Source organism: Macrobrachium rosenbergii, chromosome 54 (genome assembly GCF_040412425.1).
Source record: "Macrobrachium rosenbergii isolate ZJJX-2024 chromosome 54, ASM4041242v1, whole genome shotgun sequence".
Taxonomy (NCBI): Eukaryota; Metazoa; Arthropoda; class Malacostraca; order Decapoda; family Palaemonidae; genus Macrobrachium; species Macrobrachium rosenbergii.
In genome coordinates this window covers 22,690,703-22,762,791 of record NC_089794.1, presented here as the reverse complement: position 1 = coordinate 22,762,791, position 72,089 = coordinate 22,690,703, and the positions used below count along the sequence as shown (strand labels likewise).

General features: G+C 37.4%; 4 protein-coding genes across 8 annotated transcripts in view; 3 read left to right on the top strand and 1 right to left on the bottom strand.

Moving 5' to 3' along the window:
* The window catches only part of loaf (lost and found), a 287,501-nt gene extending 273,115 nt beyond the window's left edge, over nucleotides 1-14,386 (top strand). Inside the window, exons 5-9 of the mRNA XM_067097188.1 lie at nucleotides 2,945-3,112; nucleotides 6,250-6,357; nucleotides 7,810-7,843; nucleotides 8,494-8,644; nucleotides 10,338-14,386. Coding sequence (XP_066953289.1) covers nucleotides 2,945-3,112; nucleotides 6,250-6,357; nucleotides 7,810-7,843; nucleotides 8,494-8,644 — 461 coding nt within the window. The 3' untranslated portion in view covers nucleotides 10,338-14,386. The remainder of the gene's footprint in view (nucleotides 1-2,944; nucleotides 3,113-6,249; nucleotides 6,358-7,809; nucleotides 7,844-8,493; nucleotides 8,645-10,337) is intronic.
* A 34,626-nt stretch (nucleotides 14,387-49,012) lies between these two features.
* LOC136834876 (gastrula zinc finger protein XlCGF57.1-like) lies at nucleotides 49,013-59,626 on the top strand. 2 transcript variants are annotated; one of them, XM_067097696.1, is made up of 4 exons: nucleotides 49,057-49,555; nucleotides 50,800-50,984; nucleotides 51,610-51,695; nucleotides 53,171-59,626. In XM_067097696.1, the coding sequence occupies exon 4, from the start codon at nucleotides 53,653-53,655 to the stop codon at nucleotides 54,937-54,939; it is 1,287 nt and encodes a 428-aa protein (XP_066953797.1). In that variant the 5' UTR covers nucleotides 49,057-49,555; nucleotides 50,800-50,984; nucleotides 51,610-51,695; nucleotides 53,171-53,652; the 3' UTR covers nucleotides 54,940-59,626. The 2 variants fall into 2 exon arrangements, with proteins under 2 accessions (XP_066953796.1, XP_066953797.1); XM_067097695.1 differs by lacking the exon at nucleotides 51,610-51,695 and having other exon boundaries at nucleotides 49,013-49,555.
* Nucleotides 59,627-63,141: 3,515 nt separating this feature from the next.
* LOC136834875 (gastrula zinc finger protein XlCGF57.1-like) lies at nucleotides 63,142-69,150 on the bottom strand. 2 transcript variants are annotated; one of them, XM_067097694.1, is made up of 4 exons: nucleotides 68,734-68,844; nucleotides 66,362-66,489; nucleotides 66,086-66,230; nucleotides 63,142-65,489 (listed from the first exon to the last, which is right to left on the bottom strand). In XM_067097694.1, the coding sequence occupies exon 4, from the start codon at nucleotides 64,884-64,886 to the stop codon at nucleotides 63,504-63,506; it is 1,383 nt and encodes a 460-aa protein (XP_066953795.1). In that variant the 5' UTR covers nucleotides 64,887-65,489; nucleotides 66,086-66,230; nucleotides 66,362-66,489; nucleotides 68,734-68,844; the 3' UTR covers nucleotides 63,142-63,503. The 2 variants fall into 2 exon arrangements, with proteins under 2 accessions (XP_066953795.1, XP_066953794.1); XM_067097693.1 differs by lacking the exons at nucleotides 66,362-66,489; nucleotides 68,734-68,844 and adding an exon at nucleotides 69,052-69,150.
* A 2,762-nt stretch (nucleotides 69,151-71,912) lies between these two features.
* The window catches only part of LOC136834874 (oocyte zinc finger protein XlCOF6-like), an 8,529-nt gene continuing 8,352 nt past the window's right edge, over nucleotides 71,913-72,089 (top strand). Inside the window, exon 1 of one of the 3 annotated variants that reach the window (XM_067097689.1) lies at nucleotides 71,913-72,071. The gene's annotated coding sequence lies outside the window, so the exon portion shown is untranslated. The remainder of the gene's footprint in view (nucleotides 72,072-72,089) is intronic. The other 2 variants (XM_067097690.1, XM_067097691.1) reach the window with 2 other exon arrangements.

The following is a 72,089-nucleotide window of genomic DNA, read 5'->3' as shown; positions in this document are numbered from 1 at the left end:
AGAGAGAGAGAATGACATAAAATGTTAATCAGAACTCTCATGAAGTTATATGCACTACATATATGTGTGTGTGTGTGTGTGTGTGTGTGTATAATATAAAGTTCTAACATCAACCTTTCGACATAATTACGGAGGCCATTTTACACCAGTAATTTAATTATCTCCTATTTCTTACTCCATAGAGTCTTCTCGAAATTGAGTAGTGCACCGTGTACCGCGGGGTACAATATTAATTTTTACTGTAGTGGTTACTCGTATAAGCGAGTAATCTCCGGAAGTAAGCGTGTGTGGGTGAGTGGTGGGGGGTGGAGGTTTCGAGCGCGGTGGGAGGTGGTGGGGGAAGACTCGGGTAAGACGCTTAATGAGTTATAATTAGTTCGTAAATGACTAAACGCCGGCTTCTTTTGTTTTCCAGTCCTTGGAAAAACATGTCGGCGTCCTTCTGAGATTGTCTGATAATAATAATAATAATAATAATAATAATAATAATAATAATAATAATAATAATAATAATAATAATAATAATAATAATACGTTCAGCTACTCTAGGAGGTGTTACGGGGTAGGAGGTTGCCAGTAATTGGTTTTCTGATGTTTTTCCGGTATTTAAACTGCTAATTTTGTGGATATTTTTTTATATCATTTATATATACATACAAATCTGCGTGTGAATGTTATAACAGAGAGAGAGAGAGAGAGGTTGTATCAAGGTCTCGAAAATACGGGATGCTTCGATATGATACTTCAACTAATTTACATGAGGTCACTGTCATGCGAATCCCGAGTCATTTCTTTATTTTTATGTATTAATTTATTTATCTGTTTGTTTATGTATTTATTCATTTATCTCTCTATCTAAACTCCTAGACCTAACGACCCATTTGCAATGACAACCCAAGGTTCAGGGTTTGCCCCCAAGTGGCGCTCAACAGTTTTGGCGGGAAATGACAAGACGAAGAAGAAGAAGAAGAAGAAGAAGAAGGAAAGAAAGAAAATATGACTGGAGTGCGAGTTGGAGGATGACCTATCTTGAATCTAAGGGCGCCCTTCGAAATTAGGACTAACTCAGTGAATGAAATGGATAGAGAATAGAGAGAAGGGAGAAAATGGGCAAAAAAAAATGGAACCGTAAAGAATCGGATATTTAAACCGTCGACTCTTTTGCGCCCCAAAGCGAAGACTCCGGCCAAAAAGGAAAATGACCAAGAGAGAGAGAGAGAATTTAATTAAGGAGTCCTAGAGAGAGAGAGAGAGAGAGAGAGAGAGAGAGAGAGAGAGAGCCGACGCTTGAAGCAGTGTGTGGGGTTTCGTAATTAATGCTTCAGATATAATAGCGCGCCAAAAAAAAAAAAGGGACGAGCGGGCGGTAATGCAAGAAGAGATTGTCATTTGGAATTTCATTAACGTTTGCTCTTCTTTTTCGAGAGTTCATCTGTCTGTTTCGTTCATGCACGAGGAGAGTTTGTCTGTCCATCTACATAGCCATCTATCTACCTATCTATTCCTGTCTATATATCTCTCTAATCGATATGTATGAGACTAGTCCATCCGTAAGACAAGAATGTTTTTATAAGGTCATCGGGACTTTTAGGAGGAGGAGGAGGAGGAATGTTTATCAGAGCTCGTCATGGCTTTTCGGAGAAGAAGAGGAGTTACAGAGACAAGGGCCGAAGGGTGGTGAAGAAGACGCTCGTGAAGAGACTACGAGAACGCCCTTGAGAAGTGTCGTTGAAGTGTAGCGAAGTGCTGTGAAGCGTTTTCAGAGAATTTAGGAGGTCTTGGGCCGGGCTGCTGCGGGGAGAGGGTTGAGGGTGGGGTGGGAGGTGGTGTCGCATTTATTTTATAATTTCGGTTTGCTAATGGCAGAGTTAAGAGAGAGAGAGAGAGAGAGAGAGAGAGAGAGAGAGAGAGAGAGAGAGAGAGAGAGAGAGAGAGAGAGAGAGAGACTGACTTATCATTATTGTAACTCATGGCCTTTTAAAGGTACTGCAGAGAGAGAGAGAGAGAGAGAGAGAGAGAGAGAGAGAGAGAGAGAGAGAGAGAGAGAGAGAGAGAGAGAGAGAGAGCAAATCTAGACTCATTTTTTGGATAAATGAACACTTTAACTCTCACAAGTGTATAATTGTCCATTAAAAATTTAAATTTTATTTTAAATACCTACCTACTCCTTTTTAAAGTACATAATTCTAGACTTCTTGCTGTGTTACTTAATTCTACTTTCACGTCACTTTTCTTACAATATACTGCTTTAGTGACAATAATCATTTTAAAGTAACTTTTATTTAATGATTCTATGACTTGACTGTAACTTTGTCGACGGAAAATTATACTGTTATTACTCGAGAGACGATATATATATATATATATATATATATATATATATATATATATATATATATATATATATATATATATATATATATATATATATATAATTCGATAGGCTGATAATCTAGTTTAAAAACTGATTGATGAAAATGACAACTTTCTGGAAAGTCGACGAAGCATAATGTTAATGAACAAAATAAAAGAAAAACGGTATATGAAATTCAGTATAACGAAAACAACGAAGCATAAATATAAATATATGAAAAAAAAAACATTAAAGTCCAGTACTGCGAATTTGGATCCGTTTCACAGCACGTGCAATTGAGCGGTTTCTCCATTTCCCTTAGACCCATGTCCGAATATTTGCTCCTACCCAGTCTCTCTCTCTCTCTCTCTCTCTCTCTCTCTCTCTCTCTCTCTCTCTCTCTCTCTCTCTCTCTCTCTCTCTCTGTAGCAACGCCCTTGGGCGACACCTTCGCACGGCAAATTAGTGGCTCCTTGACACCTCGTGCAGTGGAGCAAATTCCTAATTCCCATAGACCTATGTCCCCCACGTCTTTCAAAGCATTTGCTCATACTCAGTTATATTAATCTCTCTCTCTCCCTGTCGTTACAGCGACGCCCTTGGGCGACATCCTAGGCCTGTCGGGAGAGTTGCTGGCCACCATCGTGGCCTCTGTGGCCTTCCTGTGCTGCGCATGCGGAGTGGCGGTCGTCGTCTGCATCTACCGGAGGAACCGCGCTCTCCACACACCGCCTCCTCAGACCCAGCCCTCTTACCCCAGTAAGTTTTTCCTTTTTCTTTTTTTTTGGGGGGGGGGGGGCTAGTAGTCCTTAGAGCTTTATATTTAAAATTTGGTAATATAAATTATTAGTATTTAATGGCAGGAGGACATGATGGATGAGGTTCCTTACTGTTTGGAAGTTTTTTTTTCGTGTTTTCTTGTTTTTTTTTGGGAGCCATTTTCTATTTTTGTATTAAATTTGCTAACATAATGTTTATTTTAGTATTCAATGGCAGGAGGACATGTTGATAAGGTTCTAAACCATTTTAGATTAACTAGGCCTGCTATGGTGCTAACTCAATTATTTTTTTAGAGCAGCCTGTAGAGTTCTATTTAATTTGCTAATGCATTAAAATAATTAGAATTTTCTGACAGGAAGACATGATGAATAAGTAATGTACAGTGTCTTGAAATCACTGTAACCCAACAAATAAGGTAATATCTTACGTTAACGGTAATGCACGAACGTGGCCCGGTAGGTTAAGAGGTTAGGCATTGGCCAAGGTTTAAAAAAACAGCTTAACCCAACCTTTGGGCTACGTTAAAACAAAGCAGAAATGTAAACTTGGTCGCTGAGGTAAAATAGAGAGCAAAACATAAACATCAGAACATCATCCAAAGGCCATTTGAGAAAGGCGACAGAAAAAAAAAAAAGTTAAGTATACCTTAGTTTTACCAGACCACTGAGCTGATTAACAGCTCTCCTAGGCAGGGCTGGCCCGAAGGATTACTTATTTTACGTGGCTAAGAACCAACTGGCTACCTAGCAACAGCACCTATAGCTTATTGTGGAATCCGAACCACATTATGACGAGTGCTAGGCGAGAGCTCTACCCACCCCTCCAATGAAGAACTTGGGAGGAAAGTCGATACAGGCCCTGATTCATGGGTGTTGAAGGTGACACATTGCCATAGCTTGGAAGTATGAAGAAAATTCACAGTCAGAGCAGGAAGAATAATAGTATTGGTAATAGAGAAAAAAAAAATGTATGAAACTGCGGTACAGCAGTCACAACATGGAGACATAAACAAAAACTAAGAGGCTACTACACCAGGCCATGTTTGCCAAGGGAGTCTACAAGATCACACTAGCTTTCTTGTCAAAGTGGGGAACAAGATTTGACAAGACCCCCACTTGAATGTATAAAGTTTGTATATTACATCGAAACATGTAACATACTTAATCCAGTGGGATGATAATTTGCCCACATTTTCTAGAGAATGAGCAATGATGAACTTGGACAGGAGGAATGTTGTGATCTGCCAAGAAAAAGCCAGATTAAAGATTTCTTTTTAAGAGAAGAAAATGTTTTCTTGGTAGCTTAATCAAAACATTCCCTTGCAACAGCACATACATAGGTGCATGTGTGTGTGATGTTCTTAGGGCCAAAGGTTACTGGTAAACCTATAATAGAATACATGTGTTAAATATACTTTTTGTGGAGTTTTTGGTGTGATTTGGATGGATTTGACATTTCAACGGCAGCCCCCTTACTGTAACAATAATGAGGACCACAGTGGAAAACCGAGGTGTATTGGACAAGGAATATAAAAGTTGTTAGTACAGGGATGCGTCGAAACCAACCAACCTTAACCTAATCTGACCTAGGACACCAGGACTTCCCTGACCAGGAGGCTTTGCCTGTCTGAACCCCCCACCCTTCACCTTATCTGACCTAGGGAACCATAAATTATTGGTGAAATACAAGGGTGCATCCTATACTATATAACTTTCTTAACCTAACCAAACCCAGGACTGTCTGTAGGTCCTGCTATATGGAGAGAAAGCTAAACTTTGTCTCCTTAGATTTTGCCACCTAACCTAACCCAGGATCCCATAAATCATAAAGAAACAAGATTTGCTTATTTACATACCTTGGTTATGTATTGCCCTCTTTGCTCCTTCCCACCAAAACCTACCCCGGATCCTAAGATTATGGTTTGCCATTGTGAAGACCACTATTGTTACTCCATGAAAAAGCCACTCTGTATGGCCACGCCTCAAAATTGGTGAAAATTGAAAAAGAATAAAAAAAAAAAAGTAACAGCCATGTGGGATAGGCTACCAAAAGAAACAGGCAAAGAACGGGCAGACACCACTAGAGCTGTGGGCCACAGATCTTGGTCTATGCTAAATAACACACACATAAATGCACAGGTTTTGACTGAGTTCTGCCTTAAAAATTAAAAGACAAGATCAATACAAATTTTTATTCTATGTAATATTATAGGGCACTCAATCCATGACCTTTAAATATAAGGAAACACTCTGTTTAAGATTTTTGAGTAACTGACTTGTGTCCACCAATTTGCTGGATCAGGAAATGTTTGTTGGTGACAGAAAGTACATAAGATGCATTTGTAGATATTTTTTTATCGAAAGTGAATATCAATAGTACATGCTTAGTATCCTTAGGCATCTTTCAGTTATTAGAATAAGAAATTTGCTTAGCCAAGTTTGCTCCAAATAGTAGGCTGTTGTTCTCAAAGTGAATACTTCATTGATTGTCTTCATGAATAATGAGTCCATTACTGCTATCTGATTTCTATACACTATGTGAGAATTATACCATGAAAAACCCTTAGCTGCTTTGTTATAGAGGGAAAATGATACATGCTTTCATTTCCATTTCATGAAGGAAGCTGCCACTGTTTATGTATATATTTAATATATAATGACTAACCTTTCCCATTAAAAAAACCATGACTGGTTCCATAATATTTCATATACTGCAACTGTGTTGAGTCCTGATTCCTTTCCAAGGTCCTGTAACGTGTTTTAAATTATGTGACAGACACCATTTGTGAATAGTAGTAGCTCAACATATGCTTTGAGGGTCTGGCCTTTCTTGCAAGAAAAAAGACCCTATATCATAGCTTGCGTTTGAATATTTCCTAAATATCTTATATCTAACATAAATTCCATATAGTTCCCAACCTAAACTAATGTGTACTTTTACACTAATTATTCAATTTAAGAGATACAATGTTTAGGTAACTGATTAGTACAGAAGTCCACCAAGTTGAAGGCCATCAAGCTGCTGTGTTAGTTATGAATTTTTTTTTTACATTAGTCCAAAATTAATGTCGACCAGCTCTTGATACAACGAACTCACTTTCTAACTTCCTTTCGCAGTGGAGGTGAGCGGCAACTATGGGACCAACGGTACCTTTGGAACGATGATAGTAGAGAAGCCTCCCCCTTACCCAGGGGCCCCACAACACACCTCTGTCATTCCTCCAGGTGGGATTCTGTGACCCATATTCTTTCTTAGACGAGTGTTTACATAAAACCAGCATGGCGAGCACTTAATTCAAGTTTGCTTTCTGGAAAGCTTGCCTCTGTACATATCAATTGTTAGTTTTCATATTGACAGAAAGTTGAATAGATTACCTTGTGCTGTATTGGCTTTTATAAGTCTGAAGTAATTTATAACTTGTAAGTACAGCAGTGCTCTATGTTGATTTAACTTCTCAGGACTTATGTTCATAGCCTAGTGTACTTTTCACTGGAAAGTTTGTTTTCATTTTCTATAAATCTGTCAATATGAGGATAATGGTAATGCCTTCTTTGCTTCCAGTTAAATTAGATAGACAAGTTTAGCATAATTACTGTAGTTTTAAAATAGCGTAGTTTTGTAATGGATCCTTAGGTAATCTGGGAAAGAAATGAACTTTCGTTATCTTTTTCACTTGATGTGGGGAGGTAAAGGAGTATAATTTAATATTAGGAAGGTATGCTTAGCATCACATTATATCAATCATTAAAGTGTAAGTGAAATTAATTTTATCTGCCATTATATCTGAGAAATGAGTTGAATCTATTAATACAGTAGAAAAAATTAATGATTCTGAGACATTTTTAATACAAAGTCTTTCATGATTTGAGGTGTTTTATTAGTTTTTATGAAGTCTGTTCTTAAAATATTCTTTTGTTACAAAATGTTGCAGTATGGATGTACAATCACTTACAGTGAAATGAGGCCGACGACGTTGTTGACTTTTCATCCTTTTTCACGTGATAACCCCAGCTGGTATAACTGTAGTTAATCGAGATTTTTGCATAATTAAATCATGTATGGATTCATTAATATGCTTACGAGACAACATAACACTGTAATATAGTTAGGTTACTGTACTTGCCAAAGGATCTGTAACTTATACCTGCAGTGCTAAAGGAGTGTATTTTTTACAGAGTTTAAAAATAATTATTCACCGTTGATTTAAAAGAATGAGTAGTATTATTACTGCACAAGTTCTAGATACTGTATAAATGACACTTACTTTGTGGCATCTTTGTTATGAACATTTTTTTTAAGTAAAAAATGTTTGGGACATCCTCTATGATGTTTTCTGTTTGTATGTAGGTCTTTAACTCAGACGACAGAATGACAGTATTTCTTGCATCCTTGCAATTGAATGCTTCCATCAAAAATCTTGCAGTAAAGTGCAGTTACATCTACCACTTGCCACATGCATATTAATCTCTAGTCAAGTAGCCCAAGAAGAGATATTGCATTATTAGAGTGAGCATGACTCATGATAGTTAGAGAGAGAATGGCCTTGTGGTTAGTGAACAAGGTTTTAGAGGAGCCTTGAAGGTCATCCATTGCCTCGGTCGCTCACTCACTCAGCACCTGTTTCCTTTAGCGTGGATTGTCCGCTTGTGCACTGATCACCTTCCTCCCCCCCCCAGGTGGCAACAACTCGGGTCAGTTGTCTTTCCCCGGGTACACTGTGGGCTGCAGCGCTCGCTATATTTACCCCTTACCTTAGACGTGTTTAAGCTCACCTCATTCATCACAACGATCTCTAAAATACTACTACTACTACTACTTCTGCCACTACTACTACCACTACCATCATCTTCATCAAGACCTGTGTGGGCATAAAAGCGCCATCAACAACCTTGCCCCTCTTCTCCTTCCTCAGGTATGAGTCAGGGAAGTTTCTGGGCCGTAATTTTCAAACCGTTCTCACTTCGAGCGCGGTATTTTACTCAATGTGTCCTGACAATATTGTGCATATATTCTCTTATCCTACATCACCTTTCTCTCAGTGAGCCTCGTCCATGATTGCCTCTCTTTTATTCTTGATTGATCCTCTTTTGTCTTGTGAATTTATTATAGTGGTAAACATATGCAGGATGGGAACAAAATCATTGAGTAAAATAACGTACCTCGAGTGAGGAGGGCTCACTCTACGGCCCCAAAGCCTCTCAGGCTCTCTCTTCCTCCGCCACTCCTTCACTGTCTCCCTGCCTTTTCCTTCCTTCTTTCCCTCTTTCTCTGTCATGTCCTTCAACTCCAAGAAGCTTGAGCATCATTCACGTGTCGATAACCTAAAACACTGATCGCCCTCTTTTGCTTTTGTTCGATAGGTTCGAGCCCGGGAAACCTGGTCCGCCCTGCGTTCGGGGTGGGGTGCAGTACGCTACGACCGCTCACAAATCTCTTCTTCCCGTGTCTGTAAGAGCATCAGGCTCTGAGAGCGATGTGTCCTCGACGCAAAAGGAAGAGTGGTTTGTATAGGTAAGATTGTCAGTTGCTGAGTACAACAGAACGTATCTTTTCATTTGTACTGTGATAAAGGGTAGCCGGCTGCTCAAGTGAAATATGATGCCCTGGCTGGTGTAATGACGTTCCAAACCGTTATGGTCAGGTTTGTCTTTGGGAAACCTGCTGTAAGTTCCGTTTAATCATCATGCCAGCACATTTATAGTTATTTTTCAAGAACAGAAAGGCATTTTTCCAAGTACACAGTATTGTACTAAAGATTCATTTGCATGAGATCAAGCCAGCTTTATGCTGGCACAGGCTATTGCTCTAGGGCAGCCCATAAGTAACTGTGAGAAAGGTTCTACTAAATTTGAGAAAAAAAAGTAGACTGAAATCTTCATAAATTATTCTGACAAAAGAACGTGGATACATTTATGGATTTCTTGATGGTTTTTACCAAACTTTTTCCACAAAAACAGTAAAGTTCTTGCAGTAACCAAGTCATGAGTAGTAGTGATTTACATGTTTGAATTTCTTACTCCAATTGTCAAAGAGAAAATATGCTTGCCAATTTGTGGATGTGACAAACACTGTATGACCTCTGTGGAATTCTTAATGGACTCCTGCCAATCTAGCATGAATTTCTCCCTGAAAACAGAACAACTCTGGCACTAACCAATTATAAAGAAAGAGATATTTATAAAGTAGTCATTTTGCACTCCACTTGATTTCTCTGTGAGAAAAGAAGTGGCTTATCTCTAAAATACTACAAAGAAAGCAACTATATGTGTATGTAAGAGTGCTACCTCTGTAGTTTTCATGTATTTGTACCAAATTAACTTAACTGTCTACAAAAACATACGAGCTCTAGTAACACTCAGAAGTTATATTTTCAGTATGTGCTGAATGCTAGTATGGAAAATGCAAATAAAAAAAACTTCTGTTTAGAGGTTCAAATACTTTATTGATTTGTGTTAGAAAATGCCTTGCAACTTTATTATTGCCATGTACAATGTTCAGTGGAATAACATTATGAAATTACACAACCAGCATTTTGAAAAAATAAAAATAAGTAAATCTGTGTCTCATTTGATGTTTTAATCTCAATCAGTGAGAACTCTCAAACAGAGAGTATCATTGTGAAATTTCTGCAATTTAAATTCTTAAAATTTAACTCTGCATGGTGATATTAATCATCATCCTGGCTAAATTATTTAGATGAGAAATAAAAAAATGTCTACAACTGTAGTAATGGCATTTGTTACATTTAAAACAGACTTTTCATAGATTAAATATATCTTAACCTAGACACAGAATATCAAGGATTCAGGTTTAGTTTATATAGCTGTCTTTTCTCTCATTTCATTCATTTTTTAATATTTGTTGGAGTGCATCAGCCAATCCCCTTTGATATTAAACAGATACAGTACTGACCTTAAGGACAAAATGGTCATATAAGCATGTTTTCTGGCATCTTATAGCATCTTTCCATCAATTTTTTTCTTTATAAATGCAAAATTTCAGATTGGGTATGTTCACAAAAAGTATTTACGCAACCATACGAACATGTGACCACATTTTGCTGTTGTCATTGGCTCCACGATGCATATTTTGACACACAATGCTAGAACGTGCTAGAAAACTAATCGAGTAGTTCACAGCCTCGAGAGAACACAACATTGTGATGAATCACAGAAAGGGCTAAAACCACCTACCCGTTTTCCAGGTGCGGCCACAACAGCGTACGAATCTCCCCAGACGCAGGGTGAGTCCCGAAAACGTCTGCAAGTCGCCCCCCAGGCAGACGAAACAACTTTGTCTCACTTCAGTCTTCACTGTTTCCTGCAATATTTCACATTCATCACTTTTCTGCATTCTTTCCTGAGTGTATTATAGTAACGTATGAGAATTGTTTATAAGTGTTGAACGTCAAGAGAGGGCAGGCTCTTCAGTAATCCATGACTCGAGAAGGGTCTGTGTCACTGGAAAATGACTTCGTTGTAAAGGATACTTTTTGTTTTTTCTTCTTTTGTGTGAAACCTGTGTTGTAATATCATTGTTGGCAGCATAATTATGTGACCTTTATTCCATGAAATTGCTAGAAATTTGCAAAGGAAAATGCCCAGAGTTTTAAAAGGAGGTTTTCCCAGTGAAAAATTATTGCTAAATTTATTATTAAATGGCAGCTGTTTACTGACAATTTTTCTGTTTAATGTCAAGGATATGAGCAGATAAGTTACATTTTGCTTTGCATAATCAATTATTGGCCATTTACTTCTTAGTATGTACTGTACTTTATCCTATGTTGATATATCTCAACATTACAGGATTTCATCTGATATAATCATGACGTACAGTTATTAGAGCTGTATTTGTGAGGTTAGCTATTCAGTATGTTTCTTTTCATTCCATATATTTAAATGTTATGTCCTGTTTGTTATTGAAATTATTGGCCCGTAATGTGCTCAACCTTCTGTATGTAAACTGTTGCCAAACAAATCTCATAATTTCCTCAGTGACATAAAGTACCTTAAATTAAAAAAAAACAAATGCAAAACCTGTCATAAAATTATTGAAGACTTTTCAAATGAGATTATATTTCTGTGTTTAGTGGCCTTTGAATTAAGAGAGAAATGTTTTTCAGTTGTTCTCATAGCAGTGTAGACATAATTTTTTGTATCACAAGCAGTTGATATATATGCTGTATGCTTAAGTCTAGATTTGCATGCGTACATACATGCAGATGTAAAGTCACGTATATGTATGCCTGTAGATTTAATTTTTAACTGAATTCTATCAGTAATGTTCTGAATATAACCCTAATCCGTCACTTCCATTCCAAATGTAGGATCCAGAATTATTACACAATCACTAGTCATAAAGTTGATGACAATACTTCAGAATGCTCTAAGAATTATGAAACATAAAAGCAGTTGGTTTGATAAAAAATCTCTGAAATCTAAGAAAGTATTTATGTTCATCTCTGCTGTAAATCTAAAAGACAATACGAGTTTTCTTTTTCATGTATTCATGATAGTGTCATGAACCAACTGATGTGTTACCAAACCATGCTCCTAAATGTGAATTAACTTGCTATTACAGTATATTTGTATTTTATATGTTCTGTATTAAGAACAGGAAAGCTAAAAACATTCATGATTGATATATTAGGAAGAAACTCATATCTCAAGATGTACAAATGGTATCTAGCAAGTTGCTGAGTGCTTGATAAAGGTGGTAGTAGGCAACAAAAAAGTATATCCAGCAAGTTGGCCAAAGTTTACACAATTTGACCTTCTTTAAAGGAAATCTTTGTACATACATTAAGAAACTAATTGATAACCTTTACATTTTGTTTATTTTTGTATTCTCTTTGTTTGGCATTAATACTCATATACTGTGGTGTTTCTAACAGTAATATTGTACATGAAGTGAGCTTGAACTGACTTACAAGTTAAAATTAACATTAGGTTCTTTGGTGACAGTAAACAATATCCCGAAAGATGTGTACTAAGGGACTGAAGCAGTTGCAACGACCATATCATAGAAGCATATCAAAATGGAATACATAGTACCTATAAATTACATTGATATATAAATTTCTCGTCATCCAGCACTGGTGCGTGATGTACATAGGAATAATGAACGTTTAAGAGATTTCGTTACATTCGTGTAAGCAAGTGGCAATAAGTATGCATATCTGCATTGCAAGGAGTGCAACAATGAATTACTTTTTAACCAAAGAATCATAAGAATCTGTGTTATGGCTTCTTAATATTCTTGCAGACTTTATAGCTAAAACAGGCTTTGATAAAAGGATTTAAAGATGGTGATTACATACTGGTTAAATATTAATTTCATTGAAATAGGACTGATTGTCATATGGACATATTTGACAGCATACTTTCATGTCCAGTCCATTAATATTTTAAAGTATTTTCAGTTCATTAATATAGTAAGTATTCAGATTCATATTACAAATAAGGGCATATCATTAACTTTAAAAATTAAAAAGCATTTGCTAGAGAAATTCTGTGTAGAGTAAGTGTTCTGTCAATGCTATGAATTTTCTTCAGGGAAAATTTGCGCCATTATGTCTGCCAGATAACTTACATAACTCCATCCCAGTTCAGCAAAAGCAGGCCTAAATCTTGCTTTCTTCCAGAATAACAAATTACACATTGCCTTGCTAAATGCAACATTTTGTATTCCAAGATGAGGTTTTAAATTTTAAACTGTACAAGAAACTGAAGAAAAGTTTTCATGTCAACCATTCAGATAATTTAGCAAGAACTTCGTTCATTCTTTCATTTTTGACAAGATGTACTTTGCTCTGATTTAAGTAAATGAATAGCCTTTAGCCCTAGGTTTTGCAGGGTCCTAAACACTTTGCAGGCTGACTGTTTCTTATGGAAGTAAAGATGTCTATAAATCCATTTTGATCCTAATGAGCCCATCACTTTGACTTCCAAAAAAAGGTTGTTTTATATAAAAAGTAGTGCTCATGTTGTTTATGAATTGTACTAAAGCAGGATATAGAGTTTATTATTTTTGATGAGTAAAGTGAGTAGGGTGTACATTGTAGTCGGAGTGATTCATAATTCCCACCAGTTAGAGACTGGCGTGGAATTTGTAACCTGAGGTCTGATCTAGATACATTCTTTCTTGTCTTCTATAGGTACAATTTTATTTTGGATTTACATGTGACAAGGGTACAGGATAGACCAATCTGGGATATCCACATTTTTCCTTTTGAACAGAACATTATATAGACTCCATTCAACTTTGTCGTCATAGGTTCCGGGGCGTATCTAATTCCAGGCCCCACCTATCGTAGAAACCTACACTAAAGAGGAAACAGATGAGCAGTATGAATGGCCTGAGATCTCGTTACGCGTGAATCTCTATATATACTAAACTGTGTGTTCATTTCTTGATGGATGTTCCATTTGTGAGTCACTTGGAGGTGACGTTTGTGTGAGTCAATTTTTTGCATATTGAGTGCGACTAGTCATTAAGGTGCTCTAAAGGAGGAAGTATATATATTGTAATTTAGACCTACGCATTCAAGAATTAGTGAGGGGTATCTTCACAAGTAATTATTAGTGTTTTCTGCTGTTCTAACATGGATGATTATGTCAACGTCATCATTTTTATCCTGGGATTTGAAGGGAGGAGGAAGTAAAGAGTCTAAAGTATGACCTTCTTAAAGAAATATTCCTTTCAAATATGTTTTTCTTCTCATAGAATCAAGCAGTGCCAATGGTAAACTTGCAAGTATAAGGGGAAAAAAATTCTGTCGCTTTCCTACTACCCTCAGTGATAAAATTTTGGTACTCTGTCACAGCACAAAAGATACTCCTCCTAAATCTACAAATTAGCCTAATGCATAGTTCCAGTTTGTGTAAGTATCTATTGTGTCTTTTTTATAGTTTTTTTATTGTAATCAGTTACTTTTTAAGATTTTTTTCTAGAGTACAATAACCGAGTTGCAATCACTTGCCTTGGAAACTGTATTTCAAGGAAGCTGCGTTGCATTATATTTTATTCGCATAGGAGGCATGATTCTTCATGCGTTGTTAGGTCAAGTTGATGGCAATATAGTTATCTGTGTTCATTTATATGATGTTTTTGTAAAAAGTCCACCCAAAATTCTTCTGCAGACTAAAGACAAAATAGGTCAGTTCTCTTCAATCAACAAGTGTTTTGTGGCTTATTACAATAGGCTTAGGTATATGTAATGTCCATTCATAAAAAATACAAAATAACTTTTCATATGCGAGTATTTTTGCTTCATAACCTCACAAGACCGAGTAGTCAGCTCCAGTTTTTGTAATACAAGTAAAAAAAGTTTGTCAAAAATCTGTCCTTGTCTAACTATTACATGTAAACTAAAAGTCCTGGTACTGGAAAGTGGCCTTTTATTTATAATTATTATTATTATTCAGAATATGAGCCTTATTCATATGGAACAACCTCACAGTGGCCACCGACTTGAAATTCAAGCTTTCAAAGAATAAGGTTCATTCGAAAGAAGTAACAGAAGGTAAAAGTTAGAACAGAAAGAGATGATCAGTTATTAGAAAAACAGATAAATAATCATCAACATTATAAAATATTGTAAGGAGGCCCATGAACCACTTATCTTGAGTTCTCACTGGGCCTCTAAAAAGAATTTCCTCTAGAATGAGAGGTCAAACAAAAAAAAACGATGGACAGCAAAATGAGGAAAAGGCAGAAAGCACTGCTGGAGCCAAGGGACACTGCAAAGGACCTTTTACCAAAGGTTCTCACTCAAAGTGCACTACATTTTGTACCATACTATGAAGGTATGTCCCACAGAAAACTGCAAGCTGCATTTAAGGGAATACTGTAGTCTCTCAAAAACTCAACCCTTCTTGCATTTTATACGGCCTACATTAAGCATACTCACATTTTGCCTAAAGTGCAATTATATAGTAAAAAAACTCGGTGCACTTCACTTAAATTACTGGATGTGTGGGAAGTTCAAACCCTAGGTTATCAAAAACAGGTTTCATAGCCTAAAGCCATCCTAGTTAGTCCATGGGTGAGCGTATAGTGCAGTATTAGCTTACTGTAACTGGGAATGGTATTCAAAAATCAGTCCCAGTTTAATATATTTCTCACAAATTTGCATAACATTTATCTCTGCCTTTTTATGCGCAATAAAGTTTTGCCTTCTTACCAAAAAACTATTTTTGTATTTGGCCAAAAATTTTTCTTCCCCCACGCAAGCCACGAGGGTCTGCAATGTAATGCAACAGCTCTGATGCTCATGCCCTGGAAATTTAGCTAATGATGAATCGTGTCTTGAGAGATAGTTTGGAAAAACATGACAAGAAGCATTTAATGGCCTGTAAAATGTTTTCTAATATTCATTCTATTTGGAAAAAACAAAAAGTTTAAACTGGATTGTAAATAGCCTGATATGCCAGGTGACAAAGTAGTTGGTTCAATGTTACTTGCCATTTAAAAGAATATGTAGCTCATATGTTTAAACTGACATCGTCCAGTGCATCTAGTGTTGATAACAGGAATGCCTGCAAACCTGGAACATAAAAAGGAATTATAAATTACAAAGAACTTGAGACTTTCAATACATCCTAGCCTAACCTCAATACTGTATACTTGGCTGGCTTCTACAATACCATTTACAACAACATTCAAAACCGACAGTATGTAAAATCTAATTTATTAAATTATAAATAAGCCTAATGTCCTAGATCAAGCCTAACCCAATCTGATTTAGACTAGGCCTGGAAAAGTCCATGAACTAAATCATTAATTAACTGGCCCCCGCTGACCCACAGTCTCTTTTTTTGGACTTGGCAGTCCTAGAAAACAATAGCCTAAAATACTGTATAAAAGTGGTATACAGGCTGCTAGAACATTCCTATTTCTGCTCAGCAGGATAGGAATGAGCCTGATAATCTCTCGACTATAGTTTGACATTGGAAGGATATATTTCCTAAATTAATTTTTGATGGCCAACAACAAAATGGTAGAGAAGTACTTCTGAAGCTGTTGTGCATGCTCCATCTGATTAGGCCTCCCCTCTTTCCAATTAGCCCTCCTCTCTTTCCAAAACAGCATTTTTCCAAAAGCACTTGGCTTGCCTCTTCCAAATGTCTGGCATTATAATATAACGAAAAGACATTGTCATGACTGTACTCCATTGCAGCTTAACATATACCACAATAAATCTTGGAGAAGGTTATGATATAAAAGCAGTCACAATATTCAGTAATCTGAGGGTAAGTGAAGTCTCATAAAACTCATATGTTCAACACTGTTTCAACCATAATACTGCAGTATGAACAAGGTAATATATCTCAACAAGGTAACATATCGCAAGGGCCACATTTAAAACGGGAAATGGGAAAAATTATTATATATTATATTAACTATATTATATTATATATTAATTATATTATATTAATTATATATATTATACAGTATTATATTATATTATTATTATTCAGTAGATGAAACCTATTCATATGGAACAAACCCACCAAAGGGGCAACTGACTTGAAATTGAAGCTTCCAAAGAATATTAAGGTGTTCATTAGGAAGAAGTAAGAGGAAGTAAAGGGAAATACAAGAAGAAGAAATGCCACTTATCAAAAAAGAAAAAATAAATTAGTAGACAAATAAAAATGTATTAAAATGCAAGAGGAATACTGTAGTATTAAGGTAATAATTCATAGCATTTTCGCTTGAACTTCTGAAGTTCCAATTGCACTACATCTGCTAGGTGACTATTCCACAGTCCAATGGTGTGAGGAATAAAGGACCTCTGGAACTGAGAAGTTCGACAGCAAGGCACATTCAATGCATATTGGTGCTGTTGGAATACAACTTACGAAAAAGTGACAAACACGAAACCATCCTAAAACACATTGCACCGATTTCATCACTTATAGGTACAGTATATGAGACCTTAAGAGCGATACCTAACTTTTGTGTGACATTTGCTGAAACTTCATTAGATATTTCTAAAAAATCACATGTTAGTCTTGTTTTCCAGGACAACCATATCACCTGTATACACTAGAAATAACAGTGGGCCAAGAACACTGCACTGTGGGACTCTAGACACAATAGGTCTTGGTTCACTAAACATCCCGTCCATAGCAACTCGCTGCTGCCTACCTGTAAGGAAATCATGAAGTAATGCTAAAACATATCCACCCACTCCAAGATTCTGAAGTTTACAAATAAGTGCCTTGTGATTTACTAAACCAAGAGCAGCACTACAATCTATATGAATTACTCTGCACTCAAAACCCTCATCAAGGCTCCCTTGCGAATGGCATGTCAAGTCTAAAAGAGTATCGCAGGTACCTAACTGCTTCCTGTATGCATATTGACTGTCAGCTAACAATCCTTTAGATTCCAGATACTTATAGAGTGGTTCAAAAAATAAGTTTTTCAGTAACTTTGGAGACCACAGGGAGAACAGAGATTGGCCTGTAGTTACTGCAGTCTGCAGATATGCCACTCTTTGGAACAGGCACTGTATTACTAAGCTTTCGCTCATCAACAAAGATACTGCGTCTACATAAAAACCTACAGAATCTACTAATCTTGGGAGACAACACCCAAGAAACTTTTATAAAATACCAAAGGGAAGAAACAATCAGGATCTTCTCCACCCCAGCTATCAAGATTAACCAGATTTTTCTTACCATCTCTGGAGCAAAATGCAAATTTTGTAAGAACAGGTTCAGGTTCAGGATGAGGCCGAGTAATTCCTTCCTGCAAGTTTCCTCTTCAAGAAATTATTGTATTTTCTCTCAGCTGTATGACAGGTTCTATTCGCAGCACAGAGAGACTCAACAAAAATGGTGTAATTTTCATTTGAATGATTTTGTTTCCATATGTTGAATTTGGTCTGTTTGTCCTGGTAGGCCCATCTACCATGACCTTTCTAGGGACATATCTTGTTAAAATAGCCATCAGCGTTTCATTTAACTTCTTCTTGGGATCAGGATCTAATATAGCAACTAAAACATTAAGTGCCTGGCAAGCTTCAATAATGCGATCCCAATTGGCACTGAATTTCAGCCAGACCGTTTTTTTTAATGGTGGAATTAGCAATACGTATACTGATTTGTCCATCTCAATGGCGCAGTGATCAGAAGTGCCTATATATTCACAGACTTTGGACTTCACAATAGCTGGAACATCTGTGAACATGAGGTCTAATCTGTTGCCAGAAATGTGCATGGGTTCCTCAATTAACCGGACAAAATCGGAAGATACACAGGACTCAAGAGCAGACCGGCCATGTTGATCTGTGGAATTTTAATTTAGCCACTCACTCTGCTTTGCATTAGTCTCCACAAATAACGAACGAAGCTTTTGAATCCTGTGACTGAACTACACTGATCCTCTCCAAAAGGCATTCATGTATAGAATTGTCGATATTTGGATTGCAGTAAACAGTAAATACATAAACACTAGAACTTACTGAAAATTTTAAAACAAAGAACTTCACTGCACCTACTGTCATAATTTTTCTGAAGATAAATACGTTGACCGGACTTAGTACATACAGCCATACTGCACCTTGCGCTTGTGGGATGTTACGGCGATAAATAAAATCAGGGCCGTCAAACCCCCAGAACAAAAACTCAACCTTTGACTTATTACTACTGTATTTTCGAAAGTCTCTGATAAAAACATCAAATTGTAGCTATGGGAACAACTCTGGAGATCAAGAAAATTTTACCTTAAGCCCTGAATATTTGAGTAAAGTACTTTGACATTTTTCTTACTGTGCTGTAATGAGTAACAGGCCCAGGGTTCATCTCAAAGTCTCCCGAAAGAATTACAATTAACAACATACAATCAGTTTCACAACTAATATATACTGTAGAATCATAACAACAGTAACATTGTAAAAATCAACAGAACAATAATACCATCAACAACAGTAATTACATTCCTGTATTTACAAAAATTGAGAGTGTAAAGAACTGTCATAATACGTCACTGAAAAAAAACGGCGGAAGCAACTGGTTTGGTCGACAAGGTGGGACTGGCACACCTTGTAAGGTAAAAAAAAATCAGTCTGGTTTGCCACAACTCGGGGAGGACAGTTAGGATGGATTTAGAAATAAAACACTCGGAAGGAAAGAATTAGGTAAAGAAAAAGGCACTTTACTGATAATCCACCATGCAACTTATGCTTCTCATCAGCCTGTCCTACACACTTCTCAAAAAAAAACAGAAAAGTGAATGAAAAAGAGGATAAATGCCTGATTGTACCCTCAGGCAAGGGACCTACAACCCAAGACCATGGAAGGCCACGGTACAATGGCTATGGCAGAGTCCAAGGTTGGAGAACAAGGTTTGTATTCAGAGTAATCTTCTCTAAGAAGGGTTGCCTACCAAGGCTAAAAGTCCCTTCTACCCTTCTATAAGTCTAAAAACAGGGTCACCAGATAAAAAAAAAAATACTAGAAATATGGGACGCTTCCTGCAAATTTAGTAAATTTTAATTTACGCATACATGCCTTCAAAAAATGAGCTTATTACATTACATATAAGTAAATTTTAATTTACATATACATGCCTACAAACACTGATCTTACTATATTACTTAAAAATACAGGAATAAATACAAAATATACAGCAAGCAAAGGTACTTTGATGACTTACCTTTAGTTACACTTCACAGACGACTTGCTTTTGTGAACAGATCCCTGTCTTTTAGCACCAGCTTATAAAATTCTTCACACTGGCAGTTTAGGCTCCCTGTGCATTGTACGATAGCTTCTACAGTCCCTGCATCCAGCTTATTCCGTTCTTTTCTCCACAGAACGTTCGTTGCTGGAAAAACAAGTTCAACATTAGCATAATGTGCTGATGTGGCGGATAAGTACTACTTAACCGTAAAATCCCCCATAGGAGGGTAGTGCTGTCAGTGCACCTCATGCGTTGCGCTGTAGGCATTACTTAAGGTTCTGCGCAGCGTCTCTTCGGCCCATATCTGCACCCCTTTTACTGTCTTTTTATCCATCTTACTTTCCACCCTCTCCTAACAATTGAATCACAGTGCAACTGCAAGGTTTTCCTCCTGTTACACCTTTCGAACCTTTTACTGTCAATTTCCATTTCAGCGCTGAGTGACCTCATAGGTCCCAGTGCTTGGTCCTTGGCCTAAATTCTATATTCAATTCAATTCAGTTAACTGTGGAATCAATACCTCAGAGTATGGTTCTTCAAGCTCAATTTGAAGTATGAAACCTTGCATACCTTGCTTTCACATTCTTTAGATTTGAACTGCTTCTCTTCATCAGTGAGTTTGTTAATGCTGACACTGAGAAAAAAAAGAACATCTGTTTTTATCCATTTTTTTTAACATTAGCCAAGAATATTCTACTTATCTGGAAGCTTGTCTAGTAATATCTATTTAATGCTGCAAAAATTTGTCAAAAGAAAGCTTGTCTAGTAATATCTATTTAATGCTGCAAAAATTTGTCAAAAGATGAAACCCACTTCAAGTTGGGAATTTTTTTTTTTTTTTTTTTCAATTCTGACACCATCGTGACTTTGACACTTTCAGAGCAGGAGAAACTTTCTTTTATGCAGTTAAGCTGTTCCTTTAAGCTGGGAAGCACTTCAATAACAGTGGTCTCTTTTCAATTTGCATTACAGTATCCTACTGCTAAAGAGAATTTGGTTTGCTTTTGCTCCATGGACTATTGAAAAATTCTACAAGAATTTTTGGGCCTTTTCCCTAGAATTATAGAATGACTAGAGAGCTTTGAATAACCTGAAGACTCTCTCCACTGCACTCATCACAAAAACACCAAAGTGGTGAACTGTAATTTTTTTTTTTTGGAGGGGGTTTGGAATTTTATTTTTTTTTTTGGAGGGGGTTAAAAAAAACAGAGTTCAGTGTGCCAGTGAAGATAATAGGAGGAATCTAACCAGACTAGGAGTGCCATAAGTGTAAGGAGTACAATAAGAGCCCAATGCACCAGTCCAAAATGTGGAAGTATATAAATCACAAAAACTCCATCTAAAATTATATCAGTCATGTGTATCAACAGCAAAACTAACTCCAATAACATAAAATTCACTAAAATACTTATAATGCACAACAATACAGCAAGGAAAGTAAAGATGCACCCTCACCTAACCTTACCTAATATAACCTGGGATACCTGCAACTTACCTGGCCAGTTGCTGAAAGCCTAACTAACCTAAACTTCTATAAAAGTCATGAAGTAAAATGGTATACAATGGTAGGAAATGCATAACTTACACCATACATAATCTACAAAACACAGGAGCTTATATGTCTCAACATTTAAATCATCAAAATATTTATAATGGATACCAGAAAAGAAGTTTCACCTTGCAGGCAACAGAAGAGCAGAGAGGTGTCTTCACTCAACAGTAGTGAACGAAAACACTTTCTCAGTGACAACAGGCTAGTGAGGATTTCCCCCCGCTAACCCCACTCACTACCTACCAGCAGTTAATTGCCTTATTACCAAATTCCAACAAATAAGTCTAGCTTATGCTGAAGGATTCTCCTACATAAAAGGCAATGTATTGTAGTCCTGTAGGAACAAACATGGGTGCATCCTAGCCTAATCTAGCGGAGGGTACCATGGATTCACTTGAACAAGGACACTTCTCTGCCACCTGGACAGTTCCTATAATTCCCATGTAGCCTGATCTATAGCACCAATATATAAGTTATATAACCTAGGGTCAGAGAACCCACATCCCAACTTGACCTAGAGCACCATAAGTCATATGTGATGGCGCAAAAGTTCATCTTAAGCTAACATTGCACTCCAGACCTTAAACAGCAAGGAGACACCCCTTTTTTCACCCCCTAGCTCTGCACAGAGCATATTCCTTACCTTGAGGTTACATGGTACACATTCATAAGGCACATAATCCTCTTGTACTATTCCCAACATCAGCAAATGGCATTCAGCCAAGGTTGGTGGAGGAGAGGCATTAATAACTGGAAGGGATTACCTGCTTTCAGAAGAATAAAGAATTTTCTCATCGTGTATATCAAAGATATCACTTAAGTTCCCCATCAACGCTTCTTACACAAAAGGCAGCCAATGTCAATGAAAGAAGCTGTCCTGAAAACTGAGAAGAGTTCCGGGTACTTTAAGATCAGAATCTTTGAAGCCTGAATTGTCTTGAGGTTTTATGAAATTTGGGCTGTCAAAGTCAAGCACTGGGGCACTTCTAGCCATTCAGGGCTTAAGGCAGTCAAAAGAGGGAGTTGGAGTGGTTGGACAGCAAGATAAGAGAGATCCAGAAAATAAAGGACTTAAAGTACAAGGATCTGAATATGGCACTAGGAGAAACCCCCACAGTTGCACTCAGAAGTAACAGTCAGAGAGGTTGGACAGCAAGACTGAAGAATGGAAGCAGGGATGGAAGTAAAGTAAAAAGCCAAACAGTGGGTGCTGCTAGGGGCCAAAGGGATGCTGCAAACACTTTTAGTAACACCTACGGGTTCAGTTATTTTGAAAATGATAGGTCATTATTAAGTAACAGGAAAACAAACCATCACCAAAAGGCACTCCAAAATAGTGCATGTACTAAAAATGCCTATTGGCACTCCAAAATAGTGCATGTACTAAAAATGCCTATTGGCACTCCAAAATAGTGCATGTACTAAAAATGCCTATTGGCACTCCAAAATAGTGCATGTACTAAAAATGCCTATTGGCACTCCAAAATGGTGCATGTATTAAAAATGCCTATTGGCACTCCAAAATAGTGCATGTACTAAAAATGCCTAATGGCCCTCCAAAATAGTGCATGTACTAAAAATGCCTATTGGCACTCCAAAATAGTGCATGTACTAAAAATGCCTATTGGCACTCCAAAATAGTGCATGTACTAAAAATGCCTATTGGCACTCCAAAATAGTGCATGTACTAAAATGCCTATTGGCACTCCAAAATAGTGCATGTACTAAAAATGCCTATTGGCACTCCAAAATAGTGCATGTACTAAAAAATGCCTATTGGCACTCCAAAATGGTGCATGTATTAAAAATGCCTATTGGCACTCCAAAATAGTGCATGTACTAAAAATGCCTAATGGCCCTCCAAAATAGTGCATGTACTAAAAATGCCTATTGGCACTCCAAAATAGTGCATGTACTAAAAATGCCTAATGGCACTCCAAAATAGTGCATGTACTAAAAATGCCTAATGGCACTCTAAAATAGTGCATGTACTAAAAATGCCTATTGGCACTCCAAAATAGTGCATGTACTAAAAATGCATAATGGCACTCCAAAATAGTGCATGTACTAAAAATGCCTAATGGCCCTCCAAAATAGTGCATGTACTAAAAATGCCTATTGGCACTCCAAAATAGTGCATGTACTAAAAATGCCTATTGGCACTCCAAAATAGTGCATGTACTAAAAATGCCTAATGGCACTCTAAAATAGTGCATGTACTAAAAATGCCTATTGGCACTCCAAAATAGTGCATGTACTAAAAATGCCTAATGGCACTCTAAAATAGTGCATGTACTAAAAATGCCTAATGGCACTCCAAAATAGTGCATGTACTAAAAATGCCTAATGGCCCTCCAAAATAGTGCATGTACTAAAAATGCCTATTGGCACTCCAAAATAGTGCATGTACTAAAAATGCCTATTGGCACTCCAAAATAGTGCATGTACTAAAAATGCCTAATGGCACTCTAAAATAGTGCATGTACTAAAAATGCCTATTGGCACTCCAAAATAGTGCATGTACTAAAAATGCCTAATGGCACTCCAAAATAGTGCATGTACTAAAAATGCCTAATGGCCCTCCAAAATAGTGCATGTACTAAAAATGCCTATTGGCACTCCAAAATAGTGCATGTACTAAAAATGCCTATTGGCACTCCAAAATAGTGCATGTACTAAAAATGCATATTGGCACTCCAAAATAGTGCATGTACTAAAAATGCCTAATGGCACTCCAAAATAGTGCATGTACTAAAAATGCCTATTGGCACTCCAAAATAGTGCATGTACTAAAAATGCCTATTGGCACTCCAAAATAGTGCATGTACTAAAAATGCCTATTGGCACTCCAAAATAGTGCATGTACTAAAAATGCCTATTGGCACTCCAAAATAGTGCATGTACTAAAAATGCCTATTGGCACTCCAAAATAGTGCATGTACTAAAAATGCCTAATGGCACTCTAAAATAGTGCATGTACTAAAAAAGCCTATTACCTCCTAATTACAGTATTACCAACGTCCAAGAAATTAAGGAACGAACCCTTCAGAACAACAATGCATTAGAATATGTTGAAAGCCTTCACAGTTCTATCAGTAAATACCTAGCTTAACATTCACTTGCCCATATGCTTCCTACGGATAAAAAACGGCCAAAAATGACCATCATTCAACTGTCTTCTGATATTATACTCAACGCTGGCTCAGAATTAAAGTATCACAGTATTACCGAGAAAACTTCCAGAAGAGTGAGCTGTCTGGAAATGTTTTTCACATTTTTTATTATGAATCATTTACTGAATGGAGTGGAATATACAATTTAAGCCAAGGGCAAAGCGAAGAGACCCTGAGGTCATTCAGCACTGAACAGGAAATTGAGAGTGAAAAAGGTTTTAAAGGTGTAACAGTAGGAAAGCTCACAGTTGCACTATGAAACAATTACATGTGGCCTATTAGGAGAGGGTGGAATGTAAGATGGAAGAAAGAGGATAAATGGACAGTGCAATTACACGAGATGCACTGATGGCAATACCTGTCCTACGGGGCCAAAATCTAAGCTCGGAAATACAAGTAGGGCAAGGTCACTGCAATGAATGGGGTATGTTCACTTGGCATTGGGGCAACCCATCTCAAAAGTGTGGGGCACGATCGCTTAAAAAAGTTGGGTGAGCTCCCCTGCTTCTTGTGAGTTTAAGACCAACATTTTAATCATTTAAAAAGTATAAATATCATAGCCTAAATGATTAAAAAGCATAAATTTCATAGAATTAATTGTAAACATAATTTTTCTAAAAAATAACCTACGAATTTAGTACACTTAGACTGAACGTTGGCTTTTGCCTGTTCACCTTTCAGGTTAGATACAGCAGGACCCTAACATGATCATTTGCAGTACCAAGGAGTCCTTAAACTAAGGGGTTGGAACGTTTACCTCATGGCCGTTTGAAACATGAACATAATCTTCCAGTTTTCTAACCTATAAAACCTATGGTAATTCTACAGCATCACCAAACCAAGGTTACTTTGGGTGAGGTCAAACAAAAGTAAAGCACAATGCACAAGTCATTTAAAAAAGAAAGGCACAGATGGTTACGTAGGCCTAAGCCTCTATGCCCACCAGTCGAAAAAATACATGGCTGATACGTGTAAAACGTACGAATCATCCCAAAGTACATGAAGCAAGAAATACGGGAAGGAGAGCAACCTAGAGTGTTGGGTTGTTGCTTGTGGAACTGGAATGGAGAATTTAGGCCACAGGCCAAGCGCTGGGACCAATGAGGTCATTCAGCGCTGAAAAGGAAAATGACAGTAAGAAGGTACGAAAAGTGTAACAGAAAGACCTCGCAGCTGCACTAGCCCATGAAACTACTATTAGCAAGGGTGGGAAGCCAGATGGAAGAGAGGGAATATGAACAGAGGTGCAGTAAAAGGAATGGAAGACAACACAGCGCTCCTCATGGAACTGCCCCTCGAATTCGTCCAAACCATAAGACAAATTGGTAGAATTTGATTAAGTTGCCAATAAGACTCCAGCTACCGGCCATTTTTGCATGAAAAAACAAAGTGGGGTTTTTGCGTGCAAAAATGAGGTAATTAGTGTTTATGGGGTTCAAAATGACGAGAATGAAGAGCTCTTTTCAAAAATTGTGCCGGCACGGGCTCTTGCTCCACAGCAGCCCGGAAACAAACAAACAAAACTCACCCCCCTACAGGTTACGTAGGCTGTCGTATTCAGAACCACCAGACATCTAAATTAAAATCTTGACCAGATAACACGATGGTTTTTTGGTTTAATCTGACATCTTCTCAAAAAAATCGAAGGTCACTCGTTGAACTACGATTTACAACCTACAACAAGGGGAAGGTGACGTCACGAGGTGCCTATTACTTTCGATAGCTCATAAAAAATAATCTATGGGGCAAATGAATTATTAATTTCCTCTCGAATTATATATATATATATATATATATATATATATATATATATATATATATATATATTCGTTTATTGAGCCAATTATGGAGGCTGAAGACAAATAAAACGAAACGAACAGAAAACAGGAATACGTATCTGATGACGTCATATTCATTCTAGAGCGCACAAGATGAGTTACACATCTTCTTAAGACGGTTGAAGTCTTTTATGGTTATTATGAGATTTATAGAACATTTCCTCCCTTCTGTTGTATTGTTAACATCCACTTCAATACTTTTGGACCAAAACAAACAAACTTTTGAACCTTTCATCTTCGTGAAGGCTTCTGTAGATGACAAACCAAGACTGTAAATATCTTTTTATTTGCCTTGAAAAGTCATGAACATTCTGACAAATCATAATAAATTCATGAATTTGTGTTTGTTGGCTTAACGAATGTGACATTTTTCTTATTTCTTTTTTTTTTTTAACAAAATAAGTATATTTTCTTGTCGTAAATAACCTCGTTTATTTAGTGAACTTCTTTTATTTTGGTGATACCTTTTACAGTACAGCAGCACATTTAAAGCATCGAATATTAATGTATTCTCTCTCTCTCTCTTCTCTCTCTCTCTCTCTCTCTCTCTCTCTCTCTCTCTCTCTCTCTCTCTCTCTCTCTCTCTCTCTGTGTGTGTGTGTGTGTGTGTGTGTGTGTGTTCTGATAAGGCCTGATGAACCAACAGGCATAAAAATCCAGTAGAGATTCTTTCCCCAAATTCCTAGAGAGATACGGAAAGAGTCTGTCAATAAAATTAAATGACCGTGAAATCCACAATATCTAGGCGAGAGAGAGAGAGAGAGTTACGCTGTCCCATTTCACATCGAATATTAATGTTACTGTACCACTGGCAAAAGGGTTGCTTACAGGTCATACAAGGGAATGTGTGAAGAAGAAACTTTGTAAACAAAGCTAGACAATTATTGAAGAGCTTAATGGGTTGGAATAAAATTTATTGCTCTCATTCCCGTCCAGATGTTATTTATCAGTTATTTGTCGTTAATTACATTTTGCTCCTCATGCTTTAATGGCTTATTGCTCCCCTATTGCTTATATCTATTTACCATTCCTAAAATGTTACGAGAGATCTACGGGCTCACTCACTATTCAAGGATACCTGCAGAAGCTTAGGCGTAGACCCATGTTTTACCTTCCCTTTGAAATACTCAAACGATCGCCGAAAAGCAGGTGGAAATGTTTACTCAGCCAATGAATTATACGAATGGCTTAAAATAAACATACTAGACATTAACAAAAGGTTGGCAAAGAAAGACTATTGTCTATTGCCAATGGAAAATTTTGTATCCAGACATAGTTGTGATGAACTGGCTTTTTAAGCAACAAAAAGGGGATAAAAGTTTCTTGCATATTTAAGAATTGTGCAAACACAATAGTGTACTTGCCAGATACATTATTTATTACTCTGTTTTCTTTGCAATTGCGTCCATCGCTCAAGAACGCTGTCAGTTCTTCAACAGCGGGCAAAAGAACAGGATCGTTGTTTGCAGACAGGTCCTCTACAAGGAAAAAATTCAAAATACCATCTGGAAGGAAGTCACTAACCCAACGATATATTGGTCAGTCACCTCTTCTATACTGTTCAGTTACAGAAATTAGAACTCTTTCCTTTTTTCATAGTTCCTGAAATATTCAAAATGACTGAGTTTACAGAAGAAAAGAAAAGATCGGTTGAAAACGGCATCTAATCCTTTAACAATTTGCTCTCATGGACAAGAAATAGTTTAAAAATTATTGTAAACCTTAAACATTTTGCCCACATGGTCAAGAAACAGTTTAAAAGTTTGTCTGCGTTACAGGGTGGTATTCATGTCTTTTCTGTGCAACTCTGCATAGTACTGATAGAACCGTGGGCCCCTATATGAGTCTGAAGAAGTTTTCTTTATAAATATGCTACTACTGTCACTGTTATTATTACAGACTACTCAGTAGTCATAATACAGGATAGCCAACAGCACCCAGGGCCAATATAAAACATGGCAGTTGCACCCATTCTCCTGGCCATGGTGGCCTTGATCTCTGCCATGTCATTTGTGACGACTCATCTAGCATTTGAAGGCTACGTTAACCTCGCCGTCTGCCTGCCGAGTTTCATTTCTACGGCCCTGACCACGGTCCAGTGGCCTAACATCACTGTGTATGCTTCTGTCCAGGTCAACGTCTCGTCCAAGATCTTGTGTGGGTCTCTGGCTAACATGGAACAATCTCTCTCCTTCAATTTCCAAGTTAAGTTTCCATTTGGTGGAGTGATTCCTTCCGTTTCATCTTGACAGTTTCGATAGTTTTATCTTCTTGGGAATACATTGTTCTTGTGTAAAATGGGAACTAAATGCCAAGAGGAAAAGAGTAAAACTGAATTGAACTAACATTTGATAAACGTACCAGAGTGTGCTGGAATATCTTCAGCTTCATTGCCAAGATTATTACTATCCTTTTATATACAGAAAATGGTCATGCAGGCATACAGATCTAGACCTTAAATAGCACCAGGCAAAATACTTTTTGCTTTATCGACAAGGTTAAACTGAAGATCCTCCCTCTGTAACTCGAAAAAATCTATTAATGTTTCAGTTAGTGAATGTTCAATCCCCTTGTAACCCTATCTGAGCACATTTTTCTTAAATTTTGCCTTCAATGTTGGCCACTAGGTGCAAACTTTATCTGCAATAGGCTAAAATACACCAAAAATCAAGGATCTTGTCGTTGCAAAGAAGTTTTCTTTCTTACAGATGGCACTTGTACCCTGTATGGTCTAGGGAATGGAACTGCAACACAGAGTACTTACTACCATCGCCGTATCAATCTTCCAATGGATAGCTCCCTTGAGGAAGTGGCGCGGAGAAAGCCAACATTTGCAACTCCGGAATATGGAAGGTAATCCACGATTTTTGGTAGGCAGAGTAAGTCATATTTTGGGGTATAATACTGGATGAAATGCAGTCATATTTTGGCCAGTATGCAGGGAAAGAGGCTTTACTTATGCACAATAAGCAAATTTTAATTAAATTTGAGCTCTGATTCAACAGACGGTACTGGTATTTAATGGTTAATCAGATACTTTCCTTGCCTTAAAATTTAATATAAGCTTCATTTCCACAACCAATCAGAAAATTAATTTTGAGTTCTTAAGCACAGTAAGAAAACTTAAATTAAATCTAAGTCGTCATTCAACAGCTAGTACTAGGATTTAGTAGTTTATCAGATACTCCCCTTGCTTTAAAATCATAGAACTTAGATAATCTAAGCTTCCATTCTGCAAACAGTATCTTTCGCAATCAGAAAAAATATTGAGTTTCCATTTTGCAGTCAATTCGCTTACTATGCAGTTGACGGGGACTTAACCGATGCTACAATGTACCACTCCGGTCTTTTTGTCAAGCCCTGGTGGCAAGTTGACCTCACAGAGGAGCGAGTCATTTTCCAAGTCCAGATCTTCCCAAGGCAGCACATACGTTATTATAAAAGGTTCACGTACATGGAGGTAAGATGTTTTTGTTTTTGATTTAAAAACACAAAGAACCAGAACTTGGCTTGCAAACTGCTCATAGAAGTTATGAAATACATTTGTGAATAAATAAGTTACCATTCAGTGATAAAAAAAATCTCTGATTCACAATGATTCTGAGACAGGCCAGATGCATCTTGAATAAACTATTTATTTTCTCACTGCATGGGTCTAAACAGACTCATTTCAAAATGATTACGAATATCTTCGAGAAACATTCTTGTAACACTCCACCTTTGAAAGAGAAAAGTTCATAATCCTTTGTCCATTTATCTTCATTTCAGGTTCGAGTGGGAAGGACGTTCAAGGATGATGGCAATTTAACATCTTACACTCTCCTCTGCTCATACCTAAAAGTATACGAACTCCCAGAAGGACACATTCTGTGCTCAAGCCACACTGGCATTGTTGCCAGATACGTCAGTATACAAAAAGTTACTGCTGAAGCCACCTACATGCAATTCAACGACGTGAATGTATTCGTTCTGAAGAAATAATTGATTTTGGTTAGACCTATCCCGCCACCCCGCCCCACCTACCATTTTGCCTGCCCAAAGGTTGGATAAACAGAGCGGGATTAAGCTTTAATGTCACTTCCTTGTTAGACTCAAAGCATTAATTCAATGTGGAACAGACATTGGGCGTCTTTTGTGAGTGACAGGGTGTCCCAGTGAGATCTAAGAAGTCGGTCAGATCAGTAATGAAGGAATGAATATTCAATAAACTGTTGATGAAAAATTTAGATTTTGATATTCAAGGCAAGATGGTTGTCATAACCAATGTTAGACCTCAGGCAGATGTGTTTGCCGTAGCTCAGATATAATGAGCCAAGGGATTAGCTGAAGCAGAATTCATTTCTATAAACTCAGGTATAAGTAACCAACTCACATGGCCAAACTTGGTATGGACAAAACTAGGTCCCAGAATATTGTAATAAAATTCACTGACTACACAAATACTGTAATTACACACATACCTGCATCAGTCCCAGCTAGGCCTATCTCTGGAAAAGTCCTTGGTAGTTCCAAGGCAATGTCAGGATACAGACGTTTCTTCGCCAATTTCTGTATAATACGATGGATTTTTAGGGTTCCACAAGTCTGGATTACCCAGAATTTTTTCTAATAAGGGCGTCTCATGCTTCAGTTGTCCACGGAACTGTTACTGTTTTCTTCAGTAAACACAAAAACGCCTCATAGTTCAGGCCTAGACAAGCGCATTAGTACCCTAAAACATTTCGTCTTGTAACTGACTAATTTATCTATATTTGTATCTGTTTACAGTATTTATTAATTCATATTTTATTCTGCCATCTGTAACTTCTTTCAAATGAACAACATATTCTTTGGAAGCCTGAATTTTCAAGACAATATTAACCCTTGCGGTCTTGTTTATATGAGTAGCAGATTATCTTCTCCATCAAACCAATAATAATAATAATAATAATAATAATAATAATAATAATAATAATAATAATAATAATAATAATAATAATAATAATAATAATTCTTTGAAAGCTTGAATTTCAAGTCAATGGGGCCCTGTAGCTTGTTTCATATATATAGGGTTCATCTTTTGTATAATAACATTAATGATATAATAATAATAATAACCTCTCTATTACAGTATATGTTTTCATTAGCAATAATATTAAGGAATAAACATCTTTGAATTTTTGTCTGCAGTCCAATAAATACCCTTTGAAACATATACCATATAGTAATAATTTTGTTTTCGAGGAACGGGTAACTGAAGACGGTGAAACGCCGCTTCTACGTTGGTTGGAGTCTGGTAGAGACAGAGAGCTTGGAGTATCGGTCTAAAAGAGGCCATTTTTCACCGATAATCTTTCAAAACCAGTTTCTGTTAACGAAAATCCATTCCTATTAGGAAAACTGTAATCCGCTCTGAAAACTAAGCTTTTTGGACACTAAGCAGATATGCTGACCACAATGTTTCAAATGGCAATCAGTTTTCTCAATTTCAGCTGATTAGTGATTCCAGGTGCAGTAATACTGTACATTACGCTGAATAATAGCGACTTAATGCATACATCGACTTTTCACAACTAACATTTATAAAATTACGGAAATAGCTTTCACGTCAACAAAACGAAATACAAAAAATGTCAAGTTTTACAAAGGCACTTGCTAAGAACGGTAATAATGAGAGATTATTCTTTGTAGACAATAAATGAAATACTGCCATTTATATATAAAAAAAACCTGTCAGCCTGCGCCATTAGATTCCTAAATACATCAAAAAACTCGTTTGAAAAGGACTCTTACTTGTTTATAGAGGATTAGCAACAGGTTATGGCTGTGACAGACATTAGGCCTATAATTACATTTCCATTAAAAACAAAGCATTTACGTGTATTTTTGTACAAGTAAATTAGAGATAAACATACAGATGTTACTTAATGAAATATTTAGAATGGTGTCATTCCTTTTTTATATCACAAAATATCCGGAAACCTACAAATAAGCAACAGATTATGGCTGTGACACACATTACGCCTACAATTATATTCCCATTACAAACAAAGCATTTACGTGTATTTTTGTGTAGTTAAATGAGAGATAAACATACAGATAATACTTAATGATATATATTTAGAATATTGAAATACTTTTTCTGGTCCTTAAATTTCCGGAAAAGACCTAAAGACCGGAGCTGTGAAAAGACCCGGTCAGTTCTGATGGATTACAATTCCCCGAGGGGTATTAACACCATCTTCATAAAACCGCACGAATGAATGAACTTCACAGTGTCAGAGCTACTAGTAAACAAACAAACAAACCCACCCGCTGACACAAACATGCGCACTACTGTGTTTGTTATACCGGTCGTTGGACGATGAGATGGTTCGTCGGTCTGCCCAAATTTGACCCAAAATCAACCTGGCCTTCTCATGACGTCACTCGGCGGTGAAGCTGGTCCCGAAGGAAATCATAATCCCAATTTCTCTCTCTCTCTCTCTCTCTCTCTCTCTCTCTCTCTCTCTCTCTCTCTCTCTCTCTCTCTCTGTGCGCCACACAAGAGTCTATGCTCGTAAAGTTACCGACATTACATATGAGAAGCTAATATAATAATGATAATAATTTCAAACAAATAATGAAATGAAAAATAAATATTACTTGATAAACATTTAATCCTTCCATCACACAAGAATCTATGCTAATGATAATATCTATAACAAGCAATGGGGTGAAATAAATGCGTTACTTGATAAAAAAAAAAAGTATAAGCCAATAGTACTAGGCTTCCTCTCCAACACTAAAATTAAGCAGTAACGGTTATCAGTCAGGCTCCAGTTTTGTTGTCGATGGTGTGACATACAGGTTTATAAATGGCAGAGAAAAGTTAAAAATATTAAATATTAGGGAACAGATTTATTGTGCTTGGAACCTCCGGTAGGTCTATACTCTAGCCAGGATTAACATGGTTTGAGACTTTCCTGTAGTTAGCGGGTTTGACATGTTTCCCATTTTGCCGAAGGAGGTATTTAATCCTAATCCGAAAAGGTACACTTTCAGGATTAACCTCGAGAATGAGGTTAATCCTGTGAATGGACATAGCCGAGAATACAGTCCAGCTGTTTGTTTTTACTTACAAGTGACTTCGCTTTTAAGTAATGTACGCGTGTGTATGCATGCATATATGTGAACGTATGTATGTATTTATATACATAAAATGTATATATGCATAAAAGGTATATTATACATAAGCACCTTTAATTAAATTTTGTATTGAGCAAAATGAAAAATGCACAGAAAGATCCAAGTATATATATATATATATATATATATATATATATATATATATATATATATATATATATATATATATATATATATATTTAAATCATTTCGCCTTGCTTTTTGTGCTGACGAATGGAGAAGGTGGATGACAGACAATCCTCTAATTATTCTCTTAATAATCATCCATACACGAGGAAACGGCAGACCCGCTAAAAAAAAAAAAAAAAACCGAATCTACCAAATTATCACCCTTTTTCCTTCAAAGTTTGAACGGGTTTAAGAAAATATGGCAGCAGTTAAATCACCTCCGAGTCTCAACCTTTTCTAGCCCTCAAAATCATCGCATTCCCGCGAGCATCAGTAGGGACAACAATAATTCGTTCTCATGCTGACCTATATTTTTATTATAACTGTCAAAGTATTCTGTATATTTCTGTTAATTACTTTTCCAATTTGAGATGTTATTGTAGTTATAAATGTCTCGTTTCATTGTTGAGTCAGTCAAGCTGTATGACATAGGTCTGTTTACTTCATACCTATCAAATATATGACAGAGAAGAGTCCAGATGCAATTGGTTATCGATAACATAATGGCTAAGGTATTTTGCTGTGCAATTGTTTACTAAAGTATGCGTTGATGAAGTTGCCTTTTGCAGGACAGCAGATGAGGGGAGAGAGAGAGAGAGAGAGAGAGAGAGAGAGAGAGAGAGAGAGAGAGAGAGAGAGAGAACGAGGGTGGGGGGAGTACGTATGTCTGCAAACGCTATAGTATATAACACTAATCTCTCTCTCTCTCTCTCTCTCTCTCTCTCTCTCTCTCTCTCTCTCTCTCTCTCTCTCTCTCTCCCCATGATTTATGTAACATCAATTAGGCCTATAATATCTTATGATCATCGATGATAAACTAGTTTAAAATCGCTTTAGTCACAATATGATTATATACAATGAAATAAGTTTTTTATTGATAACATACATACCCCACCATTCTATCTAAGATATCAAAGTCGTTTGTGGGAAATCTGTAGTACCATATCAATCAGGCAAAATATTATCAGCGAGATTTGTACTAAACTCTTATTATTATTATAATAATTTACCACTTTCTTCGATAACTTCTAAAATTTCTCAAATACATTTTCATACTCACTGTGCACAAGCTTTTTCAATTGACTTAACAAATAAGCAGTATAAATTCATGTTTATTCTTGAAAGTCACTGTAAGGATTGAGAGCACTTAACAACCACACCCAAGGTGTCGATTAGGCCTATTATACTTCTCCGCTCTAGGCCTAATCCTTTTCTGTTTGGGACTTAAAGGAATCAACCGGCACAAATATTTTTTGGCCCAAGCTAAAGTTCGCTGGATTTAGCAAACTGCCGTTGCTCATTTTCCCACGCTACAGAATTTGAATATTTTAATCCCAACACGCCTCCAGTTTATTCTGGAAACTACTGGAACGAAACCGGACTCCTTAAATGAGTAAAATGTGTACCGGGTGATGGCTAAAAAGATATAGATGTTAGGTCTAATAATCCGAGCCTTTCACCTTCATGTTGATAAATTGTAGTTACCACTAGGCTGAAAAATAATACTTCATTAAAATCTATGGCATTTCCTCCGATATACACTCAAAATAAACGTTAGAAGTTCCTGTTTTAAACAATACACTGCGGTGACGGTATTCGGCTCTCTGTCGCCACGTTGAACTGCAAAAACTAGACTGGAAAATAAAAATCGATACTGAAGGTTTATGATTTCTCCTCCCATATGAATTTCAAACAACCATTAAAATTGCTAAGTTTGAACCGTACACTACTGCGGTAATAGGTGGCAATTATAACAACACTTCGCTCTTAATTTGTTCTACGGAATGTTCATCATGTTATTCATAAGGTCTGGAAAATATTCACGTAAGAACTATAATCTCTCATTTGGGACTTTCTTCTTAAAGATCCATTGGGATACTGATAGTTAGCCAAATCTATATTCTAATTTATTGTGTTGGCAAATTAGGTATTCGTCCACCTATCAAGTTCAAATTTATATATTTTTTTTGCAGTGGAAACCATTTGTTACATCGGTCCGTCTGTACATACTGTACATAAAGGCATATAAATATGGCTTTGTGATAAAGGAATATCAGACATGCAGGAAAGTAATATACTCTACAATAGCCAACTCTCAGTTGTATGTAATTTCTCTTCTCTCATTTTCATTTATTTTCTTGGCCAGGCGACATAAGTAAAAATCCATATTCATCTCTTTGAAATATATTTTTCTAAAACATACAATAATTAAGTCGGTATTTAGTACAATCGACGAAACCGAACTGGTTTTGATCACTGTCAGTAACAAATATTTTGACGTCTAAGATGAATATTAAATCAAATAACTACGATAATTCTCTCATATTCACCAACGCGCCTGGTCGACAATTAATTTTTTTTTAATTACAATTAAATCAAAACACCAGCCGGCGTCTGGTCGCCCTACGAAGAAGCGTCTTCTTTTCTTTTGTCGCTGATTTTTCTTTCTCCTTCTCCTCCTTCGGCGGAGAGTATGTAGGCGACGGCGGAGAGTATGTAGGCGACGGCGGAGAGTATGTGGGCGATGGCGGAGAGTATGTGGGCGGCGTCGGAGAGAACGTGGGCGACGGCGAAGAGAACGTGGGCGACTGCAGAACGCCGAATAAGCCCGCGAGGCAGAAGGTTCCTCCTCGTCTCTTCTTAGACCCAAGATGCTCGACTCTCCCTCTTTTCTGACGAAGTCTTTCGGAATCTTCTGTGCCCGAAATCTCCCTCACCCTCTTCCACCTTCGCTTCACGTCCTCCCTCCAGTCGGAGACGCCGACGGGTTGCGCCAGAGGTTTTGGTGTGTAAGTCTCCACTCTCGCAAGGTCCTCGACCACCATCACTCCTTCAGGAACTGCTGCTGGGAAAAATGAAAAGAGAAACTATTAGGAAAAAGTAAATACATGACAAAATAGGAAAATGAAACACATCTCGTAACTATGTTGGGTCTATGAAATTAGTTCCTCCCCAAAGATTGTTTGCAATATATCACAGAAAATGGAGCACTTTGTTTAATTAAACGGAGATATCAGTTCCCTTAAGAATCAATAAGGCATATCCATTAAAGTAAATCATTTACTTATTAATGAGTAAATTGGAATGAATTGTGAAGGCCACCATGCACTGTAAAATCTCCTACCATGGTACTAGCGTCTTAAAACCGAAAGAAAATAGCAGAAATTTACCTTCTTGTACGCACGCCATATTTCCTGTATCGAACTCAAGAGAATAATCCTGTAGAAGGAGACGGGAAGCCCTATGGTGACACCAAGTGAGCACAGGTAACAGACTGCATAAGAATTCGATCGGCCATCGAGGTTTTATACCAGACAATCGCCCCCTAAGGCCACTTCTCTCCCTACGGCTGTCCTTTTCTTAATGCAAACTAAATCCCAAGGGTCCTTTTTCTCGGTGGATTCCAGATCCCCTAAAAAGGAGGTAGACCCAACTGATATCCTGACCACGTGATAATCCTTTCTTTTAACGTAGAAAGCTGACCATGGCTCCTCCGCCCAAGCCTTTAATTGCTCTGTGAACGGAACTAGGCCTACAAGACGTTACCACAGTCACCCCTATAGGCTCTCTCCTTTCAGGCGATAATGCAAGTTGAATCCCAAAGATCTTTTTTTTATGCACTCTGAATCCCCTAAAAGTATGGTAAACCCAACTGGCATCCTATCCACATGATAATAATTCATTCTTAAAACCTGGGAGGCTGACCACTGCTCCTCCCCTGAATATATTTAAAACTTGTATATTGTAGCTAGCATGTTCGTTGTGTTCTAAATGTCATTAAAATTTCTCCAACGGTTAGCATCATCGACTAAAAATTTGGAGTCCAACTGCTAATGTCACGCTATCATATTTTAGTGTGTGGGTGGGCGAGGAACCTAATATTATTAAAATTTTCTCCAATGGTTAGCATCACCGACTAAATTTTTGGAGTCCGACTGCTAATCTCACGTTATCGTATAATTTTAGTGTGTGGGTGGGCGGGGAAACCTAATGGTATTAGCTTACAGTTTGTACTTTCATCAAGTAATAGTAAAAATTTTGACTTTTATTTGCACTTCATTCGTGCGCACATACCGGTCGGCGAATCTGAAATATTAACAGAAAACAATATCCAACTTTAACACATCACCTAATTGATAACGCTTTAACAATCAGTTAAATCACCTGATATCGATAGAGCTTTTAAAGTAAACATATAAAAAAAAGACGGCAAATTTCACATTATCTGGGTGAATTTCTCAAATTACCTTACCTGTATTGCATTATGTGCACCATATTCTACATTGTTTAGCCGAAAAATTATGTTACATCAGCGATCGTCTCTTTTACATTAATTTTACCCAGAAATTTTTACTGTCTTGCAGAGCAGCGGAACTGCTTCCAACTTTGTACCTCTACAGTACCGTGAAGTATATCAAGCCAGGTAGCATTAATTTGAGTGAAAAATGGGCTTTTTACACGTCTTTTGACATCTAAAAGGGTCACTGCCACCAAACGGTTTTAGCCTCGGAAACTTTTGTGAGTCCCGCTGTGCCACCTAAAGGGTACGTACCCAAATTACACAGAACTCCTGTGGAGAACCTAAAGATTAAGCGGCTAGGTAACTGGTCCGGGCATTTTCATCAATTCATGTCTACGTTTCTCTTCAGTACCAGGTTTCCTGAGGACCAGCGGCTTCGCCATTTTTAATTTTATTAATTTTTTTTTAGACTGGCGAGTCCGCTCTGCCTTCCTCGGTCAGAGATCCAGAAGCCTTTAGAAGACCAAGATCCGTCTGAAAACGTCAGTCCCCCCATGATACTTCTGATTCTGATTAAGATAAGTTTATTTAATGTATTTTAAGTACACCATGCATTAGGGCAGGGACCCGGTTTCCCAAGTTAAGCTAGGTCACAACCCTATTAGCATATTTATTTCAGGTGGGGGTTTCAAGGGAGACGAAGCCCTCCCAGCTAGGTAAGGGTCCAGGTTAGATTAAGTTGAAGCCATAAAACTTATTTTGATTGATAGTGCCCAAGGTGAACTTAGGTGGGGGGTCTAGTTCCCCCCCCCCCCTTTGCCTGCTAAGTAAGCACCTGGCAACCCCAGGTTAGGTTAATTTAAATATACTTAATTGTATTTTATTTATTTAGTGTTTGCTCCCCACCCAGAAACTGCGCTGCCCCACTGTGGCCCCCCCCCAAAATTGTCGGATATTAGCCTATAGGGGGATCCGGTACCCCCAATACTATGTACACATTTGCCAACAAAGTGAATGTTAGAAACATTCAAAAGTACACATTAAAAGACAGGAAAATCACATTTTCAACTGTGGAATATGATTATGGTTTAAAGCAAACATTTACCAAAATGTTATGTTTCCTGTGCTTAGGGGGAGTTAAATTAACCCTTCCCAGTTAGGAACTGTTGTTCAGTGACAGTTTGAGATGAATGTTTGCATTTCACTTTGTCCGCTTCTATTTACATTTTTATTTGTTCACCTAATCATATATTTATTTATTTATTTATTGATTTATTATTTATTGCAATAACTGATCAGTTCTTTTTGTGTTTCCCATAATCTTCTGTAACTTCTGCCACATGAACACTATGTTCTTTGGAAGCTTGAATTTCAAGTCAGTGGCCCCTTGGGTGGGCTTGCTCCACATAAATAGGGGTTGATCTTATGAATAATAATAATATTATAATAGTAATAATAATGATTTATCACTGTAATTCAGGTTATGATGGGGATGGGGAACCCAGGGCCTGTAAATTTTTACTTTGGTATCACTCCCTGGAGGAAAATGCTTGGCATCACCCCCCCATGGAAATGAATGTTAAAACATTAACAGAAGACTGTAAATATCTTTGCAACAGTAAATTTGCCAAGGATGTCAGTATGGTTTGCATTATAAGTATATGAAAGAGACTTAAATACACAGCAAAAACTCTAATATCAAGTTGTGGTATTGAAGTAGAATATCCCTGGGGCACCCCATCAGGTATATAAGTCTGTGACAAAGGCTGGGCTAGGCTACCCTTTACAGGATGCTCAAGGGCAAGAGCCTGTGCTGGCATGTAGCCAGGTTAATTTTCAACAAAAACAACAATGTAGATTAGGCTAGAGAAGTTATGATGCACTGCTATATTTTATAATCGCCATAATGGGCATTAATCACAAAAAAAAAAAAAATTACAGGACAATTCTGTCAAAAGACCAGTTATAGGGATTGTAGCCTAACTTTACTTTGCCTAACTTGAGTGGATCAGGTTAATGTTTATTTTTAGTCTAACATGCATATCATATAATAAAAAAAGACTAAATTACTGGGATGTAGCCTAACATGGTCCCTAACCTAAATGTTGTAGGTTAATGTTTATTTGTAGTCTTAAGATGCAAATTATCTTATAAAAAGGCTAAATTACAGTGATGTAGCCTAACCATACTTTCTGTAACCTAAATGGTGCAGGTTAATGTTTATTTTTAGTCTTAAGATGCAAATTATCCAATAAAAAGGCTAAATTTTAGGGATTTAGGCCAACTGTATTTTCCTTAACCTAAATGGTCAAGGTTAATGGTTATTTTTAGTCTTGCATGCAAATTATCCTATAAGAAAGGCTAAATTACAGTGATGTAGCCTAACCTTAATTCCCTTAACCTAAATGGTCAAGGTTAATGTTTATTTGTAGTCTGACATATAATTTATCTCATAAAACGTTATTTTTCATCCATTTATCAAAAAAGGAATTGAGAACTTCAATGCTAAGGTGAAGGAGAAGACTGTGGTCAGGTCATCCAGTGTAGGTGCCCGAGTTTCAGTTTTTCTCCGTAGTGGCCCAGTCTTGTGGTCAGAGGCAAGAATAATGACCATAATAATTATTTTGACGTTGTTATTTGTTTTAATTACGTAAATAACTTTAATTGAAATGTTTACAGTTGTATATCAAAGATGGCAGCCAGTGGATCATAGACCAGTACTGTCTGTTTGGTAATTTCATAAAGTTTAAAAAAACAGCAGAAAGTTAATATTTAAGGAATGAGCAATATAATTTTATGTGATGAATTGCAAATGCCTGAAAATAAGCCTGTCATGACAATTTCTGTTGATTATATATAGAGGGCCAGGAAAACAAAAAATTAATAAAAAAAAAAAAATTGAGGATTTTGCATCACAAGAATGGTCGGATATTAATAATACACTAGATAAACCGGATTCATGTATTTAGCGAGAAATTAATAAAGTATTACCCAATGACATTTTAATGAACAGGGGCAAATGATCAACCTATATTTGTTTGATATTGAGCCAGCCTTGTGCTAGCACGGGCTCTTGCTACTTAAGACCATCCCATAATCAACTCTAGAAATGACAACCTTGAGATAAAATATGTAAAAATCAATTAAATTTAGTTTTGCTAAATTTACACAAGTGTAAAGTTAACAGTTTACATCGGACACAAAGTATTGAACTTAAATTTTGTATTTTTATTTGAAAATATCATAGTATTCCACGGATCTGAGGTATGAAGGAATCGTGTTGATGAGGATGTTTGTCAGTGAGAGAGAGATTCGTAAAATACATAGTTTGTATTTGTGTAGGATGAAATTATGTACTGCCAGTCGTAATGATATGGCACAGGAAAACTCGATAATTGCAGAAATTATGAAATCAGTAACAATTTCGATATGAGGACAGTGTTCGCACCCCTAAATTTGGGCAACTTTTCACCATCCAAACATCGGTACCACTAAAATCTTTTAATGGTAACCTTTACACATGTACAGTATTCTTCAAGAATTGGCTTAATAGGAAAACAAATTACCTAGCTGGTTAAGTTACGTTCCTCAGTTGAGTTTTTGATTGCTAAAATAAAATAAAGTGAAATTGGAGCGTATGGTAATGTTGCCAAAACAGTCTTGTGTGTTCTCAAGGAAATGTATTATAGGAAAACAAATGACTTTGTTGGTTGAGTTACTTTTCTAACTGAGTTTTGACTTGTTAAATTTAAAAAAATGAATTTGGAGCGTAAGTAAATGGCATGAGACTGGATTGAAAGCTTTCTTGGGGATAGTACCAATAAGGGGCACCAGTTTTTGTAGTGTTTTCATTGTGCATTACACTATAAGGAATAAATGAAGGCTGGAGAATTATTAAATAGATTTTTGTAGGTACTATTATTATTAGATGGGTATTAGTAATCGCTCCTGATAACTTTGGCTGTTCCATTGTTCAAGGACAATCCTAACATAAAATATGGAAGCTGCCCATGGGAGTACAAAGAAAATATACGTCTTACCTAGTTAAATGAAAGCTTTGAATTATCTGCTTGTTTTTTGGATATGATGAACTCCACATTGTTGAGGCTTATCTTTAACCAATATTTTTCTTTCCTTGAACCATAGTTTGCACGGCATCTGGTATGAACTGCGTTACTGAAAAATAATTTTTTTTATCATTGTAGAAATTTTGTTGCCTAATTAAAGTGAACTGATATTTACTAAAAAGACAACACTGTTTACAGGTACTTATTATCAGCACAGTGTTCATTGTACTGTACATAAGGAGAAAATTATTTATAGAGACTTATTGTCAGCATATTGTTTATTGTACTTTACATAAGGAAAACATTATTTATAGATACTTAGAGACTTATTAACAGCATATTGTTTACATAAACTGAATGTCAGGTAGAATTTAAGTCAGTTTTGAGGAACGTGAATGCCTTTAACTGTAATCTGACAGTGCACTATAGATAAAAAAAAAAAATAGTGCATACACTCCACAGCCTTTAACCTTTTAAATTTCTTCTTCAGTTTGTCGCTTAGAAACAATTTTATCATCATATTTAATTACATATAAGATTTTGAAAATATGTAGGTTTTTTATGTAACCTTTGTATTCGTTGGAAAATACTATAATATCCTGTTAATTTTCGATATAAAAGGTAGGTTTATAATTGGTCGTGCAGGATGGTTGCAACAACTGACCAAAGGAATGTATATTCGTGTAGGAAATAATTCTTAATTGCCTTAACTAACAAGGCATAACTAATACCCAACAGAAAAATTAAATATAATCATTGGTATGTTCTAGGTACTAATCATGTAGACTAGGACTGTTTCCCTCTCTTGTTGCATCTTATATATAAAAGTGAATGTTTGTAACTCTCTATTTTAAGAGTTCAAACAAAGATTCTCTATTTTAAGTTCAAACAAAGATATACCTTAAACTATTATCCTAAAACACTTTAATATTTCAAAGTCATCTTACAAGATTACCATCCCACAGCTGTTATGCCTATCAAGGCGAAAACCAATCAAGTTACCCCTACAGCATATTCAGGCACACACCTTTTCTTTCATGCAGTGTTCAGGCCATCCTGTTTTCTTGTTCAGGGGAAACAGTGTATGTACTGTACATTATACAGTCTTGTAAATAATTTTTTCTTTCATCATAAAAGATGTATATTTAGTCACGAAAAAAGCGTGAAAATAGAATAATTAGTGAATACAGAACAGTTTTGCTCTACTCAAAAATCTGCAAAGTAGTGAATTTTCCACAATATATTTGGATATGCGTTCCACACAATAAGCCGCGAATGACTGAATTCGCGAACACTGAACCACAAATAAGCAGGGCCCATTATAGTTTTTCTTGTAGCCTGGATTTTGATAAACTTCAGATCAGTTAATAGTAGGTTAACCGAATACACATATCAGTAAGTCTCAACAAGTAATGGAATCCACGGTTAAGCTGAAGACGACTACACTGGCCTGGTTCCTGCCAGTCGCTGACTGGAATATTTACTACCTTTTTTTGTACCTGGCTACTGCCAGTCATTCACTGGAATATTTACTACATTTTGTTTACCTGGTTCCTGCCAGTCATTGACTGGAATATTTACTACCTTTTGTTTATCGGGTTCTTGCCAGTCATTGTCTGGAATATTAATACTTTTGTTTACCTGGTTCCTGCCAGTCATTGACTGTAGTATTTACTACCTTTTGTTTACCTGGTTCCCACCAATCATTGACTGGAATATTTACTACTTTTTGTTTACCTGGTTCCCACCAATCATTGACTGGAATATTTACTACTTTTTGTTTACCTGGTTCCCACCAATCATTGACTGGAATATTTACTACTTTTTGTTTACCTGGTTCCCACCAATCATTGACTGGAATATTTACTACTTTTTGTTTACCTGGTTCCCACCAATCATTGACTGGAATATTTACTACTTTTTGTTTACCTGGTTCCCGCCAGCCATTGACTGGAATATTTACCACCTTTCGTTTATGTGGTTCCTGCCAGTCACTGACAGGAAAATTTACCATCTTTTGTTTACCTGATTCCTGCCAGTCACTGGCTGGAATATTTACAACCTTTTGTTTACCTGGTTCCTGCCAGTCATTGGCTGGAATACTTACCACCTTTTGTTTACGTAGTCCCTGCCAGTCACTGACTGGAATATTTACAAGCTTTTGTTTACGTGGTTCCTGCCAGTTACTGACTGGAATATTTACGACCTTTTGTTTACGTGGTTCCTGCCAGTCGTTGACTGGAATATTTACAAGCTTTTGTGTAAGTAGTTCCTGCCAGTCACTGATAGGAGTATTTACCATCTTTTGTTTACGTAGTCCCTGCCAGTCACTGACTGGAATATTTACAAGCTTTTGTTTACGTGGTTCCTGCCAGTTACTGACTGGAATATTTACGACCTTTTGTTTACCTGGTTCCTGCCAGTCATTGACTGTAGTATTTACTACCTTTTGTTTACCTGGTTCCCACCAATCATTGACTGGAATATTTACTACTTTTTGTTTACCTGGTTCCCACCAATCATTGACTGGAATATTTACTACTTTTTGTTTACCTGGTTCCCGCCAGCCATTGACTGGAATATTTACCACCTTTCGTTTATGTGGTTCCTGCCAGTCACTGACAGGAAAATTTACCATCTTTTGTTTACCTGATTCCTGCCAGTCACTGGCTGGAATATTTACAACCTTTTGTTTACCTGGTTCCTGCCAGTCACTGGCTGGAATATTTACCACCTTTTGTTTAAGTAGTTCCTGCCAGTCACTGACTGGAATATTTACAAGCTTTTGTTTACATAGTTCCTGCCAGTCACTGACTGGAATATTTACAAGCTTTTGTTTACCTGGTTCCTGCCAGTCATTGACTGGAATATTTACCACCTTTTGTTTACGTAGTTCCTGCCAGTCACTGATAGGAGTATTTACCATCTTTTGTTTACGTAGTTCCTGCCAGTCACTGACTGGAATATTTACAACCTTTTGTGTACGTGGTTCCTGCCAGTCATTGACTGGAATATTTACCACCTTTTGTTTATGTAGTTCCTGCCAGCCACTGATAGTATTTTATCATCTTTTGTTTACGTAGTTCCTGCCAGCCACTGACTAGAATATTTACGACCTTTTGTTTACGTGGTTCCTGCCAGTCATTGACTGGAATATTTACAAGGTTTTGTTTAAATGGTCAAGGTTAATGTTTAGTTTTTAGTTTTACATGTAAATTATCCTATAAGAAAGGCTAAATTTCCAGAGATGTAAAAAGTTAAGTATACCTTAGTTTTACCAGACCACTGAGCTGATTAACAGCTCTCCTAGGGCTGGCCTAATTTCCCCTAACCTAAATGGTCAAGGTTAATTTTTATTTTTGGTCTAACATTTAAATTAACCTACAAAACGTTATTTTTTAATTAATTTATCAAAAAGGAATATGAGAACTTGAGTGCCAAGGAGTAGAAGGAGACATTGGTCAGGTCATCCAATTTAGGTGCCCGAGTTTGGGACTTCCTCTCTCCTGTCATGTCTGACGCTCGAAGGCAGGAATAATAATAATTATTATTTCGAAATATATTTTGAAATCTTTCATGTAATTTAACAACATAAATAACTTCAATTAAATTATAGAGAATCATATCAAAGATGGCGGAAAGCGGCCAGCACGTCATAAAGCCAATATGATAATTTCACCATCATAAAAGCTAGTATGGAAGTGAATAGTGATGTAATGAGCAACATAATTTTGTGCCAGAATTTTGTATATTTGAAAATAAGGCTCAGCCATGACAGTTTCTGTTTATTATATATAGAGAGTTAGGAAAACAGAAGCAAAAAATTAGTAAATAGGAGAGGTTTGCACGAGCAATAATGGACAATGATGTTCATGTATTTTTGTTAAAAATTAACTTGAAGCATATATGTTTTAGATCCAGCCTTCTGCTGGCACGGGCTCTTGCTCCTAAGAGCAGCCGGTAACCAGCACTGCAGGTGACACCCTTAGACAAAATGTGTACCTACCAATTGAATGTTATTTTAGTAAATTTACACATTAAAAAATTTTAATTTGTATACTGAACACAAAGTATTTATCTTAAATTTTGTATTTTTATTTTAAAATATCATAGTATTCCACGGACGTTACGTATGACGGGAGCAAGCTGATCGGATTATTTGTTAAAGGTATTAATTCGTAAAATATATAGTTTGTATTCATGTAGGATGAAATTATGCACTGCCTGTCATTATGATAAGGCATAGCAAAAACTCGACTGATAAAAATTGATACATAAACATTAATTTAATATGAGAACTGGGCACTTTAGTAGCACTACACTAGTTTGGCTGCTTGCCACAGGCCATACCCCTAAATATGGGCAACTTTTCAATCATCCAGCCAGCGGCACCAAGAAAATAATTGTAAAATAACCATTTCATATGTATTCTCTAAGAATTGGCTTTATAGGAAAACAAGTGACCTCGTTGGTTAAGTGACGTTTTCTAGTCGATTTTTGGTTTAATAAATAAAAAAAAAGTGAATTTGGAGCATATATTAATGGCATAACATTGAACTGAAAGTTTAATTAGTGGTGATACCCATACAGGATACGTTTCCGTAATAGTTTCGTAGTGCATGGTAGCATAAAGGAAAAGAACAGGCTGGAAAATAATTATTTAAGAGATTTTTAGCCACTAGCAATAGCAGTTGGGTGCCTCACACCTTTTACTGTAGCTGTTCCATTTTTCAAGGATAATCCCAACTTATTAAATATGGAAGCTGCTCAGGGTAGTACAAATTAGAAAATGTACATCTTGAGCAGTTAATTGAAAGCTTTGTTGTCACGAATCTTCATCAGTTAAAATGAAATAAGTATGTTGAAGATCCCGTAGCGGGGTAGCCGTCAGTGCACCTCATGCGGTGCACTGTAGGCATTACTTAGGGTTCTTTGCAGCGTGCCTTCAGCCCCTAGCTGCAACCCCTTTCGTTCCTTTTACTGCACCTCCTTTCGTATTCTCTTTCTTCCATATTACTTTTCACCCTCTCCTAACAACTGATTCATAGTGCAACTGCTTTGAGGTTTTCCTCCTGTTACACCCTGCAAACCTCTTATTCTCAGTTTCCTTTTCAACGCTGAGTGACCTCGTAGGTCCAGTGCTTGGCATTTGGCCTAAATCCTATAGTATTCAGTTGTGTTGCCAGGAAGTCACCCAGTTATATGAGTGATTAGGTTGTTCCCGTTTGTGAGATTTAGATAAGTTTAGTGGGCCAAGGCTTATCAGGCACGGTGCTGTTTGTTTTAGGCGCTACTGATGAGTTCATCGCCGTTTTGAAATAGAATGAACTCGATATTGCTATAGGGCATATCATTACTCTATATCTTTCTTACCTTGAATCGTAGTTAGCACAGCATCTAGTATGAACCGCGTTACTGAACAATAATCTTTTTATCGTTGTAGAAATTTTGTTGCCTAATTCAAGTGAACTAATATTTACTACAAAAGACAACATTGTTTACGGGTACTTATATCAGCACAGGTTCATTGTATTTAACATAAGGAAAACATTATTTGTAGATACTTATTATCAGCATATATTGTACTTTACACAAGAAGATTATTTATAGATACTTAATGTCAGCATATTGTTTATTGTACGTTACATAAAATGAATGTCAGCTACAATTTAAGTCAGTTTTGAAGAACGTGAATGCCTTTAACTGCAATATGACCGTTCACTATAAATATATAAAAAAGAAACAATACACTGTATACACGCTTCGGCCTTTAACCTAAAGGTGCATGCAGTCAACCTGTAAATTTTCGGATAATTCGTATCTAGTAAATTTCTACTCCAGTCCATCGCCTAGAAACAATTTTATCATTATATGTAATTACATGTAAGATTTTGAAAATATTGACTTTTTTTCTGTAGCTTTTGTATTTGTTGGAAAATACTATAATATCCCGTGTGTTGTCGATATGAAAGATAAGGTTTTAGTTGGTCGCGCACGACCGTTGTAATGGCAGACCAAAGGAATGTATATTCGTGTAGGAATTAATTCTTAATTGCCTTAATGAATAAGGCATAATCTAATACCCAATTAAGGAATAAAAGAATTATTGGTATGATCTTGGTACCAAATACCCAGAATTCTCTCTCTCTCTCTCTCTCTCTCTCTCTCTCTCTCTCTCTCTCTCTCTCTCTCTCTCTCTCTCTCGATACACAACCTAATACTGCAATTGCTAGCACTGTACCCTGTATTGTAACAACCGATTGGATGCATAAATTCATTGTTTATTTATTTCGCGTGAAGAATGGTTAGGAATACAAATAATTTGTTAACTTGTAAAGCGTGTATGGTTAATGTTAGGGATTTTCTGTCATTACAATATGTTTTCGAGAAAATATTCGCTGATGGTTCTTGTAGCTCAAGATTTCCCGCTGTTTTGGCTGAATATTACTCTTCGTTCCCGAATTATGTTACATAAACTTGAGGCATCATCCATAAGGGCAAAATATTATTACAGTTGGTTTATTTGTAATATATAGCAATAACGGCGCTTTCAAGTCAGTAAACCACACTGCCTGTGGTGAGTAAACCGGCACCCATTAATTCTTTAAGGGTGCACATTTCGCAGAAAGTCTGTGCATGAAAAATAGAAGTTATTAAAAAAATAAATATCAAGAAGTTGGTTGTAATTGCTTTGAGTTGTTAAGCTGGCCTTGTTTGTTGACGACCATAGTTTGGGATTGTGGTAAAGTTAAGAAAGCGAGTGAAAAATACAAATAAAAGAAATAAATATTAGATAAATATCAAGAAACTTAGTTGGTAATTGCACTAAATTGAGCTGGTCGTGTTTTACGGCTACTCATATATTGTGAAGGTTGAAATCAAGTAAGGAAATAAAGATAATTAACCAGATACAAGGTAGATGAATATCAAGAAACTGAAATATTAAGCTTGCTTTATTTGTTGAGGTCGTATAGTGTGTGGTAAATTAGGTCTAATGGGGACTTGTAATCTTTAACCAACAAGGACGTTCAAGGACTTACATAAAGTCCAAAATCACGGCTTTCTAACCAGCAAGAAACGATTACGAGAGTCTGAAGTCACGGCCTTACCTCTGCTAATGACGTGACATTGAACCCAAGAAGAAGAAGGAAAAAAAAGAAGAAGAAAAAGAAGAGAAATGAAATTAAGAAGAAAAATGAATAGAAGAAATGAAAAAGAGAGAAGAATATGCAAGAAGAAGAACCTATCATCATCATCATCAACAACAACAACAGGACAACTGTCAACAAGTCCTTTCGATTCTCTCTGACCGTCAGATTCCCCGTGGCAACCTTTGGACTTTTCTACTTATTTAACACTTGGAAATCATTGAAGTCCGGTTCATATAAGTCCAACCAGACCAGCTTTCCATTTGGCACGGTGATAAAGAGACGAGAGTCTAACCAAGAGGTGATAAACAGCCTTTGATAAGTCTATCAACGAAGGAAAAAATTGTGAAAGCTGATTTTTGTGGCGCTTTGAGGTAAGATTTTCCGTGATTTTTGTCACTTTTATAAGTAAAATTGACTGATTTATAAGTAAAATTAGCTAATTACCTTGAATGTAGTATAAATAGGTTAGGGAAGGGCTTAAGGTTTACCCCAATAGGCAAGGAACTTAGTGTTGATTTGTAGCTGCTGATTAGAAGACCCAAATGCCAGCGTAAGTATATTATAATTTAAATGTTTAAAGAGAAGTGCCCCTTAGGGGGTTAGTGCCGTCAGTGCACCTCGCCTGTTGCACTGTAGGCATTACTAATGGGTCTTCACAGCTTTACTTTGGGCCCTAGCTTTAACCTCTTTCATTCCTTTTACTGTACCTCCCTTTATATTCTTTCTTCCATCTGACTTTAATTAACCCTCTCAAACAGTTGTTTCATAGTGCAACTGTGAAGTTTTCCTCTGTTACACCTTTCAAACCTTCTTGCTCGCAATATCCCTTTCAGCGCTGAATGACCTCATAGGTCCCAGTCCTCAGCCTTTGGGCTAAATCCTGTATTCTGTTCTAAAATATGAGTAGCCGATGAGTGTGTAGTTTTTCTCGTAGCCTAGACTTTGTTCGACTTCAAATCATTTTCCCGCATAAGTCGCAAACAAGTAAAACTGAAGCCGACTACAGTGGCCCGGTTCCCGCCAGTCATTGACTTGAATGCCAAGGAGGTCTGTACCAATATCCCTTACCCTTAACAAGAGTTCACCCTTACCAAGAGGGCTCTAAGTCATTAAGTGAAATGTGGGAATAGCTTCGATCATGACCTAACCTTTCCCAGCATGACTTAACTGGTGTTGATGAGAAGTAAAATATAAAAAAAAGTTGTACCTTCCTCTTGATTTTTTTCTCTTTTGCGGCTCCTTTTGAACGAAACAAAAATTATGACAATTGTAGAATCTTGGTAGAATTGCCACTCCGTGAAGGGTAGCCTAACTCTTCCAACACCACTCCCTCCTGGTAGTATAGAACCAATAAAATACGAGGTTAGAATTTAGGGAGCCTCCTAGGGTCTCAAGTCTTGTGTATTATTGAGTTTGGAACTGACAAACTCATACCTTTGTCTAGGCCCAGTGACTAATTCTATGTATATTGTTTCATTGAAGGTCTTTTCCTCAAGTTATCAGTCTGTACCATTTGATGAGTGTACTCATGGAAGAAAAAGTATGTAGATTTGGTTGTTTGTAAATTCAACTTTATTCAGTAATATTTGTTTTGAATATTTTGTTTCTCTTCTAGATGCGTCTTGTGTAGCTGCCGTAATTATCATCATCAGATGCAAGTCGAAGGTCCATGATAAGTATTGTACAGCATTTTGAAGTCTTAAGTTTATGCTACAATCAAGAGTGAACAGTATCTTATGGACCTGTTGAGAAATTTTGTACAGCATATACCATGAGGACTACTTTCAAATTATTCTCCAAGTGAGTATGCTAGAGTTAGTTCCCATATACTTTGATAATTCTCCAAGGCTTCAAAATGTGTAAGGAAAAGTTAAGTAAATTTAGTATACCCACCTCCCTAGAGTTCTGGGACATTCTAGAATGTTTGCAGTTCATTTTTATAATGTGGTGTTATCAAAGAAACCAAGCATCAGGTGTTGGACCACCTTGAACCTTTGGAAGAATTTTTTGGTTTTCCAGGTAATCAGGGCAGTTGTCTGGCACAGGTAGAAATCCTACACCCCCATTCTACCTTAGGGACGTCACCTACAAGTCCTGGATACCTTTTCCTTGGGACCTGTGGTGGCTACTGAGGTGCACACACCTGCTCCATTTTGACGGACAAGTATCTTGCCCGAGCACTTAACTTATTGGAAGGCTGGGCATTTAAAGGCAAAGTGACTGGGCTCTCTCTCTTCCTTTATTCATAGGAGCAGCATCAAGGCTGAATTATCAGCTGGTTCGGGCTAGACGTTGGTAACTAACTCTGCTTGTCTCTTTCTTCCTATTGGCCCCTAGAAAGTACTGAATGGTATCCGATCCATTTCACAGTGACGTGAATCTGAATTGCCCTAGTGTGTTGATTCTGCTTATTTCATTTTCACAGGATTTCGATCGTCAGTTACAGGCTACCTAAGAGCAAGAGCCATGCCAGCACAAGACTGGCTTAATCTAAGATTAACGACGACATAGGTAATTACACTTCGAGCACCCGGTCTTATAGATTTGTCTTTGAGATACAGTATATCTCTCTTGCTATTGTGGACCTATCAGTTTGTGTTAGCCTGAATTAGCTGCCTTCCAACTTGAACTCCCTTAAGAGGGATTTTCTGATTCCCCCAACCTTTCCTTACTTGAGCAAGGCTCCTTGTATGGGGTGTAGTTTCAATCAGGCCCAGGGCCCTATTGCTCTATCGTCATATGTACCTGACCGAGTAGGCGGTTACGGAAGTCATAGCATTATGTACCAGCTTGTATATGTGACCGGGATAATCAAGAGCTTGGCATTTTTAGGTAGGATGAAAGTCCAGTCATTGGTTAGCAACAATCTTTCACCAAAGGAGCATGTCTCCTATACAAAAGGTTATGGTTTGTATTTCCATAGGAATAAGTAACAAATTTTCAAAGTCATTTTTTTTTTCCAGGTATACAAATCAAAGCCTTTTACCATAGTCCTACCTCCCGATAGGGGATGAATGCCATCAGTAACTAGTCATTACTTAAGGGCGCACCTATTACCGCCATCACCGTTTCTTTTCTTCAATCTTGCAGTCCAACGTCGCAAACTATTACCTCTTACTGCAGCTGTGGGGTTTTTACCCTTGTACACCTGTAGCTCCTTGTACTTCTCTGTCTTAAGTGGTAAGTGGCTGAAAGTCCCCCAGTGCTTGGCTGGATAGCCTAAATTTCATATAATCATTCATTCATAATCCCACCTCACCAACCCTACTTTGTCCCTGTGACCAAAAGATAAAGTGCTTGGTAACGGTAGGTGAGTGAGGGGTATTCCCCCCCACTCACCCCTCCATAACCACCAGTCAACCACTTGTTACAAAGTTTAATGACAGTCTCCATCTTGCGCTGAAGGTAGTCTTATTTAAAAGGTTCTGGTTTGTATTCTTCGGAAAAATACAAATTATGTAGTACTTGAAAATTTGGTATATTGCACAGAAGGGGACTTGTATTTGAAAGGTTCAGGTTTCAAATTAGTACTTGGAAATTTTATATAGTAGTGGAAATAAAATAATTTAGAAAAACCACAGGTTCTCAGCCTTTTCATATAAAAGTATCCTAGGGGTAATATCACCAATGCAATTACAGAAAGGGAAAATATTGTATTTTTCCTACGAGGTATAGTGTAGGCTTTAGTTATTTTGCAGACTTCTGTACTTGCGTATCTAGAAAAAGTTTTAAGTGCTGGCTCTAATATAAGGTCTTTTTTACTTAACAGATTGCTATATAAACTTACTGTTTACTTGAGGTGCACTAGCGTTTTGCCATACGCACCCCAAGTTAAAAGAAATTGTTTCCTTGGAATCTGTGCAACAAACTGCAAAAGGATATAGAAGACATGAACTAAGCTTGTTTTTTATTTCATCAATTATTGTTGTATTTGATCCACTTCAGTCAAACCATTCTCTGATTTGGTGTTAATTTTCTTATTTCAGCCCTTTCCTCCCAAGAGAAGTCTTCACCGACCTCATTTGTCAAGAGCATGGGAATTGTTGAAGGTTGTGCATTTTTTAAATCTGTGGATCATCATAGTATGGGTGGGTGTTTACTTTTACTGGTAAACTTAGACCAGATGACAAAAATTTAAACTGTTAAATTGTGATAGTGTGATTTTATTTGTGTGAATGACTGTTGTACAAATATTAGTAGGTGCTGAGAAGTATTTGTTTGTTATCTTATGTTTATTTAGTAGAAACTCGTGTGAAGAAAATGTAAAAATAAGACTTCGTTTGCAAGAGAGTCAGGACTAACTAGTAGGAAGTAAACACATTGGTGTATAATCTATCTTATATGGTTTATTTTGTGTAACTTGAAAGTGTAACATCTCAGGATATGAGCAGCAAAGATTGACTTTGGTCTAGCAGTGTTTTTGAAAGCTGTTAAAAAGACTGCAGCTTCTAAGGTCAGAAAGTCAAAAATGAATCCTGAACTCCCTTTAAAACTGAATCATTTGGAAAGTGAAATGAAAGATCCTTTGTCCGTCTCTCCAGTCAAGCATGAAGAAGAGGAAGAAGAGTCGGTTGACTCAAGCACTGAAATAGAAAATCCATTAGCAGTCTGTCAGATTAAGCATGAAGAGGACTTGGATGGCAGTATCGAAGCCAATGATGATACTTGTGTGCCTTTCAATCCGATCGTGATAATCAAGACGGAGCCAGATATCCTTGAAGGTGGCGAAGAAGAAGAAAGAAACGAGGATGATGAAGGGGCGTTGAATTATTCAGGCATAATTGATTCAGCAGACGGCAACATTCCAGGGGATCAAGTGGAACTCCAAATGAGGGAGCAGTTAATGAGCAAGAGATTTGAAGACTCACTTCATCAGGAAAGTCATCGCAGAACTGATACGAACATTGGCACGGAAAATAGGCGATTTAAATGTGTAGTTTGTGGGAAACAGTTTCGTGCAAAGTGTGATCTTAAATATCATATGCTCGTTCACACGGGGGAGAAACCTTTTAAATGCACGGAATGTGGGAGAGATTTCACTTGGAAAAAGGGCTTAGTTAGGCACATGAAAATTCATACTGGCGAAAAGCCGTTCGTTTGTAGTGAGTGCGGCAGAGCGTATAGTGAGAGATCTTACCTCATGGCCCATATGAATACCCACACTGGACAGAAAAAATTCGTTTGTAGTGAATGTGGGAAAGCGTTCATGAACAAAAGTAATCTCACGGGTCATATGAGGATTCACACAGGCGAAATCACTTGCAACGAATGCGGTAGATCATTTTCTCACTTGCACGACCTTAAGAGACACATGAACTGTCACCCTGGAGAAAAACCGCTCAGCTGCGCCATATGTGCAAAGGGGTTCTCCGATAACAGTTCCCTCAATAAGCACATGAGGGTACATACGGGTGAAAAGCCCTTTCTTTGCTTGGAATGTGGAAAGTCTTTTTCTCAGAAAGGCCATCTGACTACTCACATGAACAGTCACACCGGAGAGAAGCCTTTTAAATGCAACGAATGTGGGAAAGCGTACACTCATAAAAGTAATTACTTAGGTCATATGGTCATTCACACCGGTGAGGAGCGATTCAAATGTGGCGAGTGCGGGAAAGCATTTTTCCCGCGAAGCAAGCTGCTGAAGCATATGAGAACTCACACTGGAGAGAAACCATACAAATGCAGTGAATGTGGCAGAGCCTATTCCGAGAAACGTGACCTCTTGAGACACATGATTAGTCATACTGGAGAGTAGCCACTCACCTACAGCGATTTTGGAAAATCGCTTACTCAGAAGGTACTTTCGACTAGCAGTGCTGCGTTTTTAAAACTAAGTTTTTCCATAGAAATCCATTCATCATTTATGAAGACATCACCAGTCATTTGTTCACGGAACAAAGAAGGTAGTCTCTCTGCTCATGCAACGTGGAACCTCAGGCATGTCTGCTAACTACCTCACTTTTTGTATGGACTGCATGTGAGACTTGTCGGGCTGTGATGGACCCACTCGTGTGGAATGGATTCATATGTAAAAACTTTCGTATGTAAAAACTTCTTTCGTGTTATGAAAACACATTGAAATAAAGTACATACAATTATGTGCAAAATCTAGAAATTAATTTCTACCTCACATTGGAATTGAACCAAGGACCTCTCTATTGAGAGGAAAGGTGTATTATCAACCAGATCACAAAAGTCTGCAAAGAATTGCGCATGTAGTACTTAACCAATGTCTGAGGCATTATCTGGGCAGGCAGAATGCCTTGCACCAGTGATTTTTACCCAGTTTCTCAACTTACCAATGATCAAGAGATAGCTTTGTTTACTCCACTGTGTGATTGTCTTGGAAATAAACGCAGTAATATGGGAAATGACATGAATATCTTCTGCATATAAGGTTCATTCAAACTCAGGGCTTTTTGTATGAGAGATAAGGGTGCTACAACAGGGATAGAACGGTCGTAAGAAAAGCTGGAACCATTTTACTTAATCAGTACTTTTAGAGGTAATGGGTGCCAGGGTGAATTTCATCAGTAAATGATCCCATTTTCTGACCCCCTAGTGGCCATACGGTAGCATTTGATTTATACTACTCCTCTTGAATGAATACCATGGGAGTAAACACACTAACATGTGAAATACAGCAATAAATTTTCAGCTCGCCTCTGGAGCACTACAACCCTGCCTATGGAGGAGCTCATCCCATGACCACTGTCTCCATGATTTTGATAACTTTCATCTGTTGGAGCAGTCACTGTTGCAGTTGTTGAAACGGATGGACCAAGGCTTGGAGGAGCAGTGGCCATGGTGTCAGTTTTTGCAGAAAACATTGCTGAATTCCTTCTTGCTTTAGGAACCAGCCTCCCAATACCAAGATCCAAGAGAGGTACTTCACTCCTTAGTGAGCAGAATTTAGAAGTCAGCCAGTTGATTTTTGTGTGCCAGACAGCAGAATATCCTCACGCTGTGTCAGTGGCACAGAAGCAGACACACGAACTCCGTAGGAGCGGTCACATTCGGTGTCTCGTCTAGCATTGGTGTAGCTGGAACAGTAGCCACGAAAGGAGGTGGTAAGGCAGAAACAGTCACCTCCATCAGTTGTTAAGTCTTGTCTTGTATGTGTCATCACTGGTCACATGCATATTGCTTAAATTGACTGTTATAAAAACGGCAGACTAACAGAGAGGAAAGTCCATGAGATGAGGGCAATTATCCACATAGGTACGCAGCAGGCAGCAGTGATCAAGCTAGCTGATCAGCAGTCAAGGTAGCCTAGTTGGAAAGATTTTGGGTGGGCACGTCCAGAAGAAGGACTTGGGAGGTGTTGCAAGGCAAGTGGCAAAGGGGTGTGTGGAGGAAGAAAACTTTGCCATTCCATTGTCCGATGACATCACAACTTCGTGATGACCAAGCATGAAACGAGTCTGTAGCCAACCTGGAGACAGAATTGCCCAGAGCAGAAAATACATCAGGACTCTTTGAGGTGTGTCTCATGTACAGCCTCCTCTGCACGTAGCATAACCACAGGTCGAGCTGTCACCAGCAGCATGTTTCACAGATTAGGGTCAATGAATATAGCTGGCTGTAGCAGCTTCTGAAAAGGTCAAGATAGCTGTCAAGGAGTACAGGAACAGAGCACAGTCATAAAGTGCAGACCGACCACTTAATACCTAACAGCATAACTTATTGTGATAAATCCCTATTACAGTACACTGAAAACAGTATTAGTGTGTGATGGTTTAGTCGCATTGCATGAAGATGCAAATTGATCATGAGATAATTATGCTGTTAACAAAGAACAATGGTCAGCTGTAGAAGGGCGGGCCATTAGTACACAGATTGACTATACCAGCAATGCTAATTTTATAAAAAAAAAAAAAAGTTATGTAGGATTAAGGATAGCAAGAGAAGTAATTGACACACTAATTAAAACTAATTAATCTATCCTACATGGGGATAGCAAAACAGAATCTTAACACTAGGAAGGTGAGCCTATGAATTGCGGAGGGTTAGATACAAAACCTAACGCCAAGTCTCCTAATCACAGCATATTAATATACCTGAAAACAGCAACCAAGAAGTAAGCACAATATACTTACTCTTCACGACAGTACAGCAAATAAAAAAATGGGAAAGAGTGTAATTAACACTACCAAAAATGCATCAATGACATCTGACGAGGTTAGCAACTCATTAGCTAGTTAGCAGGGTTACGAGGTTGTGTGTTTCCCCTCAGTGATTAGTTGATCTTTACACACTATTAACCATTATTTTGCTGTCTGTTCCCTCACATTTATTTATTTATACATCAGCCAACCTCATATTTATTTATCACTGAACCTCTGTTTTGCTTTGTATTCCCTCATATTTATTTATTTATCAAGTCTTCCTATAACTGTATCTCTCTCTAGGCTGATTCCCCTCTGGAGCCCTCTTGGGTTTATAGCCTGTTGACTCTATTCATAGTTTTTGACCAAACTGTCCCAGGACGCATTGAAACTTTGTTATAGCTGAGAAGCTTACATTCCCATCCTTCCACCAAAGTAGCATTTTAGGGCAATTATGATTGATGGGTTTGTCATGAAATGAATGAAGGGTTAATAACTAAATTAATGTTTCATGCAAACTTATCAGTCACGATAAAGTGCTTTAGGCGAGAGAGTGAGGTCAGCAGTTCCTTCTGCTGCGTCAGAGGTGCGCAAATGCATACAGTCACTCCTGTGATGCTTTTCTGGAAGTTACTCTTCTTCCGTCTTCAAGACTTTGGAAATTGTCGTGGTGACTATGTAAACCAGGTGTGTATGTTTTATCAAAAATAATTGAAGCTGTAATGAGCCAGCAGCTTGTTGAACGTCTTGAAAGAGACTGTATCTTCTTCTTTCAACCTTATTGGTCCCATTGTATAGCAGGGTCGGCTGCTGTAATAAGAAGAGAAGAGGTGGAACCAATCAAGAGAGCTAAGAACATGCCAGTGATGGGGAGGAGGAGCGTGGGGCGGCAGCGGATCGGATGGATGTGGTGAGGAGGGACATGGGTGAGGTGGGACTAGGGGAAGAAGATGCAATGAATAGAAATAGATGGAGAAAGATGACCCAAGCGGCTGACCCTGAAAGAGGCTGTATCTTATCAAGGGATAGATTAGCTTCAGGAAAAATCACTCCCAAACAAATTACTCAACATCAACGGTACAGGTATTATGCTCTATAATTATTGACTGCTTGAAATATATAGTGATAAAATTTGCAATATTAATATGACTCCACTATATTGTACTACACATACAGAAGAAGAAATTGCTCAGGAACACTATGAAACTGTAACTGATAATTAAATGGGGCTGGCTGGATGGACTGTATGGCCCAGAGGTGGCTCCCAATATAAACAACGATTTTTATCATTACCTAAGCAACTGTGTGGGCAAAGCAATGGCAACAACCCCCCTTGCTACTTCGGAGGTGGGAAATACGTTAATTTATTTTTGATGAAGCCATGCAATAGCTAGCAGTGAGTTTAACCTACTGCATGTAAGTCGTGCCTTAATATCAATCAACTCATTGTTACACCTACTGACTGTCGCTCACTCGTCATCCAGCCTTAGCCAGTCCATGCAATACAGTACAGGCAGTCCTCAGTTATAGGCGGGGTTCCGTTCCCGACAGCGTGACGAGAACCGAAAATCGCCGCTAACCGAAAATCGGCGATAATAGCACTAATCCCTGGTTAGCGGCGCCGATAACCAGTGATCAGCACCGCCGATAACAGGCGATCAGCGCCGATAACTGGTTATCAGCGACGAAAATCTGGTTATCGTCGTCGCTAGACAAGCGCCGTAAAACGGGATCGCCGATAACTGGGGACTGCCTGTATTTGGAACTATCTTAAATCATCTTGATGGTGTACATTTTCAACTTGGTGTTATAGCGGTTGGGAAGCTCTTTCAACTTTAGGTGTCTTCCTTTATTAGTAAATGTGTGGCTCAAGTAAACTTAGTTTGCTCTTAGCTTGACTTACGATTTTGAAAATTTGTCCTGTGTCAGTCCAACCTTCGCTTTCTATCAAGTCAGTGTAAGAGAAAAGCTTAGTCGTTGTGGCAGAAAGGTTCTCCAGTAAGTCACTGTGCCCTTTTGGGTGTTATGAAATGACACTAAAAGGGTAGTGTTTTGCATTTATGGAATGTGAACTTAGCTTTAAAAAGGTTATAGTACTCTGCTGTACTTTGGTGGGTGACAGCGAGATATTTTATGATTAAAGATGTTCTCTCACAAAGCTGGTGTCCAGATTCTGATGATATAGTACTAAGCCGTGTTGTTTTGATTTTAGAACGTGAAATGTTTTGCATATTATGTTCTGTACTCTTAGATAAAACAGATATTTGTTTATTTGATACATCATGTTTAGATAATGTAATTCAGATTTTTTAGTAAAGTGCTTTTATAACTGTTCCTTGTTTATTGATATCGCTGTTCCTTTAGAATGTATCAAGTTGTGTTTTTTTTTTGTTAAAGATTATCTCTCATTTTTTGCATTCACAGTGCTTCTCAGTAAACAGGTTGGAAGAGACAGAATAAATTGAAAATATTAGATATTTCTCATCATTAAAGGAAATTAGACAAATATTGAGCAAGGAAGTAGACCATGCACGGGTAGTGGTAAGTATAGGAGTATTCATTAGCAATCCAGTCCACTGCAAAATTTGTATGGTATGGGAAAACTACATATCAGCTGTAGCCTGGAGGAAGATATGTAGGCATAACATACTTTAGATAAGCGTATCATAATGAAGCTTATATAGAGGCACCAGTTGTCTGAAAAAAAAAGAAAAATAAGGGAGTTGAGGTTATTAATACCTGTTTTTGAAGATAGTTTTTATTTAGACATTTTTTCATGTTTTGTATCGTCAGAATAGTAGATGACCATTCGTCTGGTACCGAGAATAGAGAGACCACCGTATTTTCCAGTGTAGAAGACACTCTGATCTCAAAGACACTACCAGGTTTTTGTAGCAAATTTTAAAAAAGTAAATAAAAAGGTTGCACCACTTTCGTAAATTGATGGCACGTCCGGCTTTCTCACTGTAGTGAAGTAGCAAGTTCATTGATTATGATTTTAATTATCTTTCTGAAGCTGATTTACTTGCAAACTGAAAAACTTGAAGGAAGATTACCGAGTAAAATATATGGCATAAACTGCTATATGTTTCCTCCCCTGTAGTGTCTTCATTGCACTACACGTGGTGCACTGTAGCCTTTACTGAAGGTTCTTTGCAGCAGCAACCTCTTTCGTTCCTTTAACTGCACCTCCGTTCATATTCTCCTTCTTCTGTCTAACTTTCCTCAACCCTCTCCTAGCAATTGTTTCATAGTGCAACTGCGAGGTTTTCCTCCTGTTACATATTTCATACCCTCTTGCTGTCAATTCCCCTTTCAGCTCTGAATGACCCGATAGGTCCCAGCGCATGGCCATTGCCTAAATTCTATATTCCATTACCATCTCAACTGTATTTCCTCACGGAATTTCTTTTGGTCAACTGTAACTCGGTGCATGCAAATGGATGGGGTTACAGATGGTGCATCTAATAAGACTTTCCATAGTACTGAATGTAGGCTTTTACAGCATTTTTTTTTTTTTAAATCTCAGGTAGCATAGGAAAATTAAACGCTACGGTAGGAAATATTAGAAATATGGAATTTATTTGTCCATGCTTCTACATATATGAATGGTTTCAGTGGCATGTTTCCATAAAGTGTCTTTTACATGTTTTAGTTATGATTCCTCATTGTTGTGTGTGTCACAGCACATATTTCATTCATTGCTCAATTTAAGAGGTAGGCATTTAGGATTGGCCTGACCATAATCCATGAAAATTAGATGACCAATTTGACTGCCATGTTAACTACTATTTTGGCAAATAATTTGGTAGACCATCGTAGAGTCTGTAACAGTAATGTAGTCTTGAAATTGCATGGTTATGTACAAAATATTTTAAAATTTCTTTATTCTAGATTGTCTTTACCATTTGCAATTCTGTATATATTTGTAGTTTTAATATAAATTTTTAAGTTTCTTTTTCACCTCGATAATACTGTATATTGTTTCCATATTATTTAATTTCAAATGCTTTCAACCCATCCAACCCTCTGTTGTAATCCAAGATAGTTTTATAGTCCAAAGACACTACCATGTGGTCCCTCATTTGTCACCTTATTTATGGTTTTAATTTTTACCTTAAAAGTAGTAGTACTAGTGAGGTAGCTCTCGAACCATTCCAGCCCATTATCTTCAATGCTTATCCCCTTCAGTCTTATATCATAAGCTTATTTACAACTGCATAGCTTCAGCAACACTTGCCAAACTTGCCATGCGTGGTCTACCATGGCATGCCACCTCAATTTAGAATAAATACATAAAATAATACTAAAGAGTGAGTGACATGGATGCAGGCTCCTCAAAGCCCCTCTAGTAATTTGAGGAGACACGAGAAAAAGCATTATTCGTGAACTGAATAACACTGTCCAAACCTCAGCTCGTCGTCTGCTCCAAAAGAAATTCCCACCAGGACAAGTGTTGAATCTTAAAGTTCCAATTTCCATTCACTGGATCTAGGTTGGTTACTATTTAAGGGAAATAGATGAAAGTGGGTTGATTCCTATATCTTTTGAGTAGCTTGAATGGTATATTGTCATGTTTGTCTGACTTGTAACAGGATTACGCAGAAAGTTACGGTGAACTTTTATGATAATTTGACCAAAGATGGACCTAGTGAATGTGACAACTGTTTCAATTTTGTTACAGAAATTAACTTTCGATGTATCAAGGGTGGTAGGGGGACATTGAAGGAAGGTGAAAGGTCAAATAGGAGTTTAACCTTGGCCATGACTCTTGGAGCATCCACGACAAAGATTTCATATTTGACTTACATACTCAAATAATGTGACCGGTGTGAATAGTGAGGTCAAGGTTAAGGTCAAATTTGCGATCAATCAAGTCAAAATTGTTGAAGCTATCATCTACTACTTGGGAACTTCCTGGTCCTGTCTATGTTCTCATACACTTGTGTAAATCCACAGTCACTGTCAAATTTAGACTTGTGGAAGCATCGGAAATGAACGATCTCTGTTTATACTTCAAAAAGAAAAGAGAACCCGCAAGGCATAAACATGAAATAATCAATATGGCCACTCAGACTTGACCATTGATTTCAGTCACACTCCCAGGGAATGGGAACTAAATGATGAGTAGTCTTTATTTCTCCCCTGCTTAGAGAAATTCTTAGCTCTTGCACAGTCATTTTGTTTCTTTCTTAAAAATGTCACAGATACAAGCTGCTTTACCTATAGGGGTCACTCCTCTGGCCTCACAGTATGACTTGGAAAACGAATATGTTCTGCAGCTGCAGAGGTAATGAGACTTCAATCTGGAGCCTGAACTTGTTCAAATGAGACTAGTAAAAGTATTTTAAAATACTGTTTATGCCTCTGAAAGATATGTTGGAAATTTTTAATTAGGTTTTGGTATGCAAGATTGAATTTTCATTTGGAAATAAAACACTTTTCTATGATACTGTCTCTTTCCAGAAAATAATTTTTTTACAGTGAGCGCAAGATAGGTTTCACTGGCTTATGTTCTTCAAGACTTGTCTTTTGATGTGCATATATCTAACTGTTCAGCTTGATTCATAGCTGTTCGATCAAATTATTTTCACAAGTATTAATGCCTTTTCCAATGCTTCTTACAAAGGCGACTTCTCCATGAATTCCAACTTTTTTTTTTTTTTACCATTCTTTCAGAAAATGCTACTGAATTTACCTTTATTGTGGTTAATTCACAATTTCTTGTTTGACATTATAACCATCAAAATAATTTGCAAACAAAATGTCCTCACCAAGGTTGTATTTCCCTGTCAGCTCCATCAGTTACCTTGTCATCCTCAGCTACCTTGTTAAAGAAAACAATTTCATATAGGTGCATGTTTCTATTTTGTGTAAATTTCGGTACAGACTGAAAAAAAATTTGTATATAGAAAGGGCAGATAAAACAGTTTCTAATCTCATTTACATTCATTCTTGCAAATAAGGTTTCCTTCATTTCCTGTGCATTCAGTCCGGTATGGATATTCTTCTTGTGACTATTTTGATTTATCATAAAAAGAATATGCTTCCCTATATTCACCGAATAAATTTTCTCTCCAGTGTGACTTGTGAACTGACTTTCATGAGAATAGTCTTTTCCAAATTCACTGCGTCTAAATGTCTTCCTGACACTAGTCGTAAAAGCACTTTTCTCGGAAAACGTTTCCTCGCAGTCAGCAGTACTAAAACATCACTCTCCAGTGTGACTGGCCATATGTCTCACGAGGTCGCGTTTGTCAGCGTAGCCTTTTTCACACTTATTGCACTTGTACGGTTTCTCTCCAGTGTGAGTTCTCATGTGCCTCATGAGTTTACTCCTTGGGAAAAAGGCTTTCCCACACTCGCCACATCTAAACGGCTCCTCGCCAGTGTGAATGATCATGTGATTTATGTAATTGTTTTTGATAGAATATGCTTTCCCACATTCACCACATTTAAATGGCTTCTCCCCTGTGTGGCTGTTCATGTGAACCGAGAGGTGACTACTCTGAGAGAAAGCTTTCCCACATTCCGTGCAACGGAAAGGCTTCTCTCCGGTATGCATCCTCATGTGCTTCTTGAGAGAGCTGTTTTCGGAAAATCCCTTCCCGCAGATCGTGCACGTGAAAGGCTTCTCTCCTGTGTGACAGTTCATGTGCCTTTTGAGCTCGTTTGTGTGGGAAAAAGATTTCCCACACTCTCTGCACGTGTTTTCTCCCGTGTGAACCTTCATATGACTTGTCAGGTGACTTTTATTTATGTACGCTTTCCCACACTCGCTACATTTAAACGGCTTCTCTCCGGAGTGGAGATTCAGGTGGGAAAGGAGGCTGCATTTCTTGGCGTACGCTTTCCCACATTCTTTGCATACGTAAGGCTTCTCGCCTGTATGACTACTTATGTGCCTAATCAAACCTTTCTTCCAAGTAAACGCTTTCCCGCAGTCACTACACTTGAAAGGCTTCTCTCCCGAATGACTCTGCATGTGGATTTTGAGTTGGGACTTCATACGAAACTGTTTTCCACAACTCACGCACACGAAAGGCTTCTTTCCACTACAGATTTGCATGCCTTTTTTAAGATGACTTTCTTGATCATTCAGTATTCCACAGACGTCACTCATTAACTGCTCTTCATTAGTCTGCATTTCCAAATGGTTCCTTGGAATATCACTATCTGCTGAGTCCAAGATGCTTGCATATTTCACTTCTCCGTCACTGTCATTATTTATTTCTGGTTCTTCACTGTCCTCGTATATTTCTGGCTCTGTTTTGAATATCACAATTGGGTTAAAAGGCACAGACATATCATTGGCGGCGTCACTGAAGTCGACCGCGTCATCGTCTTCCTGCTTAATTTTAGAGGGTGATAGCGGATTGTCAATTTCATCACTGAAGCCAACAAAGTCCTCCTCTCCGTGTCTATTTTGAGACTCTGATAATGGATCTTCTGCATCGTCACTGGAGCCGACTGCATCTTCATCTTCTTGCTTGACTAGGGAGACTGACATGGTACCTTTCCTTTTACTTTTCGAATGAAATTCTGGGGGACCTTCGGGATTCATTTTTCCCTTCCTGTTCTTCAGTGTTGCCATATTTTCATAACTTTCAATGCACTGTAGGATCAAAGCCAATTTTTACAGTTCATATCTGAGATGTCACACTTTATAAAACGGACAACTACAATATAAACCAATCTGTCCGCTCCCTACTAGACCATTCTGTATTTAGTGTAAATGAACTTTTTATAACTCTCATTTACACATACCCTGCAATGTATTATATATCATTTTTTCATTGTGGACATGATGGCGGCGTTTAAAAATGACAGATAAAACCCTTATTTAATATTATTAAAAGTTTTTGTTACACAAAAACTTCCATTCAAGTCCGGTTAAAAATGAATTCCTAAAACATCATTGCAAAGTAGTGCAGCCACCTTCATTTTCCAGCAGTACAACCTCATTGCACTGCTGGTGCTATAATTGTAATCTTTCAGAATGGAATTTCACATAGTATTTACAAAATACTGGTACAATAATTCACTGCTTTTGCCAATTTAGCATCCAAAAGTAACATATTTATGTTTAATGAAAAATAGCCATTAATACCATCACAATTTTAAAAGGTTTTACAAATGTAAAACCCCCAATACTTTCAGTCGATGTCAAAATCTGACGGCTGCTTTGAAGAGGACTCTGAAACGAAAAAGCCAACACGGAATTAGGAAATGGTTTGATGTAAGTGGATCGGAACAATATGAGTAAGTTGAAATTAAATCACAAGTTTTCAATAAACATCTGATGTCAATTGTAGTCAATTCCATGGAAGCAGCTATTTAACAAAAGGTGGACATGACCAACACCACTTATTGACACAGCAATGAAATTCTTACGAGAGGCTATACTTTACAGCATTTCCAAGCCACCTGATGCTACATACACACAGCTGCGTTCACTTTTTTATGGGGATTATCACTTCAACGACATAAGCAGACCTTGATGAGTAATTATTCAAGGTACATGTATTAGCCTACATGGAAATGATGGCACCACATGACAGCAGGAACAATGACCCTTGAGGGAAAAGTACAGCATTTCCCAGAATTACTGGGATGTCATTATTCTCATGAGTCAGTTAATTGGAGAATGACGAGTAAAGTACTGTACATCGCTTTCACGTTTCATGCAGAGAAAAATTTTAATATTTTCCTTAAGCCAAAACGACCGGTAAGTGCAATGCTCAGTTTTGTTTACAATAAGTAAAATGGTGATTAATGCATGGTGAAACTTACCCCAAAGCAGTTTCCTTGAAAAAATAAATGTACTTATCACGTAAGTACGCACATGAATTTCAGCATATTCACTTGATAAATAACTTGACGGTAGTCCTCAGGCCTACGCTGTGTAAGATTCCTCAGATCCTCAAGACAGTTCAATCTGGAAAGGTGGAGAACCTTCAGACTTCAATATACATTATTACAGTACTAATCAAAGACCTTCAAATTGCACTTACTAATGTGCTAAAAGCAACTGCATAAAAATGAAAGAAACAAAAAATCATTACTAACATCATATCTATTATTACAGATGATAGAAGTGTATACAAAATTATGAAGTAATAGGGAAATACTCTATCACTCTCAACAGACTTCAACTTAGTCAATTTTGTTGCTTGTCGAACACTTGAATTTCAAGTCTGGAAAAATAAAAATTATACTGTATTTTGTACTTAACAGGAAAATCAGATAAAAGCACTAATATGTATATATTGACACAAATGAATGCAACTAATGAAGGACTGGTCAAGGCCACAACCAAAGATGACGATACACCCACAGGTACTCCAATGACGACATCACTTTGTCCCTGGAGGAGAGATCATGGGGAGACTTCATATCCTTACTACGATTACCAGCCCTCCTAGAAGGGGTAGGACTACCAAACAGTAGGATAAGGATGGAAGAAGGCAGGAGAAAGGAACTAGAAGGATTCACTGACATCCTAAGGGTGTATATTCCCCCTCCCCCAGGAAAACAGCGAATGCCTCTTGTCCTTCCTCCACTTACCAAACTTCTCCCACTGCAGCAAAGCCGAACCAGTACACTCCTTAAAAGGAGAAGCAAGTGTACAAGACTTCCCCCTACGAAAATAACTATACTTATGTGGGTCATCACACGAAGTTTATCATTGGTATGGGGTGATGGTGCAGAATAGACTAGTTACACAGACATCATTCTGCGCTCCATAACGCATTTAGGAACGTCAATGGAGGCGCTGTGGGCCTCGCCAGGTCAGGGCACAGCACCCTACCATAGGTCAAGGTTATGTTAAAGGAAGGGAAGGTTAGGTTAGGGTGTATCCCAAATGAAATATATCTTTTATCAGCTTTCATTTCGGCCGTAAGCACGTTCATGTGCAAAATGGGCGCCGTGTTTACTATCAGCCCCTTGGGGATGTATGTAAAACGAAAAATAATGACAGTAAATACCATAAACATAATGTCTTGCATTGTTTTGGATGTTAAGGCCTAAATGACTCAAGGCCGAAACGACCAGGACTGCCGCCAGATAAGGGTACGATGTCCGACGTAAGGTTAGGTAAAAAATAGGCCTGATTAAGCTGTGTATCCTCTGAAATGTCCTGAGGTGGCCCAGGCCAGACTGTGTGACCAGCCTACATTACCTAGCTCCCTTTTCTGCAGCTATATCGCCACGATATAGTTTATAGGCCAAAAAGACATTAGCTGAAGCATGTATTAAAACAGGCTCATGAAATTAACGCCAGGCCTAGGAATGGTACATTTTAGTGCCGGTAAAAGTCTAAGAGTGCAATTCAGTTGGTCCAGCTGAAGCTAAATGATTTTTTTATTATATCTTTCGAAGCCGCATAAAAAAACTTAAAAAAATATTCGGTACATAATTCTTGCAAACTAATATTTATCACAACAAAAAATAAAATATATATGTAAATGATTGAGGATTTTTTTCTAAGTTTCAATTTTGCGAAATGCACTTGGGGACATTTGGCTCCCCAGGGGCTAGTACTAAACATGGTGAAATGCATTTGACCCCCAGGAGCTAGGCTAGTCCTAGACATGGTGAAATACATTTGACCCCAAGGGGCTGGGCTGGTACTAAACATGGTGAAATGCATTTGACCCCCAGGGGCTAGGCTAGTCGTAAACATGGTGAAATACATTTGACCCCCAGGGGCTAGCACTAAACACTGCAAAATACATTCGATTCCCCAGGGGCTAGGCTAGTCCTAAACATGATGAAATACGTTTGACCCCCAGGGTCTAGTACTAAACACCACAAAAAACATTTGACTCCCCATGGGCTAGGCTAGCAGTAAACATGGTGAAATACATTTGACCCCCAGAGGCTAGTACTAAACACCACAAAATACATTTGCCTCCCCAGGGACTAGGCTAGTCCCAAACATGGTGCAATACATTTGACCCCCAAGGGGCTAGTACTAAACATGGTGAAATAAATTTGACCCCCAAGGGGCTAGCACTAAACACCGGAAAATACATTTGACTCCCCAGGGGCTAGGCTAGTCCTAAACAAGGCAAAATACATTTGACCCCCCAGGGGCTAGTACTAAACATGGCAAAATACATCTGACCCTCAGGGACTAATACTAAACATGGCAAAATACATTTAACCCCAAGGAGCTAGTACTAAACATGGCAAAATACATTTGACCCCCAGGGGCTAGTACCAAACAAGGCGAAATACATTTGTCACCCAGGGGCTGGTACCAAACAAGGCGAAATACATGACCCCGAGGGGCTAGTACTAAACGGCGAAATACATCTGACCCCCCAGGGGCTAGTACTAGACATGGCAAAATACATTTGACCCTCAGGGGACAGTACTAAGCACAGCAAAATACATTTGACCCCCAGGGGCTAGCCCTAAACACGGCGAAATACATTTGACCATCAGGGGCTAGTACTAAACACGGCGAAAACACATTTGACCCCCAAGGGGGCTAGTACTAAACACGGCGAAAGTGTAGATGAACCACTGTTTCGCCGTGTTGAGTACTAGCCATCATAAGGTCTTCTCAGGTCTATGGAGTCAGGGACCTACTCTAGACCTGGATGTGATAACCGGTCATAAGTTTTCTTACTCCATAAATATGCTATAGAAAAAACCGGCTTTTCTTTATGACTTTTTTTTTTTGAACAGTCGGCAAAATGGCATACAGTATTTGCCGTTGAAATGAAAAAGGAGACATTTATAATTACCGTAGTCTGGCCTCCAGAGTCAACACCTGGGTCTTGGCTTCAGGGTCCACAAACCCCTGTAAGGGCCCATTATCCCTTGTGCATATAAATATAATGTATGTTTAGAAGGCCTTATGAAAAAAAGAATAAAATATACAGCGAGCCCGTGATTATAATAAAAAGCTAAGGATAAGATAGAAAAACAGGGTAGGTTAGAGGATTATATATATATATATATATATATATATATATATATATATATATATATATATATATATATATATATATATATATATATATATATATATATATATATATATATATATATATACTTATAACCATCATCAAGGCAACACTAACTTGATAAAAAAAAAAACTTTCCAAAATCTATACGAGGAAAACAAAGGGTGCACTAAATGAATTCCATTGCTGAAAATAATACAAGTAGGTCGTTAATGAGGTCATTTTATTATGTCATAAAAGCAAGCAGCTTGCTGGTTCTTTGAAGACATATAACTCTCTGTCTGATTATATTTGAATAATTCCTGGAAAAATGTAATTGTTTGTCGAGGGTAGAATATTTTTTTCTGACTTTTAGCTGAATTTCCAATTGTCATGGTGGCCGGTAATGTGGCTTTTAACTTTCTCCACAGACTTTCCAAATTCCATGTAATCTCGATGATAACCGATCAGTATCGAACTTTGAAGCCTGAAACAAAATCCTACAAATTGGAAAGCAAAATAATGTATTCAAGAAATCCACATACAGTTTCCCTCTGAAGAGGGAGCATGACGCTCCGCAACTATATTAGGATTTCTTAAAATATATTTGTTCTCCAATTTGTATGGTTTTTCGAGTTCCATGTAAACTGTTTTCGAAGGTTTAACTGATTGGCCATTTTTTTCCCCGAAGTAGAGCTACCCCACCATATAACGACTGCGATGTCAATGAATTAATGTTTTTTTTTTTTAAGAATATTAACTCTTATTTTAGAATTCACCTTTTTACCTGATTTTGCCTAATGATTATTTTTATTAAAGACATATATTTTTAAAGATTTTTCGTCTTTATAGTTTTGCATGAAATTTAAATAAATGTACAATGTTAGATTCTATGCGTTGAATGGCCTTGGCTGCCCCAGTGCTTGGCATGTGTGCTTGAAATCTTAAATCAATCAATTAATCGGAGGTTTAACACATTTTTTACGATATTATGCACGATCTATTGCTAAGAACTTCCCTCTTAGTCGTGTCGTTTAAGCCTACGAAAGAAGATGAGGACTTTATATTTGTTCCCCAAATTGTGGTTTCTTTCAAGTCCAGTATAATCTGTTGTCTATTATATGGACGATAATACCAGAGAAGATAATATACACAGTAAAAATTTCCGTGCCATTTAAACTTGAAAGGAGACAACGACTTTAAATATATTTGTTCTCAAATTTGTTTTTTTAAGTTCCATATAATCTATTATTAGATTACATGGACGATAATGTCATAACAGTAAGAATTTCAGAGTTTTCCAGAGTAGCCGTGCCATTTAAACTTTTGGAAAAAGAAGACGACTTTTAATATATTTCTCCAGTTTTTTGGCAAGTTCCATATAATCTATATTAGAATATATGGTATATGGACGATAATATTTTATTCAGTAAACAGTAAGAATCTCCAAGTTTTCCAGAGTAGCGGTGCCATTTAACTTTTGGGAGAAGAAGACTAAATATATTTGTTCTCCAAATTTTTTTTGGCAAGTTCCGTATGATCTGTATTAGATTACATGGACGATAATGTTTTATATAGCAAACAGTAAGAATCTCCGAGTTTTCCAGAGTAGCCATGCCATTTAAACTTTTGGGAGAAGACGACTTTTAATATATTTCTCCAATTTTTTTGGCAAGTTCCATATAATCTATATTAGATTATATGGTATATGGACGATAATATATTCAGTAAACAGTAAGAATCCCCGAGTTTCCCGGAGTAGCCGTGTCTCTTAAACTCCTGAAAGAAGAAGACGACTTTAAATATGTTTATCCATTTTTTTTACAAGTTCCATATAATCTACATTAGATTGCATGGACGATAATGTTATATAAAGTAAACAGTAACAATCTCCGAGTTTTCCCAGAGTAGCCGTGCCGTTTAAACTTCTGAAAGAAGATGACTTTAAATATTTTTATCCATTTGTTTTTGCAAGTTCCATATAATCTATATTAGAATACATGGACGATATTATATTCAGTAAACAGTAAGAGTTTCCGAGTTTTCCAGAGTAGCCGTGTCTCTTAAACTCCTGAAAGAAGAAGAAGACTTGAAATATGTTTATCAATTTTTTTGCAAGTTCCATATATAATCTATATTAGATTACATGAACGATAATGTTATATAAAGTAAACAATAAGAATTCCCGAGTTTTCCCAGAGTAGCCGTGTCTCTTAAACTCCTGAAAGGAGAAGAAAACTTGAAATATTTTTATCTATTTTTTTGCAAGTTCCACATATAATCTATATTAGATTACATGAACGATAATATTATATAAAGTAAACAATAAGAATTCCCGAGTTTTCCCAGAGTAGCCGTGTCTCTTAAACTCCTGAAAGAAGAAGACGACTTGAAATATGTTTATCCATTTTTTTCAAGTTCTATATAATCTTTATTAGAATACTTGGACGATAATATTATATTCAGTAAACAATAAGAATTCCCGAGTTTTCACAGAGTAGCTGTGTCTCTTAAACTCCTGAAAGAAGAAGACTTGAAATATGTTTATCCATTTTTTTTGCAAGTCCCATATAATCTATATTAGAATACATGGACAATAATAAATAAAGTAAACAATAAGAATTCCCGAGTATCCGCGTCGCTCAAACATTAAGAAAGAAGAAGAACTTTTGGAAAGAAGAAGAAGAAGAAGAACCCCGTCCTCATCGTCAACATCCCGTCAGTCAGTGTCACCGAGGATCAACGTCAGAGTGTTTGTAAACATCCGCCTCTTGTCAAACCGAACCTTTCTCGTCCCGCATTTCACATTGATATTCGAGGTGAGAGGGCATGTCTGC

Excerpts from the sequence above, each read along its gene's own strand:
- LOC136834875 (XM_067097693.1), bottom strand. The coding sequence starts at position 64,886 with ATGGCAACACTGAAGAACAGGAAGGGAAAAATGAATCCCGAAGGTCCC.
- LOC136834876 (XM_067097695.1), top strand. The coding sequence starts at position 53,653 with ATGAATCCTGAACTCCCTTTAAAACTGAATCATTTGGAAAGTGAAATG.